The 60,948-nt window shown below is 43.4% G+C and overlaps 2 protein-coding genes across 3 annotated transcripts; both read right to left on the reverse strand.

The window, feature by feature from the left end:
• Positions 1–27,601: 27,601 nt before the first annotated feature.
• On the reverse strand, positions 27,602–51,603 carry MTHFS (methenyltetrahydrofolate synthetase). Of its 2 annotated transcripts, XM_071441333.1 has the most exons (4): positions 51,394–51,603; positions 47,423–47,687; positions 39,806–39,909; positions 28,775–28,899 (listed from the first exon to the last, which is right to left on the reverse strand). In XM_071441333.1, the coding sequence occupies exons 1-4, from the start codon at positions 51,532–51,534 to the stop codon at positions 28,795–28,797; spliced, it is 615 nt and encodes a 204-aa protein (XP_071297434.1). In that variant the 5' UTR covers positions 51,535–51,603; the 3' UTR covers positions 28,775–28,794. The 2 variants fall into 2 exon arrangements, with proteins under 2 accessions (XP_071297433.1, XP_071297434.1); XM_071441332.1 differs by lacking the exon at positions 39,806–39,909 and having other exon boundaries at positions 27,602–28,899; positions 51,394–51,594.
• Positions 51,604–53,925: 2,322 nt separating this feature from the next.
• On the reverse strand, positions 53,926–58,040 carry BCL2A1 (BCL2 related protein A1). The gene is made up of 3 exons (XM_071440994.1): positions 57,868–58,040; positions 56,262–56,808; positions 53,926–54,816 (listed from the first exon to the last, which is right to left on the reverse strand). The coding sequence occupies exons 2-3, from the start codon at positions 56,679–56,681 to the stop codon at positions 54,712–54,714; spliced, it is 525 nt and encodes a 174-aa protein (XP_071297095.1). The 5' UTR covers positions 56,682–56,808; positions 57,868–58,040; the 3' UTR covers positions 53,926–54,711.
• Positions 58,041–60,948: the final 2,908 nt, after the last annotated feature.

Genomic DNA, 60,948 nt, shown 5'->3' on the forward strand with positions numbered 1-60,948 from the left:
GAGAGCACTGTGCACCACCCACTGCACTGCTCACTTTCCAGCCCATCACTCATTGCAGGGCTGCCATTTCCCAGGGTGTAAAAATAGGATGTGCTGGCACAGCTTACCTGGTGCTAAGAGCACCATGGAGAGGCACAGCAATAGCTGCAAGGGAAATGAGGAAACACAGGAGTTCTCCTGAGCAAGGGCAATACCCAGCAAGTGCTGAACTGCAAACCTCTGCTGCTAAAACCAAAGTGCCCTGGCAAAATCCACAGCCATCCACATTTACACAGCAACCAGCAGCCCTGAAGAGGATGGCACATCTGAAATGCACTCAGCAAATAAAGCCCCAGCTGTATGCTGCACTGCAGACAGGATAATCCTGCTGCTTTGCCCATCTGAGGAAAGTTAGGTCAGGATTTGGAGGGCAGCTTTCTGTGGGATTCCACCTTGGCAAAAGGCAGCACAGTGGGGCAGGGATCCCAGCTCCCTAGGGGCAGGGTGGCCCCAGTTAACTGAGAGGGAGCTCTGCAGGGCTGGGTTCTGCTCTGCTCAGTTCCCCAGCACTGTGGGTTTGCTGTGCTGCAGAGGGGTGCAGGATTCAGTGCTGCCCAAGACACCCAGCTTACCCAGCAGTGTGTCCCACACAAGGGGTGCTCCTGGTTTTCTTTGCCTTTGGGTGCTCCTGGTTTTCTTTGCCTTTGGGGCTGGTCCAACCAACCTCATGGTGCTCAGGGCTCTCCTCAGAGACCTTCTGCTCTCTCTGGGTGCTCTGATGGAATAAAATTATGTGTGGCTGGAGGAAAAGGAAATAAGGAGAAAATTGATTGGAGGTGACTTTGGAGACTGATTTGCCAGTATTTAATACGTTTTGGATAACTGACAGCTGGCCTTCCATAGGCAGAATTTTGTCTCAATTCTTTTTATTTCCTCAGGTCATATTTACCTCTGCTTTTTAAACAAAATAGAGTCAGACCCAGACTATCACAGTGCAGACTGATTGACTGCTTTCAGACAGCTCTCCAAGCCTCCTAAACATGTTAAACCCCCCCTTCCCAGTGCAGAGGGATACAGTTCTGCCAGGAAGGGAAAAGAGGAACATTCATAAAAGCTGCTCAGTATTTCCAGGCTGAAATTATCCACAGCAGTGTTTTAACAACTCTGTTTTTAATTTCTAGTAGTGGGCATAAGAGTCACTTTTCAGCTGCATAGATAGATTTAGTTCCTACCTGACATGGTAACAGGTTTTCTTTCCAATACTATTTTGTCAAATATAAATATCAACTTTGTAATGAAAGGGATCATATTTATGCTTCAGAGTAAAAGGCTGTAGGGTGTTTTGCATGTAAAGCTGAATCTCATGCACAAATAATAAGGAATAAAAGGACAGAATTTATTTTAGATGTTTAAGCTAAGGGAGTAATGAAGTGGAGAGGGATTTTTTTGGCTGGAAAGAAATATACGTGGAATTTATAAAATTTCCCAAAACTAGTAAGTAGGAGATCCTTTTCCTCCCTTTTTCTTCCAGGGTATTCAAATCACTGCAACTGGATAAGAAAGAGAACTTTGAGAGGCCAGTTAAGCACCAACCCCCAAAATACCTGGAACTGCTGGACCTGCTCTAAGTGTGATGAACTCATAAAGGAGAGATCCAGACACAAAGCACTTTGCTATCAGCCCGGGGAATTCAGCCAGACACAGTCCAGCAAGCTCATCCATAGCTGCTCTGCACTCCCCAGTACTATTCTCATTTCTCACCCCACTCACAGGAGATTGAGGCAGTAACAAAATCTCAGCACCACAAAAGCAAGTTGCCAGGGCTGGTGCACGGTCAGTGATTCTCTGCTATATAGATACTCACTGCTATATAGGCTTTTTTCTACTGCCAAAAGTCCTCAGCAGCTGCACATGCTGGATTTATCAGACTTTATGAGATATGGCACCACAGAAATTGGTCTGAGACCGCCAGACTATTTACTACCACTCTACCAGAATAATTCATATGCTTATTCCCCATCCTGAATACACCCAAAACTAAACCTCCCAGTGAAGTTGCACAGATTTAAAGCTAACCATAAATCTGTTGACCCTTGGTAAACCATGCCTTTTTTTTTTCTTTTTTTTTTTTTTTAATATCTGTTTGGTGCTGAACAAAAGAACAATTTTCCAACTATATGCCTCAAGCAAATCTCCAGATCCTTTGCACTGTGCTGTCCACTCTTTTTCCTGTTCCTCATTCATTTTTTATCTCCCAGAATTTTCTACAGTCTCTCCTGTCCTTCCTGAAATTTTCTCCCTCCCAGCCTCTCGCATAGGGAAAGCCAAGGATGGAAATGTGCTGGGTTTACATCTCCCCCTCTAAGCAGGGAGAGCAAACAAAATAAAGCCAAGTCCTGATGTGTGCTGTATATCAAAGCCTTTCACCAGTGCCCTTGATCCAGAGCTCTGCAGGAGGAGGCAACCTGCACTGCTAGCAGATAACTGATGGTTTTATTATTGGGCTATTTTCCCCTTTGGCAAATAGAGTTAATTTTGGGGAGGAGGGAGAGAGAATTTTTCCCCAGCCTGATGATGGTTAGATTTTGGAAAGCTTCCCTACTCGGGACAGCCTGAGTCATTTTAAAGCTTGTTTTCAGTACCATTGTTTTCCCATTAAGATTTTATGTAGTTCATTTCCATGAATATGAGCCTGGGCCATCCAGTGCTTCTCTGTCCCTTCCAGACTCTTAGCCACAATATTCACTTTGGACAACAAAAGGAGTAGATCTTTGGTAAACAGAGTTCACAGAAATCTCTACATTCATTTTACTGGTTTATGGCAATGGAAAAGAGATGCATTAATATATTCTGATTAGCCTTGAACAGTGGTAGGAGGAGATAAGCTCTCAACATCTTTCAGGAGTAAACAGCAAAGTGTTAAATTTGTTTAACAGCTTTTCGATCAGTTTAAATGAGGCGTCTTTATTTTTTTAAACTACATATTTAGAAAAAAATTAGCTCTTTGGTTCTTTAATGACACATTCACTTATGTCACTTAATGTTGCATGCTTTTTCTTTTACAGCCTTTGCTGAGCAAAGTGCTGGCACTGTTGTGATCCAAAGGAAAGAACGACTTCCTTAGCTATTCTGATGATTAGCTGATTTTAAAAGTGCAGATTTTCTTCATGAAACTCTCAGCTGGATACAGCATCAACAGCAGTCTTCTGTGCAGCTCCTCCAGGGTTAGTGATAATAATGAATTCAGATGGGCCAGACCAAAGCAGTTTTTCTCAAACCATAGCATTTCTGTATGGAAAATGGGTCTGATTAAAATACTTCCTCCCACCCTCCATGTGTTTTCTCCTCAGTTTCGAACACTCTCTTTAGACAGCAGATAAAAGGATTTTGTCCCCTTTGTCAACATCATGCAGTTATCAGTGTCCATTCTGCTGGAATGCCCCTGCACACTGGGGCCAGGTGAGCATGGGGAGGGGTTGGGCAATGCCAGAAGAGCAGGTTGGAGGCAGGACTTGTTCTTCACTGTGGCTCTTCCCTTGGGAGGGTCCTGTGAGACCAGGGGGGAAGAGGGTGGTGGGTGGCAGCTCCGGCACTGGCCCCGCTCCTGGCACAGCCGTGATCCCAGGAACAGACACTCTGGGTCCTGCACTGTGCAGTAATCACAATAAAACCCCTAACCCCACAGGTGAATTAGGTTAGAAATGTTGTCCCCTGTGTGAGGGAGTATTTGTTGCGTGCTGAGAACTGCCAAGGTTACAAAATCCAGATCTCCCACAGGGAGTTACAGTCCGAACAAATTTCTTCTCCATCATACTTTTGACAAGAAAGCATCAGTTTGTATTTTTAAGGAATACTGAGGATACCAGAAAGCAATCCCTTTTTTGTTTTTTATTTATTTTGGGGTTTGAGATTTATAAAAAAGCTATGGGATAAATTGGATGAATAACTGTATCATTTCTATTTTCCCTGTATTTTTTAAAATGCCAATAAGGAGATGGGAGCTTTTCCCATCCTTTTTAGGAGATTATTTCACAGAGATTTTGTACTGTTTCTTAGCTCAGACTTTCCCTTCTGTCATTTTTATCGTGCTCTCCTTAGCATCACATTTTTGTACACACAAAATAATTCTTTTCTGTCTCCCTGAACACAGTAACCGTAACACAAGTCATTACTCAGTGAAGGTATATATATTTAGTCCATCATCTTTTCTCATAAATCAGTCTTTTCAACCCCAAAATCATTTTAGCTGCTCTTTGAATTGTCTGCAATTTGGTATTTTCCTAGTAATGAGGTGGCCCAGAACTGAATGCTGTATCCAAGGCAGGCTGCCACCCAAGTAATCGTAAGCTGGATGATTTCCATTATCTGCTGTTTGACACAAACCTTCCTGGGAATGTGATGCAAGCAGAAGTCTGTTCTTGCAAGTGTAATAGTGCTGAAAACATACATAATCTTTATGGTCTGCATTTAATGCTGGTGCTCCCAGGCATCTGCATTTCTTGGATTGTCCTATTTTTCAGTCCTGAAGGTTTGCTCATTAAGAAAAAAAAGGAGGAGAGGTTTGGCCTTTTGGTCCCTATTCCAGATGTAATTGTCCAGGTAGCTGAGAACTGAAATATGGAGGCTCTCATCAAAACTGTGTACTTCTAGTACAGGTACAGCTGTAATTATTTCAGCAGCTTCAGAAATCCTTCCTCAGCTCCAGCTCGTGTCAGGTCACTCTGCTCAAGCCAAGCTCTCGGCTTGAAGCATTTCCTGATCCATTTTTATGGTGCAGCCGTCACATAAATACAGCACCAAGTTCTCCTTATGGGCATCTGGGGACTTGCTAGCCAGTCTAACAGCCCTGTTATTTCGATGTTAAATAGAGCAGTGAGAGTGGAGCAAAAGCAAAAACCCAACCCCAATGAAAACAAGAAGCCCCCAGCAAACACAGGGTTTGCTGAAGATGATTTCCTTCATCCGCGTGCTGGCGTGACAGCGGCCGCTCCCCGCTCATCCCCGCTCCTCGCATCAGTGATGGCAAAGAGCAAAAATCAATAGCAGGAAAGGAGGATCAATTCAAGCAGAAATGGCAAGTTTTGTTTTAAAAGATTTTGGCAGAGGGGTTTTAAAAAATTATGCCATCTGTGGTTTTTTCCCTCCATGGACAGCATGTGCTGTGGATAATGCCAGTCCCACATCAATAACATCTGCTAACGCCTCTTCCTGAGCCCTGCAATCAATCCTGCCCAGCAGGCCCTGGGGCAGCAAAGCGAGCTCACAAACTGTGCCTGCCATCTGCAGCCCTCACCCAAACTCTGGCAGAACTCACCCAAAGTGCCCAGTGAGGCCCCTGCCCGAGGCACGGGGTGATGGGCAGGACCAGTTGGAGCAGGAGTGCCCTACAAACCCCACCATTTGCTTTATTTGGAGCTTGCCAGTCTCTGATGTAAGCAGCAGTTTCCCACATCACTTTGGCACACCTGTCCCCAGCTGGGACAAACCCCATATGCCACCATGAGGATGGGAACACAGTGGGGACCAGAGCTGGGCTGTCACTGTTCTCTGAGAATGCAGCTGGGGTGTTGTGGTTTGTTCATGAAATATCTGAGGATGTGTTTTCAGCACTCCCAGGGATGACAAAGAAGGGATACAGGGAATACCCTAACACTGCTCAGGGCACACAGCAGTGTTAGGGTATTCCCTGTATCCTCCCTGTAAGTACCTCTTAGCTGTTACCCCAAGAAGAAAGTTTGCATGAAATGGCTCTGAAGAAGTTTTGCCTCTTCTTCCTATGTGAAATCTCTGGAAATGTGCTGAGATTCACTGCACCACCCAACTGTCAGCCTCACCCATCAGAAAATACCCATTTTCCTGCTAGAACATTTTGTTTGCATTGCTTGGGTCTGTGCTGGCCCCAGGCAGCACCAGGAGTGCTGGGAGTGCAGTGCTTGTCACACTGCACAGCAGTCCCTAAACCCAAATACATTTATATAATACTGCAATTATGGGTGATTCCTTTGAATTTGATAGCAAAAGACCTTGGGCAGTAGCAGAAAGGAGGTGGGACAGGAGCAGATCCATTTTCTCCTGGGGCTGGCTGGGTTTGCAGCCTTCAGCATGCAGCCCTGAAAGCATCCACAAGGACTTGCAAAAGTAATGGGGATTGGAATAAGTCAAATTAAAGAAGAAGTGGCCAAAGCACACATACTTGATACAAAATCCTAATTTATGGAGGAACTGGCTTCCTGCTAATCTCATTTAATACCCTTTTCTGCAGAGACACTGGGCTGAGGTGCTGGAGGAGGATGAAACCATAAAGTCCTCAATTTGAATGGAACATTTCTCTCAAATTAAAAGGAATGGCTTTTCCCCAGAGTCTGAATGTGTTTGACAAATAGCATAATTTTATTTAAAATATTTTAGGTTTTTTAGACCTGAAAATAGGGAGTTCACTTTGGCATCTATTTTTAGCCAGATTGTGAGCATTTATAGCCTTTTCTCCACGTACAGATAAAACAAATGCTCCCCTCAGAGTTGTTTGCTTTCAATAGCACAGAGCCAAGCAGTTGTTTTAATTAAAAGGTTTTCTATAGACAAGGACATTTCCCTGATACTTTTCCTGCATCAAGACTGAACAGAATGGGAAACTTGCTGCAAAAATTGCTGAGGGCTATCCAAGACAACAATACAACCCAAAATAAAGGAAAACCTGACCAGTACCCAACCCAGAGCTCAAGCACTGCTCGTCTTCATTGGCACTATCATAATTGGAAACCTCTGTCCATCCAGCATGAAATTCAGGGCTCACAATGTCACTGAGTCCCTCTGCCTATCTCTGGCACCAGTACCACACTGCACTATCACCATTTTGGCACCTGCAGGAATCTGGGAAAATGGAGCAAAAAGGAGAGGGAGAATAACATGGTGAACATGGTTAGATAAAGTTTCATTTGTCAAAGAACTGTTGAGGAAAAAGGCTGATGTATTCCAGGCTGTTGTATAGAGTATTACAGAAGAAATCTATTTTTGTTCTGCTATTATGCCATGGAGAATTCATCTCTCTGCAACAGTAGAAGCGATAAAGGAAAAAATTGGCCCTTTTCCTGCAAATCTACTCCAGTAGTTTTAGTGCAGGTTGCTCTCCCTGCAGGTGAATGCAAGCCTGTGTACTCCCAGGGACATAGCTGAAGCCAAGGTGCTCTTGAGGATCAAGTGCAAAACTCAATGACCTGGGACAAGAGAATGAGTCTTGGAAATAATCAGCCTGAGATGGCGCCTGAATGGCAAAGTAAATCAAACACTTCGAGGTCTGAAAAGTTCAAAGGGCTTTAGGAAAGATAGAACCACTTGCCAACCAACTTCTTATTTAGTCTTGATTTTATTTTTCTTTAAGTGCAAAGAAATATTTCCAGGAAAATGGTACAAATTTAGTGTCATCATTTGGAACATGATGGCAAAAATTCTCCATCAGAGAGCACAGTTTAACCTCTAGATGCTGGAGGACGTGATACCTTTGATGACAACCAAGGGAAGAGTGTCTGGTGTGTTCCAAATCAGAGGCACTGCCCCAGACATTGAAGGGCAGCTCCTTGTGCTTGTGCCTTTTAAGAAAGATCTTTAAATTATAAAATGGAAAAGTAAGTACTTTGCATTGAAACAATTTGTGCAGTCAAACCAGAATCCAGCCTAGAGACACAAATAAAAAAAGAGGTTTGGAAAATGTAGGCTTTGTACCCCTTTTCTGTCCCTGGCATAGTGCTCAGCCAAAGCCATGGATCCTGTGACTCAAGGTGCTTTATCCTGAAAGGTTTCTATAGATGCACCTTCTGTTGCCCAGCAGCTGCAAGATGAACACCCTGGACTTCAGAGAGACACAAAGAACAGCTCTTGGCCAAGAAATGCAAGGACAGGTTCTGTTGTCTCATCCTGAGGAGGTTTTCTCTAAGTAGGAGAGGAACACATCCTGGGGGTCTGAGCTTCTTTTGTCCACTGGGAGAGGCATTGCCAGCAGGGAAGGTCAGCAGCATCTGTGAGCCTGGTGCTCTGGGGCTGTAGGGGGTTAAGAAGCTCCAGGAATGCTTTGGGAAGCTTGAACAGCCTCCAAAATCACAGGGAGAAAAAAAAGAGTAGGAAATCTGAAGAAAGAAGACAGAAAATAGAGAGGGTGAAGATTGTGAGAATAAAGCAGCACAGGCTGCTCTGTCCCTGCTCTCTCTGGTGGAGTAACAAGGAGAAGACCAGGGATAAGCACATGGCAGCCAAGGGTGCTGAAGAGTGAACTGAGGTCACTCCTGTGGCTCTGGGGACCTGCCACATGTGTCCCCTGGGAGCTGCTGAGCCATAGCCCTCAAACAGAGTGTAGAATCAGGGAAAGCAGCCCTGAACTGAGTAGGGAGAAGCATGAAGGAGAGAGCAGGGCTCTGAACCAACAAGCAGGGAGGAGATCCACCCATCCCTGATGGCCTTGGCTCTTCCCCAGGCACCAGCAAAGCCCCTGGCCCAGTCACACAAGGGTTACAGAGATGCTTCATGTGGGGAAATCCCCTCTGGAAAAGGATGATGCTGCTTACATGATTTATAGCAAGATAAGGGGATTTATAGCCATGAATAATGAATTCCTACACATGTTAACTGGGGCACAAACACGACAGCCCTTAGAGCAGAGTGCCCAGGGATGGCACAGCCTTGAGTCCTGGATAGCTGCTGGGGAGCCCTGTGATGGTGGTGATGATGGGGATGATGGGGATGATGGGGATGATGGGGATGATGGTGATGATGGTGATGATGGTGATGATGGGGATGATGGGGATGATGGGGATGATGGTGATGATGGTGATGGTGGTGATGATGGTGACGATGGTGATGATGGTGATGATGTGATGGTGGTGATGGTGGTGATGATGGTGATGATGTGATGGTGGTGATGGTGGTGATGATGGTGATGATGGTGATGGTGGTGATGGTGGTGATGGTGGTGATGGTGGTGATGGTGGTGACGATGGTGATGATGGTGATGATGGTGATGGTGGTGATGATGTGATGGTGGTGATGATGGGGATGATGGTGATGGTGGTGATGGTGGTGATGGTGGTGATGGTGGTGATGATGGGGATGGGTATGGCTCAGATGCAAGTTCCTCACCCTGAGTCTGAAAACAAGGAGAAACCTCCCCAGGGAGCTGAAGCCCTTGGTCCCTCATGGGCTGATTATTCATTGAGTGTTGTGGGAATGAAAGGGAAAAGTAACCCCCAAAAAGGAGGGGTTTTGAAGAGACCCAGGTTCTCCTCTTCTGGCCCTCCCTAACACCCTGGGAGATGGTTTCAGTGAGAGCTGCTGGGGGCTGAGGCTCCTTCTTAAATCTCAGGAGATACTTTCAAATATTCTTCTGAGTCGACCGGGTTGTTGCATCCCAATTTGCATTGCAGACATTTACACTTCTGCTCCAAAGTTTCCAGTTTCTGCTTACCTGCATTGTGTGGAATGAAATCAAGCATTTTCAGCCACACTAATTTTAATCTAATTTCAGACAGGTTGGTAAGGTAAGGTCAGCATTCTGTCAATGACAAATTTAATGATAATAAAGGTCCAGACACCAAAATGTTATGGAACTGGATAAGGCTTTTTGATTGCTGTCATTACAATTAATAGTTCTATTCAGTCACTTGAAATTTTATTGATTTTTTTTTCCCAAGCACTCCACCTTAAACTTATTTTTCATTTTAAGAAATCAATACTATGGATCCTTTGACACAAGGCATGCAGCATTCTGCCACAATATGTATTTCATAATGGAAGGAGCTGGGATTCTTTTTTCCTGTTCACCTCCTCCATTGTGCAAACAAACTGAAAAGTCTCAGTTACTTATAAAAATACAAATCTTAGGAAAACTTCCTGCCCTTGATTCTGTGCACTAGATCACCTGTGCTGCTGTCTGCTGTGGAGATGTTTTTCCTGAAGCCCTGCTGCTGGTGGAAGGCAGAGTTATGAATGTGTGATGAGGTTCACCTAGCAGCTTTGGTAAGTGGAAATTTTTTCTTCTTCTGTCAGCTTTTTGTCCTGTTTTTTTTTGTTTGTTTTGTTGTTTTTTTTTTTTTTTTTTTTAATTTTTGTTTTTGGGTTTGTTGGTTTTTTTTTTGGGGTGTTTTTTTTTTTTTTTTCAGTTCTGCTTTCCTGGACATGGGTGGAAATCTTTTCTTCTTCTTTTTTTTTTTTTTCTTTTTTTTTTTTCTTTTTTTTTTTAATTCAATTTCATCAATAGAATGACAAAAACCAGGTTCTGCATGGGCTGGAGCTCCAGGTTATGTCACTGCTGTGAAGGCAGATGAACTCTGGGGTAGCACACACAGTGGGTGAAAAACATGTGGGGTGGTGAAATGTTATCAGGGCTCTGTCTGTGTGAGACTGGGTGGACACTGGCCCACGGGGGACCCACTTTGGTGACTGTAGGGGTGAATCTGCACCCAGTGCCTCTCCAAACCCACATTTTGAAGCCCAAATCCAGCACCCCTGGGTGCCTTTTGACACCCACCACGCCATGGTGGAGCATGGACAGGTGACATCACCTGAGCTCAGGTGGCTCAGAGCCAGCTCAGGCTGGGGTTTGGGCAAAGGGGGAGCAGCAGCAGCAGAAGGTGCTGCCCTGCACCACCAGCCCTGAGGGGCTCTGGTGATCACCTTCACTCTTTGCATTTGATGGATGAGGGACAGACATCCAGCTCCCAACTTTCTCATCACATCTCCATGCATTTTTCCCAGTAAATGTATAAATTTCAAGGTCTTATCCATGTTGGAATAATGCCCACCACTTTCCTCCGTTAGGAAATCTCTAGGGAGCAGAAGGAGCAAGGTCATACCTGAAGCAGGTGACCCCTCTGGTCAGCTGAGGTCCTCAGAAATGTCCTGTACTGTGGATCCAGCTGTCCTTCTGACTGATAAATAATTTAGAGCTGTCTGTTATGAATCCCTGGCTTTTTATGAATATAGAAATTTATTACTAGTACAGAAAGTCTCACCTTTATCAATAATTAAAGTTGGTTACACAAAATGACTTTAGCAAATGGTCTGAAATTTAAGTGAAAAAATGGAGTATTTGTCCCTCTTTTTCAGAAAAAAAAAGAGAAGAGAGTGTTGAGGGATTGATAACAATGTAAGGGCACAAGGGAGGGGTGAGTGGACTACATCTTTCTTCTAAGTATCTGTCTGACCTGATGGATTTGTGACTACAGCTCTGTAATTTTGAGGTAAATGAATTCAATTCAGACAGAAGCAGGAGAGGAGGAGGGAAGTCTGCCATCCACATTCTTATAGGTGCAACAGGTATAAAAAAACAATATCCAGCATCCATATCTTATTACATCCACCACTAAACCAGAATGTTATTAGCAGTCATGGCACAACAGAGAACAGGAGGGGAGATAAAGAAAGAAAAGAAATCAGGATTGATGTTCTCTTCCTGTATTTGTTATCTTACAGAACCTGCAGCAGAATACAAATTAACAATCCCATGCACTAGAGGGTGGGATCCTTCGAGGCTCTTGTTTTATGGATGAAATGAATTCAGTTGTTGGGGGATGAAAGGCCCTATAAGTGTAAAGAAAACCTCACCTTTTCCTCTGCTCAAGAGCTTTCAGAGAGTGGTGTGAAGGGAAATGCCAACAGTGGCCCAGGATGGTTACAATCTGCCTTATCAGGAGAAAGGCTCCATAGACTTCTTCTACTCCTTTCATGGCAACTCCTTCCTTGGAGGAGTTGAAATGGCACCTGCAGATGACAGTGAAGTGGCACCCAAGGTGTTGTTGTTGTTGTTTCCTCATTTGGGAAAAAAAAAGGAAGAAAAAAAAGAAAAAAGGGGAGAAAATACTTTAAAAGGAAAATAAGCTAAGGAAAAGTATGTCAGCAAAAGTGGAAAAAAAATATGTTCTTCATGTTTCAGCAGAGACAGACAGTCTGGTTTTTTCCAGTTTGCAGTTTTCTACCAGAAAACACAAGTTTATATGTTCTACAGACCAAATCAGCAGCTGTTACACTCTGAAGGAGCCTGTATCTCCCTGAGAACATGAAAACACAGCAAGCACCAGGCTGGCAGAGCCATCTCACCTCCCCACCACCATCTCCTGTTCTGCACTGGCAGCACTGCAGTTATTTCCTCATTGTACCTCCCCTTGGAATGCAAGAGAGGTTTCACAGCTATCTTTAGACTGGACACAGCAGCAGGAGATGAAGTTAAACTGAAAACCTGCCCAATATATTCCTTTATTCCTATTTCTTATAGATTAACATGGACACGTCAATCTACAACTTTTCAGGCTTGTGCCCTTTGCTGGAATATACTGATTTACAAGGTGAGGTAAAGAAATTGGTTGTTATAACAATATCATTCACAAGAACACATCTCTTAAATTTCCATCATAGCAATTACCCTGGAGGTAGTGGGATTCTTGGGGTTCCAAATACATCATGCCCAGAAAGAGATTTCTCTTTGAAATCAAACCACATTCAAAACCAAAGGGCACTTTTCAGATTGGTGATGAAATTCTTAATTATGCTGCATCAACCACAGCACTGCTATGGAGAAGCAAATTCTCTTACAAATTATGCACATACATCAAAACCACCCTCTGTTTCAGAGACAAATGCCCAATCATTCCAATCTATTTTGCCATCTACAGCAGACACTGCATCAGGCTATTTGATAACTATAAATTTTAATATGCCTTTCCTCACTATAGTCAGTCAACTTGTGATTACCCAGACTCAGGGAGGGAGCTGAACTAACCCAAATAAAGGGAAACACATTTGAACAAAACTGATGTAAATCAGACTGTGGAAATAAAGGTTTTATTTTCTATATTAATCTTAGCAAAAACTGGAGAGACGATGTAGGAAAGGTCAACGAGGGGAATAAAAGTGTTTTATTTTTGGTGTAACAGGGCTCATTTGCAACTGGATAATTTTCCCACACATAATTAAAAGTTGACAGTGTCTATTGCAAGCTAGGCGAGAGCGTCAAGGAAAAAGCAAAGTTGATTTTGTTTCAGTCTTTGCAAATATTCTGCTGCTTGATCCAAGTGATGGATTAAGATGGAGCAGGGACACAATTTACAGCTCTGTCCCCTGGGCAGACTTTTCAGAGAAAAGAAAGCAGTGATGGAACAGTGCAGTCCTGATCACTTGGCAAAGTGTAACACGCTTCCAAAACACAAGGGGCAGGGCCACAGACAGGGGTTTAAATAAAACCAGCTTGTGAGAGAAAGATCTACAGCTCAGTGGGAGCTGCAGGCAGTGCCCAGCAGGGTGGTGAGGATGGACCAAAGGCAGTGGATTCACCAGGAGGAGCAGATCACAGTGACCATCACACAGCTCTTCTGGTGCTAAGGCATACAGGAGAGTGCTCATACAGGGGAGGCAGATAATGCTTGGAAGAAATTCTGTACATTCAATAATCATCCTTTACTGTACACTCAATAATCTCCCTTACAGAGGTTTGATTTCCTATTACATTATTCTGAATCATATCAGAGGTCGCACACAGAATAAAGATTGGGCTCCCTCATTCTTTCATGCCTCTAAACCTAGATGGAATGCTAGAAAACAATAAAGCTCCTTTTCCTTTTTTTTTCCCCCTTCCCTCTTTACTTAGAGGAAAAGGTGCTTAATAGTAGTTTTAAGATTAAGAATGAAAATGGGTGTTTAAAAAAGAAACATATTCCTCTTGGGTCACTCTGAAAAGCTGCTTCATTATTGCCTAGAACCAATGGAGATAAAGCCAGCATGTCATCAAATCCTTAATACAGCATTAGATCTAATTGAATCTTTTGCATCTATTTTTAATGAGCATCTTGTTTGTTTAATGTGATGGCTACATAATTATGAGTATGAGTTTGTTCTCTGCTTGGGACATATTGGTTCTAATGCAATGACATTTAATTACCACCTCTCAAGGAATTAGAAGAAACAAGCTGCCAAGCTTGAAAATGCAGTGAATTATTCCTTGTTGATTGGACTGAGGGGCCCACACCTTGTTATCCATGAGGTGTACCTGAGGGGCCAATCCTTTCATCCTGGATTTCTCCATCCACATTCAGCACTGGAGCTCTGTACAGAAGCCAGCCCAGCACCAGCATATGCAGATGGGCGAGACTTGCCATAAAATGAATCAAAATCCTGATATTAAATGTGCAATAGCTCAGAGCAGTAATAGTGAGTGATAGGAATGAGGATGAGATCCAGCTGTTGAGACAGAGACAAGAGCACACATTGGGAACACACATCTGTTTTCTAAGAAACAGCATCATCTGCTTTCCTTGCACCCGTCTGACCCGACTTCTGTCTACCCAAGAGCCCAGGAATGGCTTTAGAAAGCCACCACAGCTCCTGCTGGGAGCTGTCTGTCCTGATTTCTGTCCCCCAGGCCCAAGACTCAACCTGCTGTCCCTGCCACATGTCACTCTGCTCTGCTCTGCTCCAGCAGTTGGTTATTGCCAAGGGAGGTGACAGGAGTGGAATTACTGCTGGTAATAACATCCACAGCAAATCTGGCCTTCCTGCCATGCTTTGTCTAAACCAAAGCTGTGCCCTAGGAAGGGATCCATCACTTGTAAATTCCCCCAGTGCTCAGATGAGGAGTGGCTCCCAGGGCCCCTGTGCCTGGTTGGTTTTGCCTCTTAGTGCTTCAATCTGCATCTGTTCCCCAATAATTAATAAAACTCCTTAAAGATGAAATAACAAATCATTACCCTCCATCCAACCCAGCCTCAGAGGGAACAGCCTACATCCCTGTTCTTTTTAAGTCCTATCAGCATTTCTATTTTTGCTAGCAATGGTTTTTCCCCTATTTTCACCCAACACCTGTGCTGCTGTGCCTCTGCCCTTCCAGCCAGCCCCGAGCTGCCAGTGCTCCACTCAGCAGGGCTGAGCACAGGTCATTTCTCAGCCAGCCAATTTGCCTTTCCCTCTCTTGATGCCATTACTCTTCCCTCTGTGGAAGCCTCCCTCACACACGACCCCATCAATAACGAGAGCTTTGCTCCAAAAAACGGCCAAGGATCCTCCCTGCCAGTGCTGATCCAGCCCAGCTCAAACAGAACAACTCTTTGGGGGCTGGTGGCCATAAGGGAGCCCCTTCAAAATGCCTGCATCCCCTAAAAATGCATCCTGCCTGCTCCCTTGCTGGGCTGCTGCAGTGGCACAAGTTAATTGGAGAGCAATCAGGGACTGTCATAACTCTGCTGACATGGGTAACTGCAGAATTGCCATTATTTCCTGCAGAGTCACAGTGCAGTCCCCACAAATAACTCTACAATTGACCCTGCTGTTGTTCTTCAAATGTTTTCTAGGTAAGAGGAGCCACTGTTGTGAGGGATTCCATAGGTATGCATTAACAAAATTAAAGATTCAGAGTTAGGCCAAAGTCAGAAACTTCACTGACATTACCAAATCAGACCTTGCTGTTTTATTCACGTGAGACAAAGCCCAGGTAACTGCTGCCACATTTTCTGCCCACAGTAAGAAGGACTGAGCCAGTGAAACACCACTGGACAGACACAGCTTCAGCCTTCTCATAGACAGAGCAATATCATAACCCAAGGGACATCCCGAGCAGCAGATCTGCTGCACAAGTGATCCAGGAGATCTCCCCATGCTAGGAAAAATCTGTATGGACTAGGGATGCAAATGTCTAGAGGAAAACCGAGCCAAAAAGTGTTTTAGAGACAAAAGCCACTTTTAGCATTTCTTTGATTTGTTCCAGCTTAGAACGCCACTGCAAGAGATTTTTAATTTTTTTTTTTTGAAGTTGCACATTTTGTCCTTCCAACTGGAAGAAAGGCAGAGAACAGGAGGAGGAGAAGGGACAGCACAGATTAAAACACCAGCTTGGGCTGGCAGTGAAATATCACACTCAAATGCCTGAATAACCCACAGTGAAGCAAAAATTGGACAAATGAACAATAAAACTGATTGTTCCATCTTGTCCTCAACGGATGGGAAAGTAATGAAAATCTCACAAAAGATACATGGTAAAGTTTGTTTAAAATGGATTTAATGAAACTAAAAGAGGATGAGTACTCATTCTAGGCTACTGATTTCTATTTTCTGTATTTTAGTCCTCACAACCAAGTTCTGTCTCATTAGCCATTGGAAGTTTAATACAGGGTTACATGTTCAGTTGAAATCCAAGCAGCTTTTAAGACTTTGAAGGAGCAAAATGCTGCATTTTGAAAGATTAGCAAGGGCGTCCTTGGCTGGGTCCTTGCATATTAAAAAGTGAAGTTCAAACCTGGGTTTTTCTTGTGGGATGGGGGGATGGGGAATAATTCAAACCATCATGCCTTCTTTTTTTTCTTCCATTGAACTTGGTATAATGTAAAATTATACCAAACTTGCAGCAAAAGGAATAAAGGTTTACAAAGAGTTATCTAGAAAATGAGTGGCTCTTGTGAAGATGAAACATGCTCCAAAATTAGCTGAGAGTTTGGGTTTGTGTTTTTTTTTTAATTCTATATTCTTTGTCTTTCATCTGCTTGCAGATTTCAGAAAGAATGAGCTAATTTTCCCCACTTTGTCTCCTCAATATTTTTCCATGGTATAAATAATACATCACAATAACAATATTTGGAAGAAGTGGGATCTGCCTTTGTGTCAGAGCCGTGTTGGAGGCAGACACAATGTGGATGAGGGTTATTATGGTGAAACCCTCTGAACAGTGAGGACCATGAACAAGCAAACCCATCCTTGGCTAGATGTGCTGGAGGAACGTCCACAGAGGGATGCTTAGGGATGAATGACCTTTTAAATGGGCAAAAATAAGCAGAAGTCCTTTATAAAGCAGGAGGATAGGAACCACAGCCCCAGGCTGCCCACAGTGACTCAGCACTGAAACTGAGCCTCTCCCAGCCCCGAGCACAGAGCTCAGCTCCTCTGACTCATCCCCAGCACAATGGCAAGGCTGCCAAAATGCCAGCGGGCCCTTGTGACAAAAGGGCCACACTCCAGTGCTTGGGCTGAGACCAACCCACCCACTCCCTGCAGGAAAGGGCAGCAGCTTTGGGAGGCCAAGCCTGACCCAGGCTGGACCCAGAGCTGGCAGTGAGAGCATTGTCATCCCTGCAGGTGCATGGATGAGATGGGGCTGCTGCAGTGGCCAGCCAGGGGCTAATTATCTAATAGTAATAACGTAATAATTAATGGAAAATGGCTAATTAGCCAATAAGTAATTTAGAACACTGAAGCCGCTGTCAGCGCCCTGGCTGCAGTGACAGAGTATGGATCCAGGTCTCTGTAGTTTGACAGCAATGTCCTTGATCTTAGCTGTGTAAATAAGTGCATAAATAAGCTGCACACACGTGCTTTCCTTCAGAAGCAAATGGGAATTTTCCACACACAGACAAGGAGCAGCCCTCTGCTCAAGGTTTCCTCCCGTGCCTGTCCCCAGGACTCCAGCGTAACACAAATCCAGCTTCAGCCTCCGCTGGCATCTCTGAACCTCTGCTGCCATAAAGCAGCTGCTGCTGCTAAGTGACTTTCTGCACCAGTGGTCCTCTCGTGAGCAGCACTGGTTTTTCTTTCCTTAGCAGCTGAAGGTGCAGGGTGTGGCTCCAGTCAGTTGATTTTGCTGGGATGGCGCCCACCCGCCCGGGGAGGAATGGGATGTGCCGGGGTGCTGCAGTCCTGGAGTGAACAGCAGCAAGGACAGCACATCCCAGGCTGCCATGGGTACAGGAACAGCCCATCACCTGCAGGAAATGGCTGTGCTACAGCAGATCCATCTGCAGCCTGGAGTGAAACCATCCTGCCCCCGAGCTCTCCCAAGTCAAAGACGTGACTCGTTCCTTGGCTAAACTCAGCTGGGCTTTATTTTGCACAGTAACTCTGGAGTCCCTGACCAAAATGAAGGAATGCTACCTTGGTAAAGTGGCTGCTTTTAGAACTCTTATTCTGATGCATCAGTACTTATAAACCACAAGCTGCTTTTGCTGGGTTCTTTTGTTTTTTCCCTCATGGCTTGACCTCTCAGGCCTCATTCTTGTTCCCAGCAAACACATCCCATCCAGTCAAGGTGGCCTCTGTCCTGTGACAGTCTTGCTGTGATGTGAAGGGGTTGCCTGGGTAAAGCCACATCCCAGCTGATCAAAAGATGGGGAGAACCTTGACCATGACCGCCGTACTGCTCTGTGTTTGGTTTCTGGATACCTCTAACCCTAAAAACACTCCTGGTCTGCAACCAGGAGGCTCTCAAATATCACAAGCAGGGCAGCCAGTTGTGTTTTCTCCATCCCCTGCCAGCACTGTGGGTTTTCTTCTCTGGTGCAGGAGGAGCAAATATATTACTCACCACAGCAAATGCCAGACAGACAAACACAGGCACTGCTCAGGCCCTGGTGAGTAGGGCACATCTCTCCCCAGAGAATAATCTCCCTGTGATCAACACATAACACTGAAAGACAAATGGGAATGAAAAGGCCTCTCAAATTTAATAGCCTCCATGAATTACACTGCCTTTCGTCTACATGGACTGTCACTCTTTCCATTAAAGAGTCACTGTCATCAGTAACCCATTCTGAGATTTATAGATGTGGAGATTTATAGACTTGCTGTTCTTATCTGCCTTTTCTCCCCCATGCATCTCCAAGGGCCCCCAAAATGTGGGATTCTATCCAAAGCCTGTCTCCTGTATCTGAAAATACAAACCTGTGATGGGATGGAGGGCTTTTCAATTGGATGCCAACTAAACTAATAATGCTGATAAGGACAGCAGGGATGATAACTAAGAGGGGGAGAGAGAGGAGCAATGACAAGGACAGGAAAGGATAAAAGATGAGCAGGAGAAATAAGAGAGGAATAATCCAGATTTTGATATATTTTTCCCAATTCTCACTCTAAAATTCTATAATTTCAAGAAAGAGAGAAAGAGAAAGAGAGAAAAGAGAGAAAGAGAAAAAGAAAGAAATTAGGTTAGTTTGACTCTGGTCATTTTTTTACTTAAGAAGAAAAAAAAAAATTTGCATCCTTGAAGTAAATGTATTCAGGTCCCACTTTTGCATCCAGGAAGGACACTTTACAATGCTCACAATAAAGAATATGCTCAGGTGGGAGTATGCTGACATTACAAAGTCTCTTCAAACAGCTAGAGGAATTTTAGTACAAATGAGCCTCAAGCTACCTGCTTTGCATATTTTTATCTGATTCTAGTGCAGTGGCACAGTTTGTTCTGATAGTAGTTGAATACCCATATGTGGATTAATACCTCCAACACAAAAGCAATTGAGTATGCACATGCTGTTTGAAACCAGTCTGTTTGCATGTGCACCTCCATCCTGGATAAAATTGCAAACATGACTTAGAAATCAAAGTACTACTCAAAAGCTTCTCACTCATTCTGGATCTGGTTTTGGGACATGTGTGAGAAACAGATGTAATTATCCTCACTCCATTATTCCTCACATATTATTCTGACAGTAGGTAGTGTTTGAAGCAACACCAAAGAAGGAGGATTAGACTAAATTCCTTAGGTAACCTTAAAAATCTCTGTTCTATGTATTTCTTCATGTATTTGTACCTGCTTGTTTGTAAGAAGAACTAGGCCAAATCTTTTCTGAGCTCTGTTGCTGTGGGGAAGAAAGCTGTAATGTTTGGTGAGCCACCAAAGAAAATGCTCTGGTACAAATGGCTATGGTGTAAATCAGTGGAAGTCTGCAGGGAACACTATCCATGTACATCAAAAATAAGGCTCTCTTCCCAAATGCAAATTTACTTAAAGAGCAGTGTACTGTGGGGACTGAATGTGTAAAATATTCTAATTAGCTTCCTCTTAATCATAGCCATTACCACAGGCTATCATCATATTGGAAGCTGTGTCTGTGCTGATCCTTTACACCATGCACATGTGACAGCTGCCAAAGTAATTATCAGCACAAATTTCACTTTCTGTTTGTATTTTCCAGCTCCAGACAAAGAGAAACTAGTGGTGGATTAATTTTGCTGTGCTCCTGGGGATAGGCTGTGCTAGGATTCATTTTGCATTGATCCTTCTCAAGCTCTTCAGCAGGCAGAGCTACAACCCATGAAGTCAAGATCTGCCTTCCTGTGCTCCAAAGTGTTACACAGGAAGGAAGCCACGAAGCCAAAGCTGTTGAGAGGCTCCTTCTTGAACAAAGAGTTGCCTTAATAAGTGCTCTGGGCTCATTGCCTTTAATAGTGTTTTTCAGTATTGCCTCAACCACTACCTGCTGTCAGAGTAATGTGTAGAATAATGGAGTGAGGATAAGTAGATCTGTGTCTCACACATACATCCCAAAACCAGACTTAAAATGAGTTAGAAGTTTTTGAATATTAGTTTGTTGGTTTTTTTTTTCCCCTGCATATCATAATGTGCTTGCACTTGTCTCCCAACAGCATTATTCTCTTGCAAAACAGCTCCTGTACTGGGTATTATTTGTACACCACCTCTTGCATGGCACAACAGCTGTTTGAGAAATAAAATTCAACAGGGAAGAAGGGTAAATGATGGGATTTTAGTGTGCTCACACTGCTCTTGACTTGCTCTTTTGGGTGACACCAAGCAGAGGCCACTTCATGGAGCACCAGCACTGTGGATACCTTGAAAAGAAGCAGGGTGCTCAGCTGCAGGGAAATTCTTCCTCTCTGGGAAGTGCTTTACTGTATTCTAAACATCAAAGGGATGTCTGTGCTGATCCATGGGCTAAGAAAATGGGGAAATAGTTTGGAACTTGGTCACCTTTCCAACTCCCCTCCTGCATCAGGAGGCTCTTCATGGTGGCCACCTCATCTTCCTCCTCCTGTGCCTGAAGACAGCAGTGTGAAAGCACATAACCTGCACTTGGGCACCTTCCCAAACCCACAGAAATGCTCATCTGGCAAATGGCCTCTCTCCTTCCCCCCCTCCCTTGATTCAAATGCCCTAAATCTCCAGGCAGGGCCTGTTGTGCTGGAAACCAGAAGGTGAGGAAGGACCACATGAGAGCTTGCGGAAGAACATTTGGGATCAGCTATTAAATACACACACAAACAAAGCAAAAGACTGAAAATGCCATTTTGCAGCCTCCTGGCAGGAGTCACCATGTTCACATGGAGCAACAGCATCAGACAGGGGCAGGACCCAAACCTCTTTTTTTACACACACAGCCCACCTACTTTAGGTAGTGACTTGGAGATGAGAAAAGGACTTGATAGTTTAATATTTAAACAACTTATTTAATGTTCAGAACATCATGTTAATGATCTGTGTGTTACAACAATAATCAAGAGGGGTAGAAGCTTGCTTGCAATTCGCCCCTTCTCCTGTCACACTCTACAGCATCTCATGTCCATGGCTTCTATTTTAGACAAATGCTTGCTTTAAAATCCAATTTACATTTTGTTTAAAAAAAAAATCCACAAATGCTTGTGTTCCCACATCTCTGTATAAAAAGTTTCCCAAATGACAGGAGGTGAGTCTGTGACAGCCCCCAGTGCAGAGCTGCTCCCTTCCCTCCTCCTTGGCCATTCACCCTTTCTGCCCCTCTTTCCCCTCCTACACGATGCTCAGACAGCTGCAGCCCTCTCCCTGCTGTCCTCAGGGAGAAACATTTCATTTCTGGGTGCCACAATAAGCAAGACAGCTGCTGTGCCCCTTATGGCTTCTGTCCATGCACCACAGAGTGTCCTATAAATGTTGAAGGAGGACACTTATTCCAAAAAATTGTATATCTGTCAGGGAAAATAGAGGCAAAGCCAAAAAATTTTACATCCAGACTGGGTTTGAAGTGTTCAAGTGGTGAGAAAATAGCCTGGCTGGTCCTGCTGCTGCTCCCCAGCCCTTACCCAAAACCAGATTTAAGCCTATTGCACCATAATCCCCTCCTCTTACCTCTTTATTCTTGCTCTTGAATAATCTGCATTGTGCTGGGACTAATCCCAGCCAGAGGCCTGTTGTGCTGGAGATTGTGCTTACAAAGCAAAGACCAGTGTCACACAGAGCTTTAAACCTCACTTTAATTTTGGTGCAAATTATTCAAAACAAAGTGTTCACAGCACTGCTCAATAAGCTGAGGAATTCCATCAGGAATTTGTGTTATGCTGAAAAATGGAGACAGACTTTTTTTCCTTCCTTTAAATAAAACTAAAACAAGAACTTCATCAGCAAGAACAGCTTCTACCAACAGCAACCTGGATCGTTTCTAAGCCAGCAAAGAGCCTTTGACTGATAGCCCTGTGTGCATCAAATCTCAGCTGTGCTGTGGTGGAGCCCTGAGCAACAACACCCACAGCAGCACAGGCTGTGCCTCCTCAACATCTTTATTAATGATGTACAGCCAGCCCCTGCTGCTCACCAGAGCTTACCTCCAGATTTATGGCCAACTTCCAGGCCTTCCCAGAGCTCTTAATTGATGATAAAACGGTGTTCATGCAGGAGTGTCCCCTGTCAGGGGCAGGGCAGGGTGGCCAGCAGGTCACAGCACAGGAGGGCTGCCAAAGTGCTACCAGTGCAGGCAGGAGCTGTCCCAGGGAAGCAAGTGTCTCCCAGATAACAAGCTGCAAAGCTGCTTTTTCAGCCTTTGTAAAGCGGAGGTTGCTGTTTTTAGCCTTTGCAGAGCATGTATCAGGGCTGTAAAGGGGCAGTTTGGTCACTGGCTCCTGCCAGGTGTCCCCAGGAGGGTGGCTGCAAAACTGCTGAAGTCTGAGCTAAGCCCTTTCATCTGCCACCAAGTCATTGCAACCCAGTTCTCACAGGGTAATCTCTTTTTCCCTTTTTTCAGCATGACTTGATGGTATCTAAACCTCCCCAGATCCCCACCTCAGCTGCAGCTTTCTGTTACATTTACCTGCTGTTTTTTCTTGCTATGTTTTTCACTTTTGGCGAAAGGTTCCAAAAGTGGTGTTCCCAGGGGACCAGGGGCTTTTCCCACACCAGGAATTACAGAAGTGGTGATGTGATGGTTCAAAGCTTCCTTGGGCACAGCAATCAGAAAATTATGATTATTTTCCTAATTGTTGGGGAAGGAGGAGGGTCAGCAGAATGGCTGCCTTGGACTTGGGTCTGCTTTTAGGACTTGGGAGGCAGCTCCTGAAGGGCAGAGAAGTTCAGGAAGGCTGGATATCCTTCAAGAGAGAAACCCTAAAGTGCAGCACAGGCCATCTCCATGTGCCAGAAGATGAGCCAGGGGAAGACTGGCCTGGCTGAACTACAAAGCTGTTGTGAGGTTATAGAGGGAGAAAATCAGAGGGGCCAAAGCCCAACTAGAGCCTGACCTGAATATTGCTGTGGAAGGGGCTATAAAATGTTTCTATAAATGCATCACAAATAAAAGGAGGGCTAAGGAGAGTGTCCATTCTTTAGTGGATGGGAGGAGAAATTTAGTGGCAGAGAATGAGGAAAAAGCTGAGGTACTTAATTAATTAATTAGACCTTCTTTGCCTCTGTCTCTAATAGTGAGAGCAGTTGTTCAGCAGGTACCCAGCCCCCTGAGCTGGAAATCAGGGACAAGGAGCAGGATGAAGTCCCCATAATTTAAGAGGAAATGATCAGTGACCTGCTCCACCACTTGGACACTCACATACTGTGGGGGAAATGGTGAATCAAAACTATTTAACAGGAAATGATCCTTTCCAGTACTTTTTTTAGCCATCCTAATAGAACTTCTTTGTTAGTAATATTTTATTAAATTTGACTAGGTGATAACAAAAGGCTATAGAAAGGTATTCAGCTTTATTATAGCCTACAGTACTTATCCATAAAGGTCAATATGGACTCTCCACTCCTAATAATTAAATGGCAATACTTCTGCTCAGAATATTCAAACCTTATAGTCCTGCCCTTTCAAGAAGAATCCTTTGGTTTGCATTCCATCCTACTCCCCTTTTCTTCTGTGTTTTTCCCCATCAAAAGGCTACATTTGCAGAAATTTAGGGATATCTTCTCCTTCCTCCCAAAGTACTACTGGATACACTACAGTAAAACACAAAATCAAATCTACTGATCAAGACAATTTGAAAGCTGACAACATATTTTGTTCCCTAACTATATATCCAAATCATCTCCAAAGCATTGTAGTCTTCTCTTGGAGCTGATAAGCCATTTAAAATGCATTATACTGGTGACAGACAAGCTGGCATTTGCTACAAGCATTTTTATGATTCAGTAGTTTGCAGAGAGAGTAGAAAACTAAGTAGCAGATTTACAGTATAACAAAATAAAAGCAGAGATCTCATCTGCCTGATGAACGACTAGAGCAGCTTTCATCTCCAGATTTGCAGATAGTTTGCCTGAAGGTGGAGATCTTATTGCTTAGGATGTGATAATGGTACCCCCAAGCTACAATCACACTGCATCTGCTGAAGGCTGTACACATGCAGGGGGTGGAGAGATTCCTAACTCTGGGGCAGCTTCCATCTGAGCAAGACGTGTAAGTGCAATAAATTTGAAAGAAAAAGGACCCCCAGTGTGGAGAGAAGTGCCCATAAATGTATGTGGGCCCCAGCAGGCCTGCCTGGCTGGCTGCTCTGTGCAGCCCTTGGCTCTGTGGTGAAGGTGCCACAGCAGACGTGGGGCTTTTCAGAAATAAACAAACTCAAGGACGACTGCAGCTGAAAGGCCATTACATACACAGAATTTGGCATCAACAGGCAGGCAGATAGAGCATTCCTGGCTGTCTTATGCCTTAGCAAACAGATATTAGATAATGCCTCCTTCTTGGCCAAGCAATGAGTCAGTGGTTGAGATGGAGGGGGAGCTTTCTTGACTTCCATTCTCCACATCTGACCAGACACCATGCCAGCTGTCTACACCCACACATTTGAAAAGGTCACAACATCTGCCTGTCCCTCAGCACCAAGGGACACACTCAGCCCACCTTCCACTAAGGGTTAACCAGGCTGTTTTGAGTTAAAATTATCCAAGATGGTGAGAGAGTGATGGAGAACTCAGCATCCTCTTATTCTGCCTCTCCATCACCTCTAATCTTTCACCTCCCTCTGCTAGGGCTTAGAATCACGAAGTCACAGAATTGTTCAGGCTGGAAAAGACCTGTAAAATCATCAAGTCCAACCAGTTCCCTCTGTACCCTACAGAAAAGCCCACACAAGTCAGTTCCAGTCCCACAAAGGAAATGGCCATGAGGCACTGTCAGATTTCAGCCTTCTGAGGCCAGTGGAAATACTGGACAAAACCATTGCATTTTCTATGCTCAGACTTTTTGGTGCTTTCCATACAATTTTTAAACCATGAGTAATGTCAGCTTACAAAGATTTGTCCTATATTTGAACCTTGCTCACAGTCACCCACTTGCTTGGCTGTAAACATGATTTTAACAAATCCATTTCAACATCTTAGTTAATTTCATTCTGAGGTTTTCTCTTCCAGAGTGTGTAATTAAACTAAAAGAGCCTGGAAAAGCCCCTTACAGTAAATAATTTACAAGTTCCTCCCTGGGGACATTTTTTAATTATAACTCCACTGGTCAGATCTTCCTGAATAGTCTGAGATAGCATTCCCCGCTGAGATCCTGAAATATAATTAACTTATTCCTTTGGTAATGGTGTTTTTCCTTAGTCTATCTATTCCTTATGCAGGGCAGGCAGATTTGTTTATAAACAAAGTGGAGATTGATGGACGCTCTGTCATGAGAGCGGCAATAATGGCAATCGCTGCGCCAGACGGGGGCACGTCCGTTTGAGGGAAGATGATACTGTTTTGAAGCAATTTTTATAAATCCTGCCCTGACAATCCAGCATGCAGAGATAGAAGAGAGCAAGCAGACAGCCCTGATTCCTCTCAGTCTTGGCAGCCTGCCTCGCTCCCCGAGTGCCACTTCATGCATAGCAAACGTAAATAATCCTGACGCACCCCCCGCCCCCCTAACCTTTGTGCTTCAGGAACACTGCTATATACCATCAAACTGACAGGGATTTCATGTTCTGTGGCAAAAAGAAAAACCCTGAGCGACAGCAGCAAGGCTGGGAATGTCAAATGGAAACTGCCACATTTATTTAGCTCCGTGATTCTCAAGACAATATACATAAATATCGTTTTACTATCCCCACCAGCTAAATGTTAAGAGCTATCTGCATCAGCCAGGGTCCTGCAGCTCCCCCAGCCTGGCTGATGAGCCTGTAATGATCAACTCCTGACTCAGGAGAGGCTGGCAGGGAACAAAGCACCAGCTCCTCTTGTTCCCAATGATACAGTACATTAAATAGTCTCCTCATCCTTTCCCACTGCAGCTGTAGCCAAAAGGGCAGTTTGGACTGAAAGTGGAAGAGAATGGCTGCACGAGGGACTGAAAAGTGATCTGAGACATAAGAAGTTTGGGGACAGTCATTGCCTCAAGTCCTGAAAACCTTCAAAGCTTGCTTGCTTTTCCTACACCAATTAGTTCCAGCAACTCCAGTGAGCCCACAAGGACAAAGCTTGGTGCCTGTTTGTAGCTGTGCTGGATGAGGACCTGTATTTTGCATCCAAACTCTTGTCTTTCACTTTGCCCCCTCCTATTTTGAACTCTCACACAGCAAAACCAAGTCCTTGTCTCTCAGCCCTTTGTTTCTGTACAGCTGCTAGTGCTGGCTCTGAAGCCTCCTCCCCATATGCTGGGGCACACAGTTGTTCACCTGCTATCATCCCTAGTGAAATACCTACAAGCCAAGCAGCCCTAATTCTAGCGAATAAATCAAAGTTCAAACAGCAAGATCAAAAGCGAAGCCAATAGGTTAAGCTAAGCTAACCTAATATATGCATTTAAAACCTGTATCAGATGTAGGTTCCAGGTTTCTGCTGTGACCAGCACTGGCTTCAGCATGGCTTTGTTGATGTTGGTGGCAGGCTGTGCCATATGGCACAGTGCTGAGCCTAATGTGGTAGGTGAACTCAAGCAGCTTTGCAGACAAACCCAGAAACAGGCCTGCCACACACAAAACCTGCCCCATTGCTTCGTTTTGTGGCTCTCCATGTGCTAATGGAACTTCAGGAATGAAGAAGGGATTAAAATACTGACACAGCAGAGATTGTAAAAGAAAAAGGTCTGATTTTCCTGATTTTCCCATCACTTTTATTCCCCAGAGGTCTGGGATGGCAGGACTCTGTCTCTCTTGTGTGAGGCAGCACAGCTGGCAGTGCTCAGAGCTCAGAGGACCTGGGGGACACTCCAACACCAGCACTGATGCTGTCACCTCAATTTCTGCTTGCGCCACCCTTCGTGCACCCACAGACACCCTTTTCATCTGCAGGGGTGACTCAGTGTGATAAGGAAGGATGGAAGGCAGCTCTGATCACCCCTGTTTTACTGAGCAGCCCATATTGCAAAGTGCTCCCAGCTGCCTTGCCCAGGCTGCAGCTCCCCTGCACACATGGGTGGGATCCAGAGGGACCTTGGTTAGCAGAGGATGGAGAAGCACAGGGAGCACAGGCCAGAGAGACCTCAGCTGCTAAACCTATGCTCACCCCAGAGCCAGAGGCTTTAAATAGCTCCTGTGGCAGCAGAATGGAAACAGCACTGAATACAAGCACTCTGAGAAGAAAAGGTTCATGGGTACTGCAGACATGGTTTTGTTCACAAAACCAGTTGTTGTTGAGGAAGCCTTAAGGTTTTTCCACTCTGGAGCTGGTTCTTGAGAATTTATGGATTTTTTTAATGATGACGCAGAGTAGTTTGGTGAAAATAAACATACTGATTTATTGATTGAGGGAAGAGTTAAACATGCATAGAAAAGGTGAAGTTGCATTGAAGAAGGAACACAAAATTCTGACAGTTTGATTGATCCTGATTGGAAATATTGTGCTCTTATATTACAAGGACAGTGTGCAGAGGAAACTTACTTTCTTCTTCTGGATCTTCATGATTGTCTTGAGAAGCAGAGAACAACCAACCTTCCACCCAAAAATTTATTCCATCCATAAAACCCGCTCTCCGCAATTCTCAGCATCTCTCATTTTTTAACAGCACCACACACACATTACGAATGGCTTATGTACAAAATTAGAAAACCTAAAGTAATTTTGAATATTATTTTACAAAAATAGAGCTGTCTCTGGATAGAGAACTCCTTGACCACATTTTAGACTACATTACAATCTTGTATTCAGATAAAGGAAAGAACATACCGAAGTTATGGACATCAACCTTTTTTTATTAACAGGTACTCCCTTTATTTTAAGACACCTGCAAGGAGCCAAGTCAACAGTCAAAATTACTGCATACACTAAAATTAACTAAGGCTTTTTTTCCCATCACCATTTTTCTCCAGCTTATTCTAAGAGGTCTCCATCAATTTCTTGTTTTGCTCATGGATGCACACACTATTTAAGTGCTAAGAACTTTTACCATTACAAGTATCTAATTGCAGAATGGATCAACAACTGTCCTTACTAGACAGTTCACTTTTAAACCAGAATAATAAAACTGTTTAGTATCAAGAAGCTTGTACCTCAAAAATATTATGAGGAGATATGGTCCTTACTGTAATAAACAGTCACTCGTTCTTGTTTGTATTGATTCTAGAATAAGAATTCACTCCAGATATTTGCTAATTAGAAGCAAATCAACACAATCCTCACTACTATTACCACAGATAACACCGTTTTTGGAGTTTTTTCCCCCAAACACAAATAGAGTATTTTATTGGTCCCAAAGCCATACATGACAATTAGAAAAAAACATGATTGATAGATATGACCCCTTTTTTTGGCTGCTTGCTCTGGAGGTAGGTTGGTATCAAAACACTTTCAGCAGTCTTCATAAAGGATTTCATCTATTGGAACATCATTTTCTGTCACAGGCACTGATTCACAAATCTGTTCTCTAAAAGCCAAAGCAATCGTGTAAGGCTTTCCACGGGGATGTTTCATACATCTTTCAAGATAGGTATCATAATATCCTTTCCCTCTTCCCAATCTGTTGCCTTTTTTGTCAAACCCAAGGCCTGGCATGAAGATAAGGTCAAGACCTCCTGCAGAAAAATGAAATAAGCATTAGTGGATGCCCTGTGGATTTCCTGATGGCTTGACTACAACCACATAACTTCAGACATTTGCAAGAACACAGGCTTTGTGTTTTGTAAAATGCTTCCCTTTCTTTGATCAGATGAAAAATACTTTGAATACTAAACCTATAAATTTACATTTTCATCTATCAATTGCGTACTAGTTCAGCTGAAAAATAATTAGATCTTGAAAAGCTGGATGGGAAAAAAAACCCCTGCATTTTGACAAATTTATTTTATCATTTTAACCCCACACTTCCAAATACAAATTATTATGACTCTAAATCAGACAGAGACTGAACTCAGGGAAATTAAATGCAGGAGGAATCAGAAAATCAAATGAACTTCAACATCAGACACAAAACAGAAAAGGAAAAAAAGGATGAAAAGAAGATGTGTAAGAGAGAGGGGAGACATCTTGACACCACTGTAAGATGACATGAACCTTCTCTTGACCTTCCAAACCCAAAAATCCTTGAATACAATATATTCTGAAAGTGGTAATTTGCCCTCCTATACCAAGGTGAAGATTTGAAGGCTTTTCCCTTCATGATGTCAGGCTCCTTTTGTCCCAAAGGATTTTCTTGGTCTCCAGCAATTTTCTCTGTTGTTCCAGCAGCACATAGAGGCATTCTGCTTGCCTGCCCTAAATATCCTGCCTTCCAGGATTCTTGTGAGATTGCACTTTATTGGAACTCAAAATCAGTTAAAAAGCTGAAAGAAGGAGCATAATCTGCTAATGACCTGGACTGGCTGGTGAAACTCCAAGAGAAGACCCCACCAACCAGCTCCAGACAAAAAGGCAAGAGCTCTTGCTTTGCTCCTGCTCTGTCAGGGGATGTGGATCAGCACCACGCCAGGGAGCCAGCTCCAATTTACACTTGGCTGCACACCTGTTTCAGGAGCTGATTCCCATCTCTGAAACTGTCTGCCACGAGCAGTGACCACCAGGCATGGAGGCTGCTGCACATCCCTGTCACTTCTGCAAGGCTGGCACGTTCAGTGTGACAAGTCTTGCACAGACATCCTCCAAACAAATGAGCTGGACTGGCTTGGTGCTGACTCCTGAACCCAGGAACATCCCATTTAGTCCTTTCACAAAGCAAAGAAAGTCTTTTATTTCTTGCTGCTGTAGCAGACAGACACTTAGTGAGAGAAGGGCAGGGAGTGGAAAGGCAGCACAGACTAAAAGACAGCTGACATGAGTCTGGAAAGAAAGAAAATACAGAGTCTCAGTCCACTGCTTCTGCCTTCTTACAGGAACAGTGCTTAGCCTTGAGCAGCTTTTCTGTGACCAGACTCTGCTCCTTTAGCAGAGGTTGGACCTGGTCAAGTATTTTTCTGCTTTTTCCATGTCCACACCTAATCCTTCCTGCCATTTTGGGCTGAGCTGCTTTTAGTACATCTGAGGGATGATGCCCAGCACTGAAGGAGATGTGTGGGAGCATGTACTGGAAAAGCCAAAGCAGGGCAGAGTTTTTCAGTTTAGAGGGAATCCCATCTGAGATCACATATCAACTCCAAACTCTGCCTGGAAGAGCTTGATAACAGTTCACATAAGACCAACTCATTTGCACACACTTCCCAGGCTCCTGGAGATTTCCTTCAACTCTTCATTGTTCAGAGAGGAGTCACTGACATGAGCACTCGTCCATCAGGATCTGATGTCTTAATTAGAACATTGATATAAAATATGCAAGGTAACACAGTGCAAAATGCTTAGAAAACATCAATCTTGCAAATCCAGCAAGAAGCACAGTTTTTCTAAGGAGGTCAGGGGAGTAAGGGGAGAGAATTAGCCAAAGCACAGACCAGAGATTAATACTGGTTGGATTAAAAAGGAGTCGGGGTGTTTTACCACACTGCAGTCAACTTTTGATTCAGAGGACAGTGAAAATGGTAAACAAAAAGAGCCCCAAAGGCAGAATTATGGTCTCCCTGAAAAGAGATGTCATTTTAATGATACCACCATGTACAGCATTTTGGACATACCACATCATATTCCCTCAGTTTGCTCTTGCCAATTGTCAGGCCTGTGGACCAGGACCTAGCAACCAGCTCCCTGTTAGCAAGCTCAGGAATCGATTCTGCAGCTCAAATCCTCCCCAAGTTACTCCTACTTATCTTCTCCACAACCTGCCTCACATCAGCCTTGTGGAGTTATTGAGGTGGCCCAAAAGCAGTGAGTTCCAATCAGTCATGATGCACAGAACTAAACACACTCTGCCTCACAGTGTGCTTCAGTCGTTTTCACTCCAGGTGCCTCTCGAGACAAAAAGCAGAAACATTTGCAGTCTGCTGCTGGCAGGAAGAATGCACACAAGGGGCAAATCTGCAGAGCAAAAAGGTGCCATTTCTCCTTACGTTTGTGTTAGAGACACGAAGAAGACAAGTCAGGGGAAACACTAGGGAAAGAGGAAAATGGCAAAGACAGTGAAGGGAAGAAATATATTTTCTGTGGAGTTTAACTGATATCATCAGGCACCTCAAGTGAATTTAGATGTATTAAAGCACTGTTTTCCTCTGGGTTCTCTGAAGAAACAGGGACTCTTTTAACAAGTTGGCTCCTCTATAATCATGGGGGTTTTAAGTTGGAGAACTCAAACAATCTTATGAAAACCTCAATATGAAGAATTATGCTGTAAATACTGTAATAGTTACCCTTATATTTTTCTTCTGTGGAGCACAGCAATACTGACTGCCTTGCTCTGATTCACAACATGTTCTCTGATATTCATGCAACTCACACTGCACAAGGTTTAAGTAAAATGTCTTTCAAGACTTTTGGTACAAAAAATGACACAACTAACCCTGCAAGAAGCCCAAGGACAGCTCGAGCAGCATTAGTCCCAAATCCTGTATCAAGATCTAGAATGGATGGCAGAGAGCTGCATGGACTAAATGTTTCCCTGACATGTAACTTGGGGAGGAAAAAAAACCTCTTGTGGTTCTGTGGCAGTGTGGGGGAAGAGCTGTCACAGGAAGAGAGGTGACACACAGATGAGACCAAGATTGCAGACACTTAAGATTGTTATCAGCACTGAGGGTACATCAACAGGATGGCAGCTGAGGATAAGAACATGCCCCCTGTGGCATGGGGTCCTCATGCTCCCCGGCTCTCCCAGCCCTGCAGGATTACTGCCTGCCACTCAGGACTGTGCCTTTCTCTGTCCTCACATCCTAGCCCTTGCTCTGACAGCCCACTGTGTGAAATGGCATCCTTGTCCCTGAGAAGACAGAGCAGGTACTTGAAAATCAAACACCACATCAGGTGTTTTAGTGCCTCATCAAACATGTTAAGGAAAGTCTCACATTTGACATCTGCCCATCTCCTTGCCATGTCCACTGTCTCCCACGTGTCTGTAGACATTAACTTCTGGTTCTTGGATCCCCAAGGGTCCTGAGACCACATGCCAGGAGCCCAGGAAAGCACATCCACAGTCAAGAGAGTTTTGTTACAGGTGAGCTGTGCTTCTCCTGGAAAACTTGCATGTGGTCTGCAAATTGCTGGAAACACTATCTCAACCAACAACATTTTGCTCCAACTTCTATCTAGAGAATATCCATGGTTTTGCACACTTTAAGCTACTGGGTATACCAGTAAGGTTAGTAATTATGATGACAGTCACTTAATACTCAGTGTATCTATGGCATAAGCTCTTGTGGCTACAACTGCTCCAAATGTGTAGCACCATGAGTGAAATAATAGCCCTGACTTATCTATCAGTGTGGGCACACAGCCATGCTGACATGGCCACACAGGCTTCATTTATACTGCTAAATGCAGCACAGCCAGAAAACAAATTGATTTACAGGATCACAGGTGGTCAATACCTTAATTGTCAGCACAGTGTCTGGCACTCCCGGACCAGGTGACACCCATGACTGCTCCAGGGGACAAGACTGCCTTGTGCAGTAAAGGCAGAAGGGGACAGGTCTGACTACTCCAGACAAAGGAAGAGAGGCCAAGTTCTGTGAAGTGTGGACAAGATGTATCTGTGCCACTTATCCCTGTGTTGTTTGGCAGTGTAGATGCAGTCACAGCTTCTGAACCTGTCCTGTGGGTGTACAGGCACACTCTGTTTGCACTGACACCCTTACAGTGATGTAAACATACCTTATGTCACTGAGGACTGAAATGACTGGCCCAAGGACTCAAGAAACGAAATGTGTGGCAAAACTACATTCAAGAGGCAGGTGTGCAAGCTGCACGTGCCCTGACACAGCCAGCAGACCAAAGCATTAGCATCCCCTCTGAGTGTTTTAAATAAGAATACAGAGTTTCGTTTCCTCGAGGCAGCCGCAGTGAACCTCAGTTTGGCAGTGCATTTCTCATTACCTTTCATGATGGTATCAGGTTTGATTTGTTCCTCAGGGAAGGATTTTCTCCTTGCACCTCATTACCTCTCTTCTCCTTAATCTGATGTTCCTATTTGAAATGCCAGCCGGCATTTTCAGAAGTGTTCTTGACAATGGTTAATTATAGAAGGGTCCATCAAACTGAACAGATACAGGTCATGTAAAGACTGCTGGGGACTTGTTCTGCCCTCAGAAGGAGCAGCCAGCATGGCCTCTCTCCTCCCAGCTTCGAAGGGGCTCCACCAGGCTGTTGTCACCCGCTGTGAGGGGTCATTCATCTCCCCCTGCACAGCTTGACATCCCTAACGGAAGCTGAAACTGAAATACTCTGTCATCCCCACTTCTCATCCCTTGCTGCCACTTGCTTTGTGGGCACAGCAAAGCACCTGGGACCCATCAAAGTGGGAGCTAGGACTCTTTTGATCCTCTCCTCAAAAGCACTGTCAGAGGAAGGGGCAGAGGCTGAGCTGCAGCAGCTCCTGTGTGCCTGTGAAGAACAGCAATGTGCTCACACGAACCACGCTCGCAGCAGAGGCTGTCTGAGCCTACAAGAGGTCAACAGTGATCAGCTCCATGTCACTGCTGCTGCTCCTCACAGCAGCAGCTGTGCAGTTTGAGCTTCCCCTGAAGCACAGAAGTGTGTGCATTGTTTACTCCATCACCACAAGGATGGCTGGATCCTCACAATCTGGTACCTCGGGCAAGAATGAGTTTTCCAGTGGTTGGTTTTGTTCCACACACACCACCTCTCTCATGCTTTGCTCAGATATAAATGATTTCATAAGGTGCAGGAGCAGAAGAACCAGGCCAAGAATAGCTTTCTGTTTAAAGGAAAGGAGTGTTCATGTTGCTGTGCCACCATAAACAATGTCAGATCTATGCAAAACCTTTGCTGAGCTCATGAGTAATTGAAAGCTGTTGATTACAAGGAATTAAAATTTACTTTGGTCCTTTTCTGACCTAGCAAAGACCACAATGGATTAAAAGGCAAACCCTGTTTCAGGAAAACCTTACTTTTCAGAATGAAGAGTGCAGTAACCATCTGCTGCCTCTGTATCTGCTACCCCAGCAGAGAGGAAAAAAATAACTCAATCACTTGATCCCTAATATCTTAGTCTTGGTGACATGCAGGGTATGAGCTAATGGATTGGAACAACTCAGAAATTTCTAATTAATGACAGAGTCATCACTGCAACTTTAATTATTGTCAACATTAGCATAGTTAGGCCTTTTGGGTAGGTGTGTGCTTTCAACACCACCTTTCAACACCACATAAGATCACCACCCTGTTCTGTATTTACACAGCACCTAACACTGTGGTCTGAGTTAATCACCATATCTAGGGGAAAACAACTCCACAAAAATATTTCACTTATGCTGCAGCAAAACAAATCCCTTCCCTTTTATGGTTTCTCCTAGAACATCCTGGGTGCCCCAGCACCACTCCTGAGGTTACCAACGCTTACTGTTTCCTTCCAGATAAAAAGGTTTCTGCCCTTTGGAAAAAACCTGCCCTGGGTTTTGAGCACACCATCTCTGCTCTCACTTGTCTCTTGGTATAAGATCAAAAAGGGAAATGCCAGATCTGTTCACTACAGACCTGATCCAGACCCTGCTGAGGTGCATGGTTCCCAAAGGGCTGGGATTGCTTCCAGAGGAAACAAGCTCTTTCCCCCACAAACCCCTGGAGAAGACAGACACTGTTACATGCCCAAGGAGACAAAAACATTATCCTTTGCTGCAGCTCATAAACATTTGAAAAAAAGGCATTCATCCAAACCCAATGAGCTGCACATCCAGTAACTCAGAGGATTGCAGACATAAACAGCAATATTGCTTGACCCAAGCTAGTCTGCTAAAATGCAAATACAATCCCTTAAAAAGAAAGGAAACTTTTAACTGATAATTCTTATTTGCTTACATGATACACTGTCAGAAGCTCAGTGTGAAGTCTCATCTCCTTGGAAACTCAAGTTCCAACATGAAGGACCACATCCTCAGTTGCTCCAGATTCACATTGCCCCGTTGACTTGTCTCTGCACCCACCTTGGGAACTACGTGAAAAATATCCTGTAATACTGACATGAGTTTGAGAAGAATGAATTATTTTCTCTTGTAGATATGTGACGTTGGCTGTTCATAAAAAGCTCTCCTTGAGTTCTCATTTTGCAGCCTCCTTAAGGTCCCAGATACCTAACAGGACCTAAAGTTGTGTTTCATATCAGAGTAAAAAACCAGCTCATTTTAAACTGCAGTCAGTAGCTTTTCCTCCAGGTGTTGCCCCTGTGAGAACACCTTTAATTGTGCATTACCACATCAGCAGGACACATTGTTTTCTACCTATTCTCAGACACCTGTTGTCCCAGAATCACAGAATACTTTGAGTTGAAAGGGACCCCCAAGGATTATTGAGCCCAACTCTTAAGTGAGCAGCCCACACCACCTTGCTTGAACACACAGCCCTGGCATCACAGCCACCATGCTCTGACCAACTGAGCTCATCTCAGGGTGCTGCTTCAGAAGGAGCCAGAGGAGATACCCAGCACAGGAATCAAAAGTCAAAGCATCCAAATCTCACAGGCTCCATCCACAGCTTTCTGCTATGGGACACACCATTAAGTCCTCAAAACTTCAACTCCTCCAGGGAGAAATGCTCTTAATACCAGGGGTAATTGCTTTATTTTCATTCCTGTATATGGGAATTGCAGGCAGCAGGAAGGTGCTGTCTCCTTTTGTGTTCCAAAGAACATTTTGCACACCCATACCCCACGTTTCACAGCCATACAGATGCCAAGCAGACTATCTCCTCTGCAATCCTGGTGCCCCTGCCACTGGCATGACACAGACAGCCTCTGTTATTACTTCAATAAAATATTTTGCAGAAAATAGAACCATCAGCAGAATCTACAAGCAAGCACTGAGCAACTCAGCGTTTATCTGTCTGCTCATCCATGTCAGTGCTTTGTGTCAGCATGAAACATTGGTCTTCACAGTTCACACTTGCCCTGCTGAACTACAGCATAATAAAATATTTATCTGCCTCCCTGAGAAGCTACATGATAGCCATCACTCATAAAGGTTTAAAACAACAGAGTGGCAGCCACTTGCCCGTTATTAAATCTCAAAAACACATAATAAAGCTGCTTGATCAGCTCCTCTGCTACTGAGCTGTGCTCAAATAAGTACCTCTGATTTTGAATTAAACCAAAATCTTGCAGGTTTAGCGCCAATGCATCCGACAAGCTAAGTGCAGTGAACAACATCAGCTAAAGTTTGTCAGCCCTGCTCAAACAAACCTATCCTGCTCCACAGATAAATGTCCCTTCATGTTTCACCAGAAAAGCTTCTGTACAAGGTTAAGACTTGTGTTTCTGGCTGGTTTCACAATGTGGAAATGCTGTGTGAGGCTATAACCATCACACTCATTTCCCCTGAGGTTTAACTTACAGTAAGATGGGGACCAGAGTCTCATTTTCAGAGCTCCCCCTAAAAGAAAATTTGAAAATTATTTTTCTTTTTCACTATTATTCATTGAGCCTGCATAAGCCCTGTAAATAAAACACGATCACTCAATGCCACCCACAAAATGTCTGGTATTGCAAATTCAGAGTAAAGGAAAAAATAGCTTAGAACTTCCCAGTCATCAGTCTGTGAAAAATGACTTAATCTGTTTCTGATATTCATATATGTGAGCACAGTCTGATTGGGAAAACATGGGCAATCAAAAATGTTTGGTTCCAAGGCTTGCACCTGGATTCTCCTGTGATTTTAAACCACCAAAATACTCTGAAACCAGATGTACCAAGGAGCAATTCCAAAGAGAGGAGAAATGGCATTAGAGCCACTTTACAGCACATCAACATATCTTGTTAAATCAGCAAATGCTGACTACAAATCTGCTCCTTTAGAGAAACTCACAAAGCATTGATGCTTGAACTGTTTATGTGGGAATACTGCTGCATCCTAAAATACAAGGATCTTTGTGTTTTTATGGGAATTTCTTTATGGTCTTATCAGCTACACTTCCATGGTGTTTGCCTGAGCATTCATTTGAATACTCCCACTGGATACACGTGCATGTCTTCACTCTTGGTCCTCTTTTGCATACTTCTGTCTGGGTATTTTTAAGTTAAAATAAGACAGAGGTGAATCATCTGGGGTTTTTTCAATACTTTATGCATCACTACCAATATTTCCAATACCCTTTGACTCACTCACCAGATAGCTTATCATAAAATACGCAGAATTACTCATGAAATATGAACAGATGAGACAACAACTTCCAAGTCAGTGGAAAACCTGGCTCTCCTGTAAGGAGTGACACCACTTGATGGGAATATCAGGCTGCTTACAGGCAGGGTTTATTGTACATGCAGAGTCAGCTGGTTGGGAGGTGATGGCACCTTCATAGTTGCTGTCAAATGCGTTAACACCACAACAGCTGAGAAATCCTGCTTCTTCCGTCACAAGATTTTATTTTATCTTTTTAAGCTTGCACAGTTTAAAAATCCGGTTCTCCCTGGAATCCTATCCCTCCCTCACTTCAATCCCCAATTTTTATGGGAAATTAGGCTGGAGCATTTGCTCTCCTGTGTGTGTGAGAGCAATGCCTGGATGAGATTTTAATTATAGGAAAGCAGCCAAAATGACACCAATGCTCCATGGTAAATGTATGGAATGCTGACACCTGCCGGCAAAAGGCTTCATGTCACTCCTGGACAGGAATCTGCCCTCATCTACATCCCAAAAAACTCATTCCCATCCCACATGCACAACAGGCAGCCCAAGCAGGGACTGAGCGCAGCATGACACCAAACATGAAGATCCAGAGCTATCCTTACCCCATGAAACAGCAGCATGAATGTCCTGCTCCCTGAAAACCAGTGGCTCTGGGCCAGTCCAAGGAGTTTCCCACATCCACAGGAATAACTGTGTATTTTGAATCTCAGCAAAACCAGCAGGGATTAACTGTGCCAGAAAAACAGATCTTTTGTAGCTGGAAAAGTGCTGACCTGATTTAATAGCCCACTAAGCTGGCAGTACACCAACGCTAGGAAAAAGAAAGGGGAAAAAAAAGTCACAAATTTCTGCCAGATTCATGAGCAGAATCTGCTCAGCAGCAAGCACCAGAGATGGTACCTGGGATGAGGGGATGAGGGGAGCACAGAGCTGGGCACAGGGAAAGGGCAGCAGAACTGTCCTCTCTGGCAGCAAGGAGGGCAGAGCTGTCTCACCAAAGCCCATCTTCAACCCCATTCCCCACACAGGTGGGCAGCAGGGAAAAGCTTCCTCTCCTGCTCCCCAGAGTGTGTGCACAGAGATGAGCTTGGTGCTGGGTCTTCCCTCCCAAAAGATGAAAATAAAGGGAGACAAAGATGTCTGTTTGGATAATTACTGCAGCCAGAGATACTTGCACATTGGCATTTCTCCTGCATGAGTTGTACAGGCTCCTGCCACACTCCAGAAATGAATTTCACCTCTTATCTACCTTTCAAAGACTCCTGTCTCTAGGAAACTCTATGAAAAAAAAATGACAATGCTACTGTTCACACTCACTGGAGCAAAATTAGCCCTTTGAAACAAAACCCTTGAGAGTCACTTGCAGTGACTTCAAGGCCCTTGCCCATGTTGCTTTCACGTCTCTTCAAACTTTGAGTACAGCAGAAGTAATCTTTTCAGTTGTTTTGATGAGTTTTCTGCAAGAAGGCAAACGTGGATGTGACACTTAAGATGATTACAAGGAAAAACAGTCTTTTAAAGCCTTAATGATCTTTATGGAAGCAAAAAGCTGTAGTGTTTCAGAGCTCTCAGCCTTTCAGGTTCACTGCAGGACACCCTGGCATGGGTGGTATTAAATTAAACCACACAGTGCTCATGGTTTAGTCTGCACAAAGGAGATTCAGGACATAAGGACACCAAAGGGCATTACAAAGCAACACCATAAAAACGTATGAACTTTTGCATTTCAGAGCATTTTTTTAAAAACCTGAAAAAAAAAAAAGGTCTCTGTATTGTGTCATACCTGTTTCTGAAAAGAAGCACTGGGAGAAACTCAGGTAAAAGTGTCTGCCTTCACTTAGCAAATTAAGTGTTGATGATTGAGCTGTTTCACAGAGTTCTGGAAGCTGGTGCAGACCTCAAGGGAAGGGCTGAGACCAGCTCCAGGGGAGAGACACCCCAGTGCCAGGAGGGAGTCACACATCATCCAGCTGAAGGCTGGGATGCAGAAAAACTCTGAGGAAAACCTGTTATCACCTGAAATGCTTTATCTCCAAGGAAGCATTTTCCTAGCTCTACCTGCTAAGAACAAGCAGGATGGAATAATATAAAATTATTTTATAGATCTTTTCTAGCTGAACAGGCCCTTTTGTAATGATGTGTCATTGTGGAATACTGGTGTGGAAACCTCTGAGAGATCTGCCCAGTGAGCTGATCTGAAAAGCAGTGTTATGGTTCATACAGAAAGAATTAACATCTCCAGGGCCACCACATGCATTTCACAGTATTTCTTTACCTGGGCATAAAATTTTCTCCCAGGCATCTTTTTTTCCAGAATAACATCAGAGAGATTGTAAATGTTGGAAGAGCAATGGCTGGAACTCCTACAGAAAAGCTTCACTACAAGAAAAATAAAACAGTCAAAGTTTGATAGAAAAGAATACAATAGTATTCACAGTACAGGTGCAACTAAACAATGAATAATAAAAAGAATGCAACTCAAACATCCTTATTTACTTCTCATCATAGAAAAATGAAGTATCCCTTGAACTGAAAGCAGCAAATTTAAAATGAATACAAGGAACATAATATTTCACATGTCGCAGGAGCATAATATAATATTAACATAATAAGGAACATAATATTTCACATTACAACTAACTAACCAGTACAACTCACAGCTGTTGGAAGGCAGCACAGCCAAGGGCTTAATACAAATAAAATTAGATGCTTAGAGGAATGCTCCAAATGCCTGCTGGAAAGAAAAACCAGAACCTGTTTGTAAGGCAATAATCTGGGGACTGCAGCTGCAGAGGTAGAGGATCCTTCAGTCATTGCTACACAGCTCCAAGTTGAGAGATTTCCTGACTCGTGTAAAACATGTGAGGCTGTATTGCATGTCCAGATCCTGCACTGTGAGGGGAAGGATCCTCTCTCCACAGCAAGATTCATGACCAGAATGTTAATGCCTCATTTGCGCTGAATTTTGCTCTTCTTTTGCATATCAAAAATACTATGGATCATTGTCTCCAAACAGAAGTTCATTCCAAACTTTAAATCATTTCATTAAAAAATAAATTACATTAGCAGCTAAGCCTCGATTTTCAATTTTGCATTGTGCCATGCTCTCAGGTTTTCTTTTTATGACCAGTGTAAAAAGATTTTAAATTATAATCTATCCCTTGACATATTTTGTACTGCAAGTTTTAATCAAGTCTCCCAGAGGAAAAGAAAATCTAATAGTACCTTCAATAACTTTACAATCTTGTTTGGGGTATTTTTTTGGGGTTTTTTTTTCCTAAGCAGAAACATTTAACATCTCTGCTTCTCGTACCCATATTTCATTTATTCTTGATACATTCCCATCTGCATATAGCTCATTTAAATATTCCCAGCTACCTCTGAGCATTGTTTACTACATATCTTTTTTCAGAATGATTAGCATCATTTTGTATGATCCCATTATGCCTTCATGGACAGCTGAAGTAGGATAATAGACCTTCCCTATTCCTTCAAGCCACAGCATTTTCTTTCACAAGTGTTTTTTATTTCTAAACTCTAATGTGCCTCATCTTTCAAAATCCTCTCACTTCTGGTGCATGTTTTTTGGGGGGGTGGGGGAGGAACCCATTATCCTTTTTTTAAATCCCATTTTATTTTGCAGTTCTAAGTCAAACCTATTCCTCTTAAGACTGTGCTGTCATCAATTCAGTCACACTTCTCAAGAACTGTGCTAAAATTTGGAATAACTAAGAATACTGATGGCATCACAAGGCCATCAGTCCTGGCAGCAAATGCAGAATCTTTGAATGCATGAATAAATAGCAGGAATTTAAAGACAGGTGAAAAAGAGTTTCTGCAGACAAAAATGCTTCTACAGGGCAAATCCTGATGGCAAAGTTTCAAACAGGGTTAATGGTCACTCAGGAATAATTTCAAACTGTTCCAGGTTTGGAACTGTAGCCTAGAGGTAGCCAGCATTTTCCTTGCAAGAGAATCATGTTCCCTGGCATAAACCCTTATAAAGTAAATGCCAGCACCCAGGTAAGCTGTCCCTGTCTGTCTCTGCTACCAGCAGGTTGTTGTAATTCATGCTACAGCAAGCCTCACAGTGTTCTGGAAGTTAAAAGGGCAGAAAGATAAAACTACCTTAACCTTAAAAGCCAACATTCAAAAGGTTATATGAAAACAAAGCTGCAAGAAGTTGCTGCTAGACATATGTTAATACTCCCTTATTTTATTTCAAATTTGGATCTTTTCTTTTTACTAACAATAAATTTTTTACTGTCATTGAAAGCATTGATTATCTAGTTAATATTGCACTTATTATCTTGAAGTTACAACACAAATGCGTGACCAGTAGGCCACCAAAGTTTTCAGTGCTGAAAATGCCAGAAGTCTCCAAACTAAATTACAAAATACAACTCAAGTTCTTAATACATTCATTTCTTAAAGCAAAAATGCACTATGCTGTAGTTGAGTAGCAGCAGATTATTCAGCATTCCTACATATAAGATGCTATATTGTCAACTGCTGACATTTTTCAGCTTGGGTACTTATGCCAAACTGAGATGGGAGCAGGGGGGTTATGTTTGTTTTATTCCTGCAAAATGGTTCACTGGTTTCCAAGATCACAGCTAGTAAAAAATAAAAAAAATAAAGAAAATAAAAAAAATAAAAAAAAAAAAGAAAAAGGAGAGGAACTCTGTTGCTCCATGCCCTGTAGCAGGAACTTGAAATCTCACCTGTAGCATCCTCACTGGTAGTGATGTGGCTTCAGCACAGTTCAAATCCATTTGAGCCAGGTTTATGCAATGCTGCAAATGTGTGAAAAGCTGGCACAGGCTTAGGAGAGACTGTCAGGGTGAGTTCTGGGGCTCTCTGAAGATGTCCCCCCTCCCTGTGCCACTACTGGAGTCACATCTGCATGGTGGCCCCGTGACTCTTTCTAGGAGCCACAGGGGACGTTCCCTCCATCCTGGCTCCTCATTCCCCCTTCCCCACACACATGGCACTGATCTGGCACAGGGTGAAATGGATCCACTCATCTGGGTTCAAAAAATCCCAACAAAAACAGGAGAGGGGAAAGGAGGGGAATAATCTTCACCCAGAGCAGCAGGTTGATCCAGCTCACCAGAGAGAGGCAGGAATAGCTGAAAACACAAGGAGGGAGAACTCCTTAAGCCAGTATTGGTGCACAGATGGAGCACGTGGAGCTGCAGGCTCAGCTCCTCCTGCCAGACCCATCTCAGCTGTGAGGACTCCAAAGGACTTTCATTTCACTGGCTGCTGCTGTTCCTGCTGTCTGGGGCAAGACTGGGAACTGAAACATGGAAGGAAATGATGACTGAAGTTTCACTGAGACTTTTTTGGCATGGCACCCATTTTCACAACCCCTCACCATCAGCTTCCTTCAATTGCATCAGTCCAAACCTGTGTGGTGGTTCTGAGAAGAAACTTCTGCTGGTGCTGGGTTGCTCCTAACCAAGACTGGTTTCCCAGTAGAGGTCCCAATGTGGCTGCAGGGCCATCTGTGCTGGCACAGGAGAGGACAGGGGGGGACCAAGAGGAGGAGAAAGGGCAGCAGCTTATTTAATCAGGCACTGCCCAAAAGAAACAATCACAAAATATGTCATTGGTACTATTTAGTGGGGAAAGTACTATAAAACAAGTTTTTCTAAGCCAAGGCAAAAGAGAAAGAAGCCAGCACAGTGGGGAAGGAAATGAGTAAATTGGGATGGAGAATCTTGTATGTCTGGAAGCAGAAAAGTGAAAGACAAACACATGATCTCCTCCCTGTTGGCAGGGACAAGCTATTTATGCTGGCCCGGCTGCCCCTGAAATGACAGGCTGGGACTGAGAGCAGGAGGAAGTGGGGAATACAGAGAGAAAGGCCAGAGAAGGACACTTGAGGGAGTTTCAGAGAAGCTGGGCAAAGGGCAGAAGGATAGAAAGTGACATTATAGTGGTAGAGAAATTAAAGCTTGAAAGAGGAGGTTTAGTTCGAGGCTGAGACAAATCTGGGAAATTATTGTTTTTGAAGGAAAGAGAGAAGAAAACTTAATGTTGGAAAAACAAGCAAAAGAGACTGTATTCACTGGGGGCAGCTCCTCTGCACAACTCAGGCTGCAACAGGACCCTGAGCCTCTGCTGCTGCTTCTCCATCAGTAAATACCACTTAATATCTTTATGTCACTGAATGGTGCAGTGATGAAGAGCCCATACAGAAATGCAGATCTCCATCCTGAGGTTTGAATAATGCACAGTAAAGAGGCCTGCAGCTCTGGCCTGGGCAGGGAGAAAGCAAACCACTGAGCAGATACTCCCTAGAACAGTCATTAACAGCAAGCAGAGTTCATCTTCTGCCTCTTTGAAAGAGCCCAGACCATTTCACCTGGGTTCATCTCTGAGGGAGTTCACACCTGAGGGACAAGGCCCATGTAATAATGAACTGTGACACCAGGGCAGAATTGACAGAGATTAAGAGGGTGAATTAGGTCTGTACACATAACCCCATTTCTTGCATTTCTTAGAAAAGCACATCCCAATCCATTAGAGTAAGCAGATTCAGAGCCATCATTTCTAATAACACTTCATTTTTTGGCCAAGAAAACTATTTAGGCCAAACCCCTTTCTCCCATCATGCAGGTGAATGTTAGAAAAGCTGTTTATAATTTATTGCACACCTTCAGCTACCAGTCAGTAGTTCAGTTATGAACACTTAAGCATATTTGCTCAGGTCCAAGCCTTCCACCTGAGATCCCTGGCCACCTTCAAAGAAGCCTCCAAGAATTTTACCATATGGAAACACTCAGCCTAGTCTTTTTATCTTCTTTTTTTTTTTTTTTTTTTTTTTTTTTTTTTTTTTTTTTTTTTTTTTTTTTGTGTCCCAGTAAGAATAATCTCTTTTTCAGAAGAATAATTTAGCTTTTCCCTAAGAGTTCTCAGAGCAGGTCTAGGTAATAATAAATAACATTACAAATGAGGAAACCCATGTCCAGCTCAGTGAATCACAACACCTCCCTAAACCACACTGAAAATGAAGCTGCTGGCAAAATGTTTTTTAAACTTCTGTGGGAGTACTGATAAAAAGCAAACACGGAGTACAGTTTTATCTGATTTACTCCTTCCAAAGTTGTGCAAGGTTTCTACACTTCTGTAAACAAATACTGCAACCTGCCTGGACTTTCATCAGCAGTATTACCTTGGGCAAAACCCATTTATACCTCTGATGGGCAAGGATAAAAATGGGAATTGATACTTATTAGGAAAATGTACCACTGGCTTGCCCCAAAAGTCTAAGTCTTTTCAACAGATACAGCTGGAAATGAACCAAGTCATGCACCTACACACACCCCTACTCCAAAATATCTGAACTTCTTCCACCTTTGTTCTTTCTGTTATTGTGTCCATAGAGCCTAACAAAAGCAACTTTTCACATGCCAATGAGACACCCACACATGGTGGAGAAGATGACAGACTTTCTCCTACCACAAAAGCAGTGATCTTTGTTTATGCCAGCACGGTGTGATGTGAGTACTGCCAGGATGAAAAGAGGCAAACCCTGGGTCCAACAGAAAAAAGGATCATCTCCAAAAGGAGGGCTTGTGTCTATTCAACATTGCCCATGAGTGCTACCAAAGACTGGGAAACTCTATGCAAAAATTATACCTAGTCTTATATTTGAGCTATTCTTAACAGTAACTATGTCTGATGTTTTAAGGATGGTGTGAATTTAAGTTTTTTGTCATGCAAAATGAATACACTCAGAAATGACATGGCTTATTTATGTACCTGCAGGCTATTTCTTGGAAATTACATAGTAATTTATGCCAGCCATGGGAACATTACTAATGTAACACCATGTTATCTCCTTATAACAATGTAAATGCCTCAGATCACCAAAGTATTTGATAACATCTCGGAGATTAACGTGCCATCCATGTGTCATTCCAACAATGGAGGATGGATGTAGCAGCAAGGCAATTTGCATTCTTGCAAATGTACCAAAGTTCAAAAAAATGTAATAGATGACAAAAAATATAGCAAAAGGAATACATAGACATATTGGGTTGAAGTGTGTGTTTCTGTGGGGACAAATTGGTAATGTGTATATGATGTTGCAACAGTGGAAGAAAACGAAACTAATTCTCTAATTTACAAAAACTGTTCTAGGATAAAGGACCAAGGTTTGACTTCCAATCCAAATGGCATTATTCCAAAATTACTGTACAAACAGCACAAACAGACTAATATTGAGTTTCAGGCAGAACAAGTCTGACGTGGACATACATCAGTTCTTACAGCTGGTCTCTTGGCACCTCTCTGTAGAGCACAGGAGCCCTTCTGGCATTGCTCTCTGCCCACAGCCTGGTGCAGAGAAGGAAGCAGCAACTCCAGAACTAGCCAGGTACCAAGGTGTGTTCCTGCCTTCCCCATCTTCACTGTCTGGCACCCAGGTACATCTCAGTGCACTCGACACCTGGAAGTCCTTGCTCCCATCATACCTCAAATTGTGTGGTTACTCTGTGATGTCTACAACAGACTTGCTAAATTCAATTAACAGCAGCTCACCAGTAGTACAAAAGCTTGTCCAGAGTGTCTGAACTAAGCTCAGTCAACAGAACTCTGGATATTTTTTATTACCTTCAAAAGTCCCTAAATCCCACCAATAAACACAATTTTTTGACAAACATTGGAAAAGCATCAAACAGTGCTAAATATTAAATTTTAAAAAGATGATTGTATAAGGCAGTGAAATCCCTTGCTAGCTAAGATGTAGACACAGAAAGGATTCTGAATTAGGAAAGAGGTAATGACCAAATAAAAGAGAAACAAACATGGTGAAGCATTCTGGAAAAGTACATTGGCATCCCAAAGCAAATACAAGCCCAAGTTCAATCAAACAGAGTCATAGAAAATGTTCCTTTACCAAGCACTAAAAAGCTGGCAAGTGTGTGAGGTGTGGAAGCTGTCTGCATAGTGAATTTCAACCTGGAGAAAATCTTCCCAGGCTGAGGTTTAAAGCATGAGCTTGATATGAGTTTTCCATTATTAAGATTAAACATTTCTGCAGATGTTTTGAGAAGACATTAAAATGTTTACTGAAAAAATGCAAGTAATGAATGCAAATACACAAAAAGTAAGCTTGTTTACAAGTAGGAGTTGGGGAATTTTAGGTTAAGAGTTGGGTTATTTGGGGATCAAAACACACACACACAAGTTCGATCTTAATTAACTTGTACCTTCCCAACCCTATGAAGAATTCAGTGTCTGAGACAACATTACAAGGTCAAAATAAAAATGTGAGAGAATGATGCTAGAAAAGACTGCAGGCCAACAAAGTCCTTTTATTTTCAGTCTAAAGTCTCAGTCCAGAGAGCTGTTCTACAAGGGCAGGCTCCATATCAGCACTGTGATTCATCCATGCAACACAATTTGAAGGATCAAAGATTTCAGAAAATTCTCAATCTATGGGCATCACCTGAGAAGTTCCCAACCTTTCAGGCAGCACAAACCAAAGTCCTCAGAGTACATCTTAAACCTGTGAATCCCTGTGACTTTCAGTGGCAGCTTAAACTACCCCCAGCAAGCTCCTCTTTCCTTTACAAGCCTCTACATGACACTGGCTGAGACTGTGCTGAGGATGCTCATGGATCAGACCAAGAAGATGATTTATGTGGAGAGCTGAGTTTTCTTTCAGCTGGATCAGTGCAGTTGTGTTCCTGCTCTGCTGGCATGTCATTAGGGTGGTACAGGGTGGAGAAAAACAGGCAAGAGAAAGGAGCATCTCTCTACAATGCATAAAAACAAGGTGTAACATTTCATTTCATTCTTGCTATCAAAGTATTTCCTACCAGCCTCCAGGTTACTCCTGCTCAGCAATCCCATGATGCAGCAAGAAAATACTCACCACCAGCAAGAGCTTCCTCTCTTGCAGTGTCATCATCACTGGGCTGAAGAATATTCCAGGATGTCAAAGCAAGTGAAGACATGTCTTCAGCTGATGATAACTTCAGCATGTCCATGTGATTGCTCTGAGGTTTGTAACGGGGGATGAAACACTCCTTGCCTTGCTTAAAAATGTCCTTAATGATTTCTTCTGTCTGGACTTCATCTGGCATGCTCAGGAAGATTGCAATTCTTTTGGATTCTTGGTACTTGGGATGGTCAATCACCTACATGGTAAATGGACACAACTGGTTTATGAAAAGTTTTTGGAAAGATCAATTTACTTTCATTTAATACAAAATATTCATTGAAAATGGTAGAGATACAAAGTTTGATGCATCATAAAGAGAATAAACTGACTTTGTTGCCTACTCCAACATTTCTACCATCAGCAAGATCAAAATAGGCAAATTTTTGCATCTAGTGAACTAAACACTGCAACACAGGTTTGAGCCAGCAAAAAACAGATATTGCAGACAACCTTCCAATCCCCTAAAGATCTGTGCCATAACAGTGCAGACATCCTCAAATGCCCAGCAAACATCACTGCAGAAAGATCCTGCAGGCCAGAACTGCCAGCTTATGCAAGCCAAGAGGGTTTAGCATTCCTTTTCTTCCATCTTTCTTACAGGCTGCACCTCTCATCTGGGCCCAGGCAGAGTGGGAAGTGCCTCAATGATAATAACTCAAAGGAAAATCAGCACCAGAGCAGATGACTGAGGAGCACAAAGTCTTCCAAGAACAGGCCCCTCTTTCTTTGGTTAAGCTGAATGTGTTCCCTCCAGCAGGATGAGATACATGACTTCAAACATCACCTGCTTCTAACAGCTGATCTTATTACTGCACATTTTTCAAAGCTTGAAGGAAGGATTGGCCTTGCCATTTTTTGCTTTTCATGAGACTCTGTGCTGGGCTTATAAAAGGATGAATATAGGAGGGAAAATAAAAAATGCTTATATGGTGAAAAAGTGTTAGCAGACTCATACCCCACTTGTCTCTGCCCATTCCAGACTGAATTCCACATTAAAATTTGAAAGGAGGCTTTTAAAAGCTTGTCTTCTCATTCTCTAGCACCGTATATATTTTGTCACTTACATCTGGACAAAACAAATATAAATGTGCCCCTACTCATTTAAATGTGATTTACTCTTACTCTACACACTTAGACAAAAATCTGTTAAAAATATCAGACAATTGAGAAACTCTCTCCTGTCTACAGAACAGAGATCACCAGACGCCCTGCTCAGTGTTTGTATAACTGCAGGGTAACTCACTCTTATGAGCTTTAGCCTTTGCCCTGGCCTTGTCTGGAGATACAAATGCCCCATCTGAGTCAATATACATTCCCACTACATTTTTTATTTTCTTTCCATCACAGCAGTTAAAAACCCAAGTGAAATATTCAGAAGACAGATGTAGTTTTGTAAGGGAAAAAAAAATAAACACTCCAGACTAAATGATGGTGTATGTGTTGCTTGGCCACAGAAACATCTTAATTCCAAACCGTATTTTATTTCCTTTTCTATCTGCCTAACCCTACACATGGATTTTTCCACAGGATTAAGCTCTCAAAAGACCAGAATTTCCATGGTAGCTTTTGCTGTAAAAAGCAGACTGTTTAGTCCAACTGCAGACTCCAGAAAACAGCCTTGGCTCATGTTGAGAGCCTCCAAGCCAAAACCTCTCATGGGTTTGGTGAGGAGAGAAACTGAGATACTGAGGCTTTCAGACAAGGGCTGTGTGCTCTGGGAACCACACAGGCCCCATCTGCTCTGATGTATCCAGTAACACATTAATCAGGCTGTAAAGGAACAAAAATGAGGTTGAAGATGTAAACCCACATGTGAGCAGGAAGACACAATTTCAGATATTCTCAGAATTGTGTAGATGCTCCTGCTATGACTCGGAGCAGTTTCTGAGAAGACTGAAAAAATTTCCACACTTAACAAATATTATCTGTCCTTTGTTCACCAGCTGATGGCAATTTTTTCAGAATCAGAGCATGCAAATAGCATGACTTTAATCATGAACATAAGCATTAAAAAAGAATAATCACCCAGAAGCTAATTAAATACTGGTGGCTAGGTCAGCCTGTGAAGCTATTTCATTTTGAATTTAAAGATTATTTTGAAATGAGATTTTTCCACTAAAAATATTACTTAGGTGTTATAAAATAACCTGTTTATTTTAATTAGCTACAAGCACTGATGTATGTTACAAAGCCACATTTTTGGCCTTACATAATTCCAAGTATTTTCTCAGCCTGTTCCAAAATTTCTCCATGCCTGCTGTATTAGCCACCACCCATGAGGAAGCCAACTCTACTTTCTGCCACTTGCACAGAGCCACTCTGTCTCAAGCAAGCTCGAGATTTTCAATTTGTGTCAGATTAAGAAAAGGGCAAGATAATTTCAATTTATGTCATATTTCCTGATGCCTTCTTTTAAGCAAAACAAAGGCTGTATCTTTTAGAGTGCTCTCACTAGATGAAATGAGTGCTGTGTTGCTGTGTTTATCAGCAGCAATTAGACAAAGGCTGAGGGCTCCTAAAAATTCAGTACTACATGGGCTAGGTATTTTAAAAGTTGGCTGAGGACTCTGAATTTTTGAAGAGGATGCATACCAGTACTTGCTAAAATCCAAGAGATTTAAGTCTAGGATGTATGATTACTAAAATGCATTATCACGAGGGTAGGACACTACATATAGATATGTTTTTAAAAGCATTCCCAAGGAAAAAAAGGGTTATATAAATTCCAGTTAAAACTTCCTACAACTTAAAAGTTTCTGTGCTGCCACATCCCACTCATGAAGTGGCTACACATTAGTAGTAAATGAAGTCGATAAAATGATTTGAGAGCCTCTGGCAGGAAAATAACCATATAAATGTAGATCATCTAGAAGTACCCGCTGGTGCTGCAAAAAAAATGAGGACTGTGCTCTATTACACGCAGTGACTGCAAAATAAAATTTTATTATGTTTATTAAAATGATAAAATACATCTATATAAAAACTGTGTAATCCAAACACAAACAGGACATTTCAAAAGTACATACCCATATCACTCTGTGCTAGGATACCAGTTAGGCAAACCCTGCTTGATATCTTTCAGAGTGTGAAAATTATATTAGAAATAAAATTGTGTGGAAGAAACACCGCTGGAAGATACAGAAGGGAGATGACAGAACATAAAACAAGAGGCCAAATCAGGCAGTGGCTGGGTTTTGTATGTAAGGCCAGAGCCAGGCTGGTGTGAAATGTCTGAGATAAACACCTGCCACCACCCCCGAGGAGCTCTGCTTGGGGCGTATGGCAGTCTGCCCCCATTGTCCCCAAAATCCAGGGGTGAGGTGTGACCACCCATGGGAGAACTGTCCCCAGCACCAGTGTGAAGTGTGACCACCGCTCAGAGTGGTGAGCACCCAGCACCCAGGGTGATGAGTGACCACTGCTCCAGGCTGAACTGTCCCCAGCACCCAGGGTGATGTGTGACCACCGCTCAGAGTGGTGAGCACCCAGCACCCAGGGTGATGAGTGACCACTGCTTCAGAATGAAGTGTCCCCAGCACCCAGGGCTGCACCGCTCCAGGGTGTCCCCAGCACCCAGGGTGAAGTGTGACCACCGCTCCAGGGTGTCCCCAGCACCCAGGGTGATGTGTGGCCACCACTCCAGGGTGTCCCCAGCACCCAGGGTGATGTGTGCCCACCGCTCCGGGGTGAATTGTGCCCAGCTTTAGCCGCCAGCAGTTGCTGTCACTCCGGCGCCCCCAGCCCCGCAGAGCCCAGGGAAGGCTCCGAGGCGGAGCTCACCCCCGCCCGGCGGAAGGGCGCCTGAGTCACGGTTTCGATCACCGGCAGGGCCTGGAAAGTCCCGGCCGCGCTCGCCTGCGAGCCGTGCCCGGCCCTGGCCGGGCCCGGGTGTCCGCACCCACCTTGCGCCCGAGCAGGCGGGACTGGCGCTGCTTCTCCGCCGCGCCGAGCGCCCGCAGGCGCTGCCGCAGCTCCGCCCGCAGCTGCTGCTTGGCCGCCCTCAGCGCCGCCGCCATCGCGCCGCTGTCCCCGGCCCGCTCCATGCGCCAGTGCGCCGGGCGCGCCCGCAGCGGGGCCGGGCAGGGCCGCGGGGGCGGCCCGGGCCCGCCCGCTCCGAGCCGGGCGGCACCGGCCCCACAGTGCGGGAGGGCTCCCGCCAACACCAGCGTGGTGGGGGTGTTTAGTTTTGGGGTTTTTTTGTTTTTTTTTCTCCCCTGGCGCGGATCGCAATGAATTTCCCCTTCTCTAATTTCGCTGCGGGAAGGGAAAGTACATTTCGGTGGGATGCTGTAGCCCGGGCTGCCAAGCAGTTTCGGATCCCTGCGGCAGCCGGCGGTGGCCGTGCGCTCTGGCGATGCTGTGGCGGGTGGCCCCGTGGTGGTCACCGGTGTCCAGCCCAGGAGCTGTGCCCACAGGGAAGATGTGCCGGCCTAAGGCCGGCCGCTGGGTCCAGCACACCTTGAACTGCCCGGGCAGGTGGTGGAGTCACCATCCCTGGAAGTGCTCAAGAAATGACTGGATGTGGCACTTAGGGCTGTGGTCCAGTTGACAAGGTGGTGAGCAGTCAAAGATTAGACTCAATGATGTCAGAGGTTTTGTCCAGTCTAACTGATTCTGTGATTTGAAGCACAGAAAGAGACATTTCTATAGGAGAACAGCTGTTTTCATAAATCTCCTCTGTGTGGCTCTGTGTGACATCTCAGTTTAGCTGCTCTGTGCAGGGATGAAGTTATCAGCTGTCCCACTGGGCAGCTCTTCGGCCTCACCTTGTGCTCTGGAAGCAGCACGCTGTTCTCCCCTGGCAGATCCAAGGATCCCTTAAACAGCGGTGCCCAGGACCTGGGCACTGCTCAGTGTCACGGGTGGGTAACTTCATGACAGTTACATGGACACTATTTTATAAAACTTAGCTAATAGCCCTGCTGTTTTCAGACACTTTACTATGCTTAGAATTGGGGTGGTACATCTCAGCACTGCTTTTCTGGCTCTGCACTGAAAAAAGGAGGTTTTCTCCCAGTGAAGTTAACCTGGAGCCCACTGGACTGTTAATGATCCATCCAGGCTTCTTTGGTTTAAACCCTGCCCTTACCATGAAGACAAGTTCTAAAATTACTCTATCACCTACATTTTGAAAAGACACAGTTACCCTTTATATTTAACTAAAAAATTGTACTTCTGAGTATGAAATAGGTTACTAGATCAGTGCAAAAGGAAGTGGATGTGGTATTAATAGGTTGGTGTTAGCCACTATTGTATGTGGCTTGCAGTAATGCTCAAAAAGGAACTGAGTAAGAATTACTGTTCTTAGCATGAAGACTTAGACTGCCTATAAAGACATGTGTCATAGCATGTTCCAAAATGTCATTTCTGACATAGGTGTTCTGGAGGTGTGCTGCCATAGGTGTTCTGGAGGTGGGCATTTTCCTTTTGCTGCCCCTTGCCCTTTGAACGCTGCCATCTTTTCTTCAGCAGCAACAAAGTTTACCTTACAAATCCTGCCTTCCTGCTAAATAATATTTCTTGTTTTCACTGGGGAAGGAGAGAGAAAAATACATGTTCTAATGAACATTAACATCTATTCGTGTTCTATGGTTAAACCCACCAAGTTAGACCATGGAATCACAGAACAACCCAGGCTGGAAGGGACATTGAAAGCTTGTGTGGTCCAACCTTTCCTGGAAAAGGGAGCCTAGATGAAACTATCCAGTGTCCTGTTCAGTTGTACCCTGAAAACTGCCAGGGAGAGGGGCTCTACCACATCCCTGGGCAGGTTCTTCCAGAAAACAATTGTTCTTACTGCAAAAAAGAGTCTTATGTTGAGATGAAAGATGGAGAGCCCGTTACAGAAGAGGCTGATTTGTTCTCTCAGTGTCACAAAGCTGGATTTTCTAGAGGATCTGTCTCAGAACACTGGTGGTGTGTGCCACAGGCAGCTGCTGGCTCAGTTTGGTTCACCTCCCAACACATCTAGAAAAAGAAGAAGGGTGTTTAGACCCAGCCTTAGTTCCCTAATGGAAAATCACTACAGCTGAAGAAAACCCTTCTAGAATGAATTCTTCAACAACTACTGTTTAGCCTTGGAAAGCAAATGGAATTTGAGTAAAAACATGAATTGCCCTAGACTGTAAAAGTCTGGAAGTTCTATGAATTTGCTGAGCTTTATGATGTATCCCAAAACACTGATTACTGTCATCAGAGCTGATCCAGTTCATTTATTTTGCCACAAGATATCTGTTTCTTATGCAAGCTACCAGATAGTATCTAAAAAGTAATACAGAAAATGAAAGTCTTGACATCCATGGACCTCAGGTCAAATCCATAAACTACTTGGATTTTCCAGCAGCATTTTGATAACTCTTCTAAGATTATCTTACTCAGACAGATCTTTTGCCATGCTCCAATTTTTCTGGAAAAAATGAGACCAATCTCAAGGCTTTAAAATACATATTTTAATGTATTTTCTTAAAATATTAGTGTATTTACACAAATTTCTCATTTAAGAAATATTTTTACTTGCCTATTTTTAAATTCTAGTTTAAAAAACGTTCAGCCAGATGACTACATCACACAAATATGAAAGAACATTCATTGTAGATGTGAGCTATTAAAAAAATACAGCACAGAAACACATACCATTGCTATAACAGTAAGTGAGTGCACATTTTTAAGTTGCTAGCTTCCACAAACAGTTCTTCCCACAGAAATTGCTTAGCCTGTGTCAGTAACTTCTACCCAGTTCTATATTGGAGTTCCCATTTCTTTTTTCTTCACAAAAATCCCCCCTCTCCCCCTATTACTTATACAGAGCTTGCAATAAAATGCATTACAGTAGTATTTCATTTACAAAACAAATGACATAAAAACTTGTTTCTTAACCCATTGGATTGTATTTCACTAAAACAATGTCCTTTCATGGAGATGCAAGAGAAATTCCAAGAGCTGTCTGGATGTGGAAAATGATCTCAAAGCAATCCTGCCTGGAAAGGTGGACTTGAATTGCTGCAAGATGTTGTGCAGATTCCCCTTTGGAAGGATCTCATCTTCAGATTTGGTAATTAGGATAGCATGTTAAACATTGTATTTAGTCAAAATAAATACAAATAAATTAAAAACAAATTATGGAAGGAAATTATTCTCTTGTTGATATTGCTTGGAGGAAGGCTGAGAAGTGAAGTTTGTGGCAATATCTAGATTACACAGGAATGGTAGATCCTTTTACTTCAGTAGTACTCTCTGAACAAGGAAACAATAGCTATGAACAGGGCTGTAATTTTGGAGAAGGACAGTAGTGATCTTCTTTCAAACTTTGTTAGGAAGCCATTTTCCTGTGGAAAAAACCACACACAGTTAGGGACAGCTTAAAAACAGCGTGTAGGTAAATCACACCACTCTCTGTGTCAGATTAACAGTGCTGCAGCACTGTGCAGTGAGGGACAGCTTTCAGAGCTCTACCTCCAATAGATGAATAGATCTTTAAAAATAGTAACTTAAAATAGCTGCACTTTGCTGAATGTTTGTTTCATCTCCAAGTCAAGGCTGTGCCCTCCTTGTGTAAATAGAAAACATGAACTCTCTCAGCTGAGCCCACATCTTCCAGGAAGGTACAAATACTGTGTTTCTGATGTAGTAATACACCCAGAAATATCTTCCTTTAAGCTTCCTCATTCTCCTATGATGAGCCACCTATTATGACAGAATGTTGCCAGGAGTTGATACTTCTCTGAAATAAAATTGACTCTATTTGAAAGAGATGGAAAGATAAGCCTTTATAATAAATCCAATGCATCAGGGGGCCAAGAGTCACTATCACATTTTTTTTTTGATGCTACAGATAGAGAAGGATTAAAACAAGCAGAAAGAAAAAAAAAAAAAAAAGCAAGACACTAGAAAATAAATCAGGGGGGAAAAAGGTAGTAGGAAATATGAGAGAAGTGGGATGAGAGGGGGTGGAAGGAAAAAGTAGCACTTACATATAAGTAAAGGAAAAAAGTACCAAGGAAATTACTGACACTGGTGTCATTGATTCTCAGATTCCCCCTACTGCAAACAAAAAAGTATGGGTGTGAAGAAATTTTGCAGAGCAAAAGGATATTTCCCTTTCCTTCACTGGCAGAATGGGAATTTCAGCAGCTTGGCAAAACTTAGTAACAAGTATTTTTCTCAGCATTGACCATTCATAGATGGAAGTTCTAGGATTATCTCAGTCCAAACAGAAAAGATTTAATGCCAGTTGTACTTACCAGTACATTTGTTGTAAGTAAAACTGATTTGGGGGATTAAATAATGGCTTTGTTGAAATCCACAGCACGAGTGCTGACTTCATTTGTGAGGATCACACCTGTGTATTCTTTCCTTACCTTGAACTTAAGTATTTTTGGACCAGCTTCTCTACGAAAGCAAAATTGCTGTGCTGACCTTAGGATGCCACTTAATTTTAGATTTAATAATGGAAATTTGAGGGTATGTGTGGTTTAACCTGCTTTGAGTGGGAGGCTGGACCAAATGATTTTCTAAGGTCATTCTCAACCTGAATTATAGCATGGTCCTGTCATTCAAAACTGGCAAGTGCCTTTTAAAAATAAAGTTGTCTTTTATGATTGTTCTGTTTAAAGCAGAAGCAAAGCTCTCACTGTAAGTCTCAATGAGACATTCCAGACACCAAATATTAAATCAATAAATGAAACCCTGAATAAAATAGCTTTGACAGTGTCTATAGCAAAAATTAATGAAATCTCCTAATGCAGACTTTGGTGGAAAATGAGAAACTCACCCAGCCACCATTTGCATCAATCCATTCAGCTTTGTTGTTTATGATGTACTCTGTGATGAAATAAGAGATCTGCTCCTTCTCCTCTGCAGTCAGCTGAACCCCATGCTCTTGAAGCTTCTTGGTGAGAAGACCTCCAAATGTAAATATGGTCATAATTCTTCCCCAGTTAGTATTTCCATCAGCAAACTTTTCATCCATGACTCCATTGAAAATTCTCTTGGCAACAGCTACAGAGGTGATGTCAATCCTGTCCAGGAGTGGCCTGAGAGCCTCCTCGGTTTGGTCTTGCAGGGAGGATGCTATGGTCCTCAAGACATGAGCAACCCTGGTCTGGGCTGGCCCGAGGTGTGATTCCTGGAGCACATACTGCAGGTAGTCCTGAGCTAAGTAATAAACGTAGTAGAACTCAGCAGTTTCCATTCAATCCAGAATGCAGAGAGCAGCTCACTGCTCGCAGTCAGGCTCGGCAGTGAGCAGCCACAGGACATGCACGCGCTTTTCTTTCGTCTGGTTCGATGGAATCTTTCTGGTTTTACCACAGAATTTCCTGTAAAAGGTAGTGACTTAATGGTAGCGTTGGGGAATATGTCATAGAGGAAATGAAAGAAAAAGTATCTCCTTTTATGTCTTGAGTGATTTATTTCTCCAAATGCTGTGATTCCGCAACTAAAATCGACCAGATTTTACCACATTCTCAGCAGCATAACTTGGCATTTTCTAGGGACTTTTGCTACATACCACTAGCAAAGGTTTGGCATTTGGCTTGCAAAATTCCAAGAATGGTGTGTGCTAGCAAAGGTTTGGCATTTGGCTTGAAAAAACATGCCCAGAAGTGCATGCTGCTGGAGATGCAGACACTCAGCACCCCCAGTCCAACCTCCTCCTTAACTGCCAGGGTTAAGGCTGCAATCTGTATTGCAGATTTATGGGTTCTTTCTGGTCACAATATTGTGAAGAAACTGGTAGGCATTCCCAGCTGGATGGAAGAATGGATAAACTTTCTTCAGCACTCAGGGAGTTTTACAGAAGTGCAAAAAGTGGGAGCACAACAGTGGTACAATTGTGTGTGTACAAGGGGAAAATGGTACAAGGGGAAAGTCAGCTTTATAACATTATCCCTGTTCTGGACTTTCCCACACTCTCTCTGAGTGCTCTTCAAGGTCCTTCTTTGAAGATTTGAATGGGAAGCTTCAAAGATTTCTTTCCCCCATGGGGAGCTCTGCTGTATTAGATGTTATAAGTATGAAAGACAATGCTAATGCAGGCAGCATGTCAGAACATGGGATGGAGAATACGGGGCCAGTGATGTGTGACACCACCTGAATCTTTCAGGACAGGTAAAAAATAAGTATCATGATACCTACAACTGCTCTTAGATTCAAATTTTCTGTCAAGCTGTTATTTTTGGGAGAAGAGGCAGGGGTATCTAGCCAGCTTTTTCCTTACAAACATCTTGTCCTGAGGCAATCTGATCTTGCTAAAGGGCCAGGATTTGTCCATGGGGAATTTCACCCCATTGCATAGGCTTCAAAGAGCAGCAAGCTGTTTGATGTCTGGAGACCCCTCTCTTTCTCTATCTTTCTTTATCCCTCTACTTCTTACCCACCTTTCTTTCACTGCTCTTCTTCCTCTGAAAGCAAAAGGCACTGCCAGCACCCCACACCAACAGCTTTCCTTTGTCCCAGGTGTGGCTGTGAGTCTGTTTCCAGTCCTGGGCACTCCCTGATGCTCAGACTTATGGAAGAGGAGCAGAGCTGCAGTCTCAGATGTCAGGATAGCACTGGCACCTAACTGCCCTGGGGAAAGCCTGTCTGGACTGTGAAACAATTCTGGTGTCACACACTGCTAGCCAGCCCCCCAAAATGCATGTGCTGCTGCTCTGACATCACACTTTTCGCAGAAACCCATTGACTAGACCAGGGTAGTTTCCACTTCCTGCTGAGGTTATTTCTGTATGTGGTGTGTCTGGCCAAGAGTGACACAGTCATCTTCCATCATAGCAGGGCTTGAAACCTTGAGCCAGCACAGCACAGCATCCAGCACTTCAGGATTATTTCCCTCACTTTCTCTTGGAAGCAAAGAGAGAGGGGGCTTGGTGTTATGTTGACTCTTGGGAGAGAATGTGTTTCAGAGGGCAGTGCAAGCTGGAAAACTCCAGTGTTAGATGTTACCCCCAGGGAAGGATGTGATGCCAGGACTGGGGATGAGCTGGGTGTGGGAAGCTGGATCTCCCCTCTTTCATCCACTCATGTTCTTACCAAAGCTCATTTTGAAAGTTCAGAGGTGTTTCCTATCCAGTACCTGCAGCTGTTGCTTTGGCAGAGCTGTCAGGCTGACTTTGCCTTTGTTATGTTCAGTGATTTCAGCATAGTGCTATCATTTTATGAGGAATGCAAATGGGAAAAAAAATAAAAAAGGATGTAACAGTCGCTAACTCTTTCCAACTGGACAGGAATTTCTGGTGCAGAGGGAAGTCATTGCTCACCCAGCCAGCTCCCCTCCTGTCAGATGCTTGCTGTAAACAGGGCTGAGAGAGGTGCTAGAGCAGACATCACAAGAATCCTCTGCCTATATAGCACAGTCTGTGAAATTATAGATCACTCCTGAATTTCTTAGTAATTGATTACTGAAAAGTTTTTGGTATTCTCTGAGAATATAATAGTTGAATATGAGGACAGTGAACAATACCTGAGGAGACCAGTTTTGTTTTCTTCGTCACTGACAGTGGCAGAGCACAAGCAGATGCAGCTGTTTCTTCATTAGTGGAGCATTTAGGATTCTGAGGAGGGTGATGAAATAAGACAATGAATGTCACCATTATTGAAAGAAATCAATGTAACACCTTGGCAATTTCGGTGCAAATGCTGCTACTTACAGTCTCTTGATTTCTTAAAGGGCTCTGAGGCAAAGCTCAGCTCCAAGAATAGGGTGGCAGCTCTGAGCAGAGATCTCTAACAGCCAGCTATGACACTGGTGACCAGAGCTCAGGATGGAGCTGTTGAAAATGCCCCAGGTCACCCTTCTTCAAAGTTTTCAATAGCGTGCAGTGCAGGGTGCAGTTCCAAGTGTTGGATGTTCAGTAGCAGTGACAGTTTGTGGATCTATACACACAAGTTGATAGTGGTCAACTCTGAACACTCTAAGAAATCAGCTTTGGGATCTCTTGCATCATGCCACTTTTATGCTTTCATTCTCATTTTCTACATCAGGCAATGTCTTGCTTGCTTCTAGCGGACTTTATTTTCCTTTTGTAGCTGTAAGTGAATACCTGTGAATTAATGAAACTCTACTTTCCTACCTGCTCTGTCTCCCCAGTGCTGCATAGACTGCATTCTCATACACCACAGTGCTTTTTCCTTGTTTTCCTCTTTGCTGGATATACTTTAAGTGTTAATTGTCAATAAAAGGCTTGAAACATAAACCAGCTTGACAGGGAAGCTCAAATGCAAACCCTTCCCTCACTACTTGGCAGCTGGAAGGGGCTTCAGATACTTTGATTTAAATCTGTGCCCTGTGGATTTGAATCCACATCCTACTCTAACCTGAAAAGTCTTATTTTTCCAGAACAGATGGGGACTGAGCTGACAGATCCTCATAAAACTGACTTGTGAGAGACGATGTTATCTCATCACATTCAAGACAAAACCAAGCCAAATAACAAAAGCTTTGCTGAGCTATCCGTGCTGCATCTGCCTTGCCAGAGTTCCAGGTGACTGTGGGAACTGTGATTTTTTTTTTTGGCTGGAAGAACAGTCCAAAGCCTTAACAAAACGATTGAAGATTTTTTTTCCCCCCTCCTTTTCTTCTCTTTTTGAGGTCCACACTGGGGTGGGTTTTTTTGTTTTGTTTTTTTTTTGTTTGTTTGTTTGTTTGCTTTCTCCTTTTCTTCTCTTTTTGAGGTCCACACTGGGGTGGGGTTTTTTGGGTTTTTTTTGTTTGTTTGCTTTTTCTTGTTTGTTTGTTTGTTTTGGGTTTTTTGTTTTGGTTTGGTTTGGGGTTCTTTTAGGGTTTTTTTGGGTTTTTTTTGTTTGTTGGTTTGGTTTGGGTTGGGTTTTTTGGGGTTTTTTTTTTGTTTTTTTTCTTGTTTGGGGTTTTTTTTTGTTTGTTTTCTTGTTTTGGTTTTTTTTTTTTGTTTAGGTTTGGTTTGGGGGTTTTTTTGTTTATTTTGGAGGTTTTTTTTGGTTTTTTTTGGTTTGGCTTGGGGTTTTTTTGTTTGTTTATTTTGGGTTTTTTTTTGTTTGGTTTGGTTTGGTTTTTTTTTTGTTTGTTTGTTTTGGGGTGTTTTTTTGGTTTGGTTTGGTTTGGTTGGGGTTTTTTTGTTGTTGTTGTTGATTTTTGGGGGATTTTGGTTTTTTTGGGGTTTTTTTTGTTTGTTTGTTTTGGTTTTGTTTTTTTTTTTTTGCCGTGGTTTTTTTTTTTTTTGGGTGTGTCTTTTTTGGGTTGTTTTTTTTTTTCTTTTGGGCGTGGTACTGCATTTTATTGCGAAGGAGCATCTCGGTTGCCTTGTGGCTTTGCAGCTGTCCCGCACGGCGCTGGCAGAGCCCCGGGCAGGTTGGCTGCAGCTGGCCCAGTGCAGTGCTGCCATCTAGCCGCAGCCGGCCGCACTGCAGCGCCGGGGGAGCGCTCCGCGCATCCCTGCTTCGGCTTCTCCCTGCAGCCAACAGCCGAACCCCGCGGGACTGGCATG

This window comes from Agelaius tricolor, unplaced genomic scaffold (genome assembly GCF_023055355.1).
Source record: "Agelaius tricolor isolate 1412-34295 unplaced genomic scaffold, bAgeTri1.0.p SCAF_16, whole genome shotgun sequence".
In the NCBI taxonomy this organism is placed as follows: domain Eukaryota; kingdom Metazoa; phylum Chordata; class Aves; order Passeriformes; family Icteridae; genus Agelaius; species Agelaius tricolor.

Bases quoted from the DNA above. Each gene is read 5' to 3' on its own strand.
- MTHFS (XM_071441332.1), bottom strand. From the start codon at position 51,534: ATGGAGCGGGCCGGGGACAGCGGCGCGATGGCGGCGGCGCTGAGGGCG. The intron at 47,688-51,393 runs GTGGGTGCGGAC...TTTACCATGTAG, and splicing joins CCCGCCTGCTCGGGCGCAAG to GTGATTGACCATCCCAAGTA. The intron at 28,900-47,422 runs GTGAGTATTTTC...ATTTTTCTGCAG, and splicing joins AGAGGAAGCTCTTGCTGGTG to GAGGTCTTGACCTTATCTTC.
- BCL2A1 (XM_071440994.1), bottom strand. From the start codon at position 56,681: ATGGAAACTGCTGAGTTCTACTACGTTTATTACTTAGCTCAGGACTAC. The intron at 54,817-56,261 runs GTGAGTTTCTCA...TTTTTTCCACAG, and splicing joins TTGATGCAAATGGTGGCTGG to GAAAATGGCTTCCTAACAAA.